Below are 72,089 nucleotides of genomic sequence, written 5' to 3' on the forward strand. Positions count from 1 at the left end.
TAATAAGAAGTCCACAAGCTTCCTGAATTTTTCTATTCCTCTTACTCACCAGTGTTTGCCTCCTTGGTCGCTTATATACATCATCTCTCTGAGCCAACATCCTCTAAAGAGGTTGTTTCTGGTCCCTTTTGGTAGATCGCTATGGTTGAGGAACTTGCAGCTCTTTATCAGACTCATACATGGGATACGGTTCTGCTTCCACACGGATAGCACACGATTAGTTATCGTTGGGTATATAAAATCAAAACAAAGCTTGATGGATCCATTGAGCGTTATAAATCCAGACTTGTTGCGAAAGGGTACGCGCAAAAGTATGGTAGGGATTATGAGGAGATGTTTGCTCCTGTTGCAAAAATGACGACTGTTCGTACCTTGATTGCAGTTTCTTCCATTAAAAAATGGAAGATTTATCAGATGGATGTCAAGAATGTGTTCTTGAATGGTGATCTTCATGAGGAAGTATACATGTCTCCTTCCCCTGGTATTGCTCACTAACCAGGTGAAGTTTTTCGACTTCGTAATGCACTATATGGCCTCAAACAAGCCCCTCGTGCTTGGTTTGAGAAATTTTATACGATGATTACTTCGCTTGTTTTTCAACTAAGTAACCATGACTCGACTTTGTTTCTTCGATGTACGAATGCATATCGGATTATTCTTTCCTTATATATGGATGCCATGATTCCAAGAAGATCATGTATAGATCTATACACGAACTCGCGTTTGGGAAAGTTTGGGAAAAGTATATCTTTATGTAAATAATTAGTTAATACTATTGTGAATATTCATTATAACCATACTAATACAAAATTAGTCCCGTATAGATCTATACACCAACTCGCGTTCTCCCTTATGAAGACTCTAGTTATTATTAAGATTTGAACGGGTACCCTGAGTGGTACATCAAGTGGTTCACAATCATGTATTAATTATTTACATAAATTGTAAAACCTTTTTAATTAACAAGTAATTTTGTAAAAAGATTTCCTTTCGTTTCATAAACCATGTTTATAAGTTCATTTCCATGTTTTAACCTGGATTTTTGTAAAATAATCCCTATGATCCATAAACCATACCTATTATAGTTTATAAGTTGATTTCTATGACTTTAACAAGTTTCATGTTCAAATACATTTAAACAGTAAGAAAACATAATAAGTAAATTATGTTTTTAAACACAAACAATCTTGTGTTTTACTTGTATCCCCCCCCCCCCTTAAAACATTAAAAAGCTTGGAAAATATGGGGGTATGAACTCACCTTATTTGATGGATTCAAATAGAAGATTTGGTATAGATTGGTAAATTTCCCGAGTGAAATCCCCAAGCACAAACGAGTCCTATTTAGTATATTATGACACATATATGTATATAGTTAGTGAATATAACTACAAAGGTGTTTAGGAAACAACCTAGGATGCTAGAATAACTCACCAAAAGAGTGCTAGAAGCAAGTTAGATGGCTGCAAGAAGGGTTCACGGCCAGCTGGGTGTTCACGGCCCAAGAACACCAAGTGTTCTTGAGTTCACGACCAGCTGTTCTTGAAGGATGATGAAGATTCAAGTGTTTTAGGATGGAGATTTGTGTTTGTTCTTGAAGGAATGAAGAATACCTTGAAGATCCAAACAATAATCTAAGAAGATTTGAAGGTTTGGAAGATGATACTAGAAAGAGATTTGAGAGGATCACGGCTGAAAGATGAGAAATGTGGTGAAAATGGTTAAAACTCAAATATATATGCGAGGGTTCACTGCCGAGGGGTTCACGGTCCGAAGTCGGCAAATGGTTCACGGCCAAAGCTTCGTTCACGGCTGGGGCTTTGTTCACGGCCGTGAACCAAGGGTTCACGGTCTGAAGTTGTTTACAGCCATGCGAAGCTTCTCAATTCCTTTTTCTTTTCTCTTCCAAACTATAACACACTTAGTTAACTAGGCTTCAACACTTATAACCCATCTAATTTTAAGAATCATGGAAGGAATAAGTTTGACCAAAGTTGACTTTACGAGAATAAAATTTTCAGGTTGTCACATTAATAATATTACTTTTGTATATAATGATCATGTATGTATAAAATTATAATTTCCTGGGTAGTTATGTAATATACTAAAACTTAGTCGGTTTGTATCCAGTCTTTTGTAATTAAACTATCAATGTAAAATATTTATGAATATGCATGTAGCATGTTTTGCAGTAATATGATGTACTTTTAGAGAAGGTTCTCTCAATCATGGTATCAGAGCAGTAGCTTAAGTGAACTAAATACCACGGATTGGTATTTAGACTTAAACCTTCGGAAGTTCAATATATGAACGGATTCATTAGGAGTATATGGATACAAACCATAGGAAAGAATTAAGTGGAGTATTGGATAATGATAAGCTATTTCAAAAAAATTTAGAGCATTAGTTTAAGCGAACTAGGAATTGTAAGGATTTCTAGGCTTAAACTTGAATTGCTAAGTAATGATGGTACGATGTGTGCCTAGTATGCTTTAGGTTGAATACCTCACTTGCTATATTGTGCACTAGCATACTTTAAGGGAGATGCCTTATATGCTAATATGTGCTAAAAGATAAATAAAATACCCGAAAGCGCGAACACGACTTGGAGATACGTAGTGTCACTCTTTCTCTTCCGAAGCATCCATGTGTCGATAGAACTGTTTCTGTTTCTTCTATTCCATCGGCATGAAAATTTTTGAGGTGATAAGGAGACTTACGATAGTTGACATCGAAAACATCATAAATAAACGGTTGAGGGATATCGTAAAATAAAATCTATCAAGTGATACCGTAAATAGTGTATTAATACCTATAGAGTGGTGTTGTACATTCAAACTATGTTTGATGAAATAATAACACCTTTGGAGGAATGTTGTGTGTTCAAAGTACATTCAGACGAGACGAATGTTTTGGTGTAATCCATGAAGTTGTTCCACCGCTGACCAGATTGAAGCAGTGATTGCTTACAGAGTTAGAAGAACTGAAAATGGTGATAAATACTTCGACGATATCGAAATTGATGATTATGCAAGATTTAGAAGAATTCAATGAAGATTAAAGGAAAGGCTAACAAAGTTTTCAGACTTAATAGGCCAATACCTTGCCTAACATTGTGATGTAGTATGCAGTTCGAGTAGTATGGTAAGAGCTGATATGTAACCCTATACAAGATGCTCAGACTTAGTATTTAATAATACTGAGTGACAATTGACTTCTATCACATCCTTATAAAAGGTCCATAGTGTGTTAAGCCGACTTTAACATACTTGATTAGGATGGTGAAATGAGTCATTTAGTTAGGCTGAATGACTTACTTGTCAGAGTAAGGTAGAGTATATAGTTGAAGAAGATATACAATCATAGTGTTGTATGAGAAGAGATGTTGCTGTTAGGAATGACAAAGAACCAAGTCGAAGCTAGTAGAACATGCTGAGATACAATTAAAATGTAGACTTCCTAGGATAGATTCCTATAAAGTAGACTTAAAAGATACACCCATGAGAGGAAAATTTTCCCATATAAAGGAATGGCGATGTCATGAAAGGATAATGAAATGAATAAATGTGCCTGGTGACTTGCATGAGTTAGAAGATGATACAAATAGTTAGAGACCGTTTGCCTCCACACTACTAGAGTAAATTCTGGTATAGCATATCTTGTAAAGTAGACACTACCCGAGAAAGAATTTATATGAAGAATTTGGAAGTGAAATTCCTATCGACCTAGGAAAAATATTAGGATATGCTAGATCGAGCTTATGCATAAAAGAATTCTAGAAGGCGAATTTAAGAAATCCAAGATATGTTTGATAGAAACGTGAAATCCCTAGTTGAGTCTAGGAGAAATTGTTGTATATACTTGTTTGAACACACTCAGGTGTGAAAAGTTGCTTTGTGAAAACTTTTGAATGGTGACTTGGGAGCTGCGAGACAATACTTGGGACGAGTATGAGTAGGTGTGAATAGTAGTAGAGGCCTATACTACTAGAAGCATAGGACTCACACTTGGATCATGGAAAGTCACAAGGTTACCAAGAAGCTAGAAATCGATTCTGTTTTTGTTCGAGTATGTCATTACCTTCGTTTCGGTGATGACTAAGAAGATGATTTTCATTCAGACCTTAGTGGTCATAAAGAATTGAGTTCGATTAATATAAATCTGCGAAGTGAATTGATTGGTTCAGAGAACCATGTCTTGTGAACGACGAAACTTCAGTCAGAAGATTGAAGAAGGAAATGGTCGAGGTAGTCGATAGAAGTATAACAGTCTTCATTAAAGGATTAAGTAACCATTAATTAGAAATGATATCTACTATAAAAAGATTATATCACATTAAAATATAAAGGAATATTTCTTCCGTGATAGTATTAGACTAATAGAGACAAGAGTCTGTTTTCTTGTGTGTCCTTGCGTTATGAAGTCAATGGTCAGTAGAATATGACCATTCGAGTTGTTGTTATAGTAAAAGTGAAGACCTTATCTTGGGTTGAGTCTATAAACCAAATTTAAGAAGAAGAAAGAGTCTGCAATGAGAAGAGAGTGCAGATTTGAGCACCGCCATCAATTAAGAAGTTTGAAGAATTTGACAATCGTTTAGTTAAAGGTCGTACATTTCAGATTACCATAGAAAAAGCACGCGAGGACCCGAATGTTATGACTGGTTCATTTCTCGTCAATTCTAGACCTGCTTACATCGTATTTGATTCTGATGCCTCAGATTCTTTTGTGTCTCATGAAATTGTGCATTCTTTTCGAATTGCTTGTTATACATTCGCCCAATCATTTCATGTAGATACCGCGGGAAGTGTATTATTACTTGCTCATAAAGTCTATAGAGATTGTGACATAGAAATTAAAGGTTATAGTTTTCTTGCTAACCTGATTTCTATCTCCTTGCCCAACTTTGATATTATTCTCGGCATGGATTGATTATTAAAGAACCACGTAGAACTCTTGTGTTACGAAAAGATAGTACGCATTCCTATTGAAGAAGAGAATCCTATTTATGTCTACGGTGAACAAAGACTTAAAATCTTAAAAATAATTTCTTTCCTAAAAACTCATAAACTTATATCGAAGGGGTATTCTACTTATCTAGCCTATACAGTTGATATCTCAAAAGAGGAGAAGAAAACTGTAAATGATATTCCCGAATATCCTGACGCTTTCCCCGATGATTTGCCTAGACTACCCCGGATAGGCAAGTAGAATTCAGAACTGAGTTTATGTCTAGTGCTGCTCCAATTGTCAAAGACTGCTATACAGAATAATAACGTTTGAATAATTGTCGACCGGCTGACTAAGAGTGCACATTTTCTTGCCATACGTGAAACAGATCCAATAGAGAAATACGCACAAGTATACTTGGATGAAACTGTTACGAGACATGGTGTGCCGCTAAAGAATTACTTCCGATCGTGATAGTAGCTTCACTTCTCATTCTTGGGCAAGTATGCAATGTGAATTGGGATCTTGTGTTACTCTTAGTACAGCTTATCATCCCCAGACAGATGGTCAGAAGAAAAGAACAATGCAAACAGTATAAAATATACTGAAGGTAAATGAAGCACTATATGGGCGTAAATGTCATACTCCATTATGTTGGCATGATGTAGGACAGAAAGTCCTTAGTGGCCCTGAAATGATTCAAGACACCACTGATAAGATTCAAATTGTACGAGAAAGAATGAAAGCGGCCCAGGATCGACAAAAGTCCTATGCAAAAAGGAGGAGACGACCCATAGAATTCCAGGTGGGTGATTTCGTAATGCTGAAGGTATCCCCATGGAAAGGCATTATGCGATTTGGAAAGAAAGGAAAACTAAGTCCTAGATTTATTGGTCCTTTCAAAATCATCCAGAGAATTGGTAAACAAGCATACCGCTTGGAATTGCCTGAAGATTTGGCAGGTATTCATGATGTGTTTCATGTGAGTTATCTGCATAAATGTTTAAGCATATATGATGAAACGGTTCCATTATCCGATGTGAAACTGGATAATAAGTTAACATATGTAGAAGAGCCTGAAGAGATCGTAAACGAAAGAACGACTAATCTACGTAAAAAAGAAGTGGATTTGGTGCTTGTCAAGTGTAAACACCATAGAGGCCCAAATTATACTTGGGAAAATAAGAATGAGATAAGAGCAAAATATCCCCATTTGTTTAAGTCGTTGTAATTTCGGGGACGAAATCCTCAAAAGGAGGAGGTATTTGTAACATACACGTTACTAACCTTGTTCGATTATCGTGTTTTGTAAAGCTTATTAGCTTAAAATGAATAATATTATATGTTTTTGAGCATTGAGTTCTAACAAGATAGTTTTTACGAGATTTGAAGTAAAACTATGTTTAGAATCACTCGAAATGTATTGGAAGTCTTATGAGATTCCAATCAAAAGTCAATATTGAAATTAACGAAAATATAAAGTTGGAAATAAATAAAAATAATGTAATTTAAATTTGTAGATTATCTCGTTAGAAACATTTAGGTGAAAACCTCATCGAAATCCGAGTTATAACGAAGAAGTTATGACCAATCGAAGATCCGCAACAAAATCGGCAAAACACTATTTAGCGTAAAAAAATGAGTTTTTGATAAACTATTTTTTAGCTTTAGTGATCTAAATGAAAGTCATAGTATTCGTTAAACCGAGAATTTTCATAAAAAGAACGTCAAAATCTGACTTCGTATGAGGAAGTTATGATTTTTCGAAGATTCGACATAGCAGTATATAGCTAAAAACTCGAAATAAAGATCGACTGATTTTTAGCCAACACAACCTAAACGAGAATCGAAGGTCTCGTCAATAGTAGTACAACGGTTAAAAGACAGACGAAAACGGACGTCAGATGAAGAAGTTATGAATTTTTAATGGATTTTCCTGTCCCGGTCTGTTAAAAATAATAATATTTGAAATAAAATCAAAATTAGCCAACGAAGTCTAAACGAAAGTTGTAGAGTATAGTTTTACCTACGCGTGGATATAAAGAACATCGAAAACGGAACTCGTATGCGAAAATTATGAATTTGTGAAGATTTGGGCACAAAATCCGAGAAGCTTCGCATGCTTGGCTCGGAATCGGCCACGTCACCGTCTCTCGCATCTGCTTCGTGTCCGACGCATGTCACCAGCTCCTCGCATCCGAAGCATGGCCCAGTCCAGATCCGATGCGTGTCATCGCTGTGGCGCATCCGAGCTCGGACCCATGTCCGCTTGCGAACCGAGCAACGTGCCCCTCCCCCCTCGCCCTCGCTGAGCCGCGTCTCCCTCTTCTCTTCGTTCCGAGGCCTTCGCACCCTATATAAAGGGAGGTGCAAACCATCCCGGTTTTGGTTGGTATTTTTCATAATTTTACACCCTAAACTTTATTTTAAGCTACTTTTAAACCCCCGAAGCCCCGGGAACATATCTAACGCCCGAAGAACGTCCTGAAGTGTCCGAAGACCCCGAGAAATTTATATTTTTGGTTTGAAGCACAACCCTCACAAGGCCCGGTTTTCAATAAAGCTCCCGGTTTTCAATAAAGTTCCCGGTTTTTCATCGAAGAAAGTTAATTATAGAAACGAAGTGCTGCTCAAATTACTATTTTAACCTCCGGTTATTTCACGGTGAGTTCAATATAGGGACAATTGTATCTTATGTGTTATATGTTCAATGTGCTTTCTTGTGTTATTCTGGTTTTATACCTTTGGTTATATAGAGCATGACTCATATAACTTCTGGTATTGGCTTTGAGCCTTTGGCCATGTAGAGCATGTCTCGTATTATTTTGGTAACAGAGCTATACCTTTGACCACGAAGTGAATGACTAAACATCACTTGGGTACTGGTATGTAGCCATTAACCATGAAGTGAATGATTAAGCATCACTTTGGCATTGGCAAAAGGCTAGGTAGGGCTGAAAAGCCTATAAAGTGCTAGCAAAATGTTTATTGAGAAATCGTTTATTTTTCCATGCCACATAGGCAGAAGTATTATTGATGTATATCAAGTTGAAATTGTTGTATCTCATTGATTTGAAATCTTTGAATCAGAACATTTGTTGATATGGAAAGTTTGCCACATGATTCACATATGCCTTTGTTGTTCTTTGTTCCTCTTTGCTTCTGTCATATTGGTATATATATGGCATAACGTTATATTGTATCTATTTTTGAACTCACTAAGCGTCACCGCTTATCCTTCTCAGTGTTTAACTATTGCAGGTAATAAACATCCAGTATAGACACATACTGTTGGAAGATTTAGAATAGTTAATAATATTACTTTTGTATTTAATGATCATGTATGTATAAAATTATAATTTCCTGGGTAGTTATGTAATATACTAAAACTTAGTCGGTTTGTATCCAATATTTTGTAATTAAACTATCAATGTAAAATATTGTTTATGAATATGCATGTAGCATGTTTTAGAGTAATATGATGTAGTTTTAGAGAAGTGTTCTCTCACAGATAAATACATATAATATAAATCCTTAACATATATTGCTGAGAGTACATAGTGGAAGACTTTAGATTTTCAAACAAGTTTTCAAAATGTGATGCAAATGTTGTTACAGTCAACCTGAGTTCTTCTTTGATGATTCTGAAAAACATTTAATAACAACATGTAAGTAGAACGCTTAGCGAGCCTACACAAAACTCACCCATTATATTAATTATATACATATCCTATTCACATAATAGATAAATACGTATAACATAAATCCTTAAGATATATTGTTGGTATCGATCCTATATGATTGATTACACAAAGGACTGTCTTAGTCACTGCCTGGTCAACTCTGAAAGACTAGCTCAGTTACTTCTTGGTTAACTCTAAAAGGTTGTCTCTAACCTTATTACCACTAATTGATTCAAAAAAGGTTATTCTCAATCAGTTTCTTTCATAATATATATACTTGATAACATAAAGAACAAGTAACCCATAAGCATGCATAGGTAACATAATAAGTAAGTTAATGTAACTCACTTGAACATTACTTGAACAACTAACTTGTTCCATTGGCGAGCTGGCATGCCAATCACGTATTAACCTATAATATTGTTACTGATTAACAACTATGAAATCTAGAAACTTAATATCTATATACTTCATAAATCCTACTTATACCAGTTGGCTATCAAATAAAGATTGGCCAGTCAAGACAGTCGAGAGACAGGACAATTTCAGCATATAGCATTTATGAAATCTAACAACTAGGCCAACATGTCCATCTTAGACACCGATCTCATAAGTAGCACACTCAATATAATTACTAGAACTAATGACTAATGTCATACCTATTGGGTTCATAACAACAACTACGAATATCATGGTTTTAAAAGGTTCGTCACCGTGCGAGGCGTGGTGTAGAAGTTACGAAAATTTCCAAGGCGGGTTTGTTAAGCGTGATGCCCAAATAACGTGCCAAGGCGCGGCTTATCGTGTTATGGCACAAGTTTTTTTCAAGGCGTGAGGGATTTTTTTTCTGATCGATCCTTAAACAATTGATTTTTTTTAACTTTTTTATATTAAATGATAATATGACACTTGTAAAAACTTGATATATATTTGATACAATTATATGGCTTATCTTTTTTATGTATATAAAGTTGTTATGCCTTGAAAAATGTCAAGACTCGCCATAGTTTAGGCAATATGAGTCTTCCTTTTCCATGATTTCAATGAAAAGGAACAGTAGATCAAATCAATGAGTCTGTACGAAATTCAAATCAAAACGAGTTTTCGAAAAGGATTTCTAGATCATATTGCAACAAATTGCAAATGCGGAAGAGATCTAGAAAAATCAAAGATAACAAACGAAGAACTCGAGAAACACATGAAAAATTCAATGATTTGAATTAAAGTCAAAGATTTTATGCTCTGATACCACTAGTTGGATCCCAATATGAAATGACATATGTGGAATAGTAATCAGAATTATGAATCGAACTATGATAAGTAATCTGGTCAAGGTTAATTGTATGTTCCATTCTCACATAATAATATACAAGAACTTTAACCATATTACTTGTAATTCATAGTTTGATTCATGATTTCGATTACTATTCCGTACATGCCATTTCATATTGGGATTCAACAGTTGACCTTGCCGCCAAACCCACTCCTCACGTCATTTAGAACCTTAATGAATATATACTCAAAATCAGTTAAGTGTAAGTATATATTATCCGATTGGCGAATAACTTGGAAAGCCTACAAGTGCAACTTCGATGCTTAGATCCTTTCCCTACATATCCTTCTAATGCTTCAATGTTTTAGTAATTACAATTGAGAGCGAGAAATCGAGCAGGAGAGAGACTAAGATCTCGAGAGATCTCGAAAGAGATTGAGAGAGTATGGTGCAAGAAATGAAATGGCTCAACACTGTTGCCGGAAAATATAAAATCCTAAACTAACATCTGTCTGAAAAAGATTTGCTCATCGGAAAAAGAACTAATGTCGGAAACACAATTAAACAACTCAAACGACGACCTTTGTCGCCGATGCCCACCACTCCCTCTCTTCTTCCTACCATTGTTGACATTTGTACGCCCTCTGTCTCTCCTCTCAAACGTTTGTATAAATACTTTTCTGACCGACGACCTGTGTGTCTGGTCCTTCATCTTTGCTAGGATATTACTGAGTTCTTGTGATTTATCACCTCTCAAACCGCCTGACCTATCTTTGTTAGCCCTTTTTCTCTCTCTTTTTCTTATCCCTAAACTAAAACTTGAGATACATATGAAAACTTATTATGGTAAAAGTACTAACATGTTGCACATGAGTTAGTCTGCCGATTTATTCTATAAATTGTTTGAGCAACAGATTTACTATTATTTATTGTTTGCCAATCTATGTTTCATTCTCTTAAACAAAAGAATGTTACAAAAGTTTTAGGAAGTTTACTAAAATCTTAGGAAATTTTTATTAGGTATATCTTTTTTATATTACTTAATTCTGTTATTTGATAACTATAATAAAATGTAATAAAAAATTTATAAAACAAGTTTAGTAAAATCTTAAGAATCAATTGTTTGTCAATATAAAATAAAATTGTTAATTGTTATATTATTTTGTTGTTTGCTACCTGTTAGTTAATCGTTATATTAAGGCATCAACTTAAAAATGAGTATTTCAATGACTTATGGTTTTTACTTCGAAAGTGAGATTACCAAAAAGATTAATACAGTGACAATTGTGCAAAACTTATAAAACAAGTTTAGTAAAATCTTAAGAATCAATTGTTTGTCGATATAAAATAAAATTGTTAATTGTTATATTATTTTGTTGTTTGCTAAGTGTTAGTTAATCGTTATATTAATGCATAAATTTAAAAATGAGTATTTCAATGACTTATGGTTTTTACTTTGAAAGTGAGATTACCAAAAAGATTAATATAGTGACAATTGTCCAAAACTTCACGCTTTTCGTCGAGTTTCAATGATGTCAAAATATTTCATTTTAATTCGTCTGTTAATATTTCTTTTATATGTTAGAACTTTGAACCAAAATTAAATTTGCATATATAATTTTGTTTTGAAGTTCAAGTTTTGGCCCTCGTAACTTTAGCGTTCGTCTTCCACTCCTAAAAACATAAATACATGAAGTACAAGTATTAGGCCAATCTATACAACACATGCAATTAGGCTAACATACCATGATCATGCCCGACCCTGACATGTCGGAGACCTTGCACGAAAATTTTTTCTTTTAAAATATTATTAAGTAAATTTGTTGCCACTAACTTCAAAACTCAAAATTGGTAACAAACATCTCATAAATTCATTACCAGAACATCATTTCTTCACTCATTAGATGTTATATTTTCTATGATCATATATATTCATTGAAATATCTTCTTTGTCATGATCATTACCATTCAATTTCATCTACACAAGGCATATCTTCTTGCACTTACATTTCAATTTCGTCTTCTCTAGATTCTACCATAACATCATGAACTTCTTCTATATGGTTTTCCACAACTTCATCCATGTTTTTTTGGCCCAAACAATTCAACTTCTTATTCTTTATGTTTTTCCATAACTGATTCTTCATTACGATGATATTTCAACATTTGTTTGGCGATAAATCGATTGATATATCCTCTTTAAATATGAATAAATTTTTATTCCTTTTGTTTTCTTTTATGTTTAGAACAACCCAGTTCAAATTTTCTAGTTGGAGACCTCTTTTTTTAACAAAAAAATCAATGTTAATAACTTAACAATATATATTTCTTATATTTATCAAAAAGTTAATGTTTAAAACATTTAGAGTATCAAACAAAAATCTTGTTTTCTAATATTTATAAGTATTAAACTATATTATATTAATATTAGAAACCAAAAATCGGGAAGCCAATTGCTACCCTCCCTCAGCGTCACCCTAAAATTTGTCAATTCTAAAGCTAAAACAATAAGGCATGATGATAGAGTGATAAATGCAATTCACAAGACATTATGCTATATGACCTCTCTATACCAAAACATTGAAAAGTTAAAGCTATAAAACATAGTGATAGAGTGATAAACACAATTCACAAGGCACTATATTATAGAAAAGGACAAACCAAGAACATTGTTTCTTTTTTTTTTTTACTTTCTCTACATCATTATGAATGCATAAATAAATCATTCAAATAAAAAGGAACATTTAGCCTGGGAGAGAAAGAAGTTAAGAACGGTTGAGATTTGGAAAATTTAAAGAGATAAGAGATACTAACATATAGTTAGGGAGTCAGTTAGAGGACTTAGAGGAGGAAAATGTGACTACCAACAACTCCATAAGATATCAAGACTTAAGATAAGAAAAAAACATTTTCTGACATGAGAGACGAACAACACCGATGATCTACAAACACCGTTATTAGGTTTGTTAGGGTTTAATCTTTTGGTGAGTTTTATTAATATTATAATGTTTTCTTGAACTTATATTAGAAACATATATGTATTTTTTTTATACAGATACTTTCCTTAAATTGTTGATAAATTATAAACTTTAGACAAAAGTGAAAAAATGGTCCCTGTGGTATGTATTTTTACTGAGGTTTAATCAAAACCTCGATTTTTTTGCCTTAGTGGTCCTTTTGAGATATTTTTATTGCGAATTTGGTCCCTCAGTTTTAAATAACTGTAATACCCTTGGGGTATTTATTTTTCATTTTTCTTTATCCCCTCTATCCACTCCAACAGTCATATCACAAGCACCTTCTAACACGTTACCATCTTCTTATTGCATTCCCAAGATCACCATCATCACGGTGTTCAAGCCACCTTCACGATCAAGAAGCAGGCATAAATATTTTCTGATAACAGATAATCTCGTAAGAATACAGGGTAAATTACACAAATAGTCCTTATGGTTTGGGGTAATCTGTGCACTTGGTCCCTAAGACTTTTTTTTAACTCGTATGGTCCTTAGAATGTATTTTTGTTACACGTAGGGTCCCCGATAGACCTAAAATTACTATATTACCCTTTTATTTTGTTATTTTGTTTTTTTGTTGTTTATTTCTTAATTATATATAAAAAGTATTTAACAATAAGGTGGTTCCCATCCCATCACACCCCACCCATTCTCGTCCTTCTCACTACCGCTCCGGTTAAACCTCCGACCAAAAAACCATTGGCGACCATCCCTTCCTCCGGCAAGCTTAAATACAAAATCAGATTCAATCATATATTCAATCATAGTGACTTGTGATGAAACCCAGAAATTGAGAAATCAAAATTAAAATTGAAATCAAAATCCCACTATAACCACCTGATGTCCTACTTTTTGCATCTGAAACCACATAAATTGAAATGTTTTGAACCCAATAGACGATGAATCCTAGAAATCGACCATGGTCTCAAAGACAAAGATCAATTTTCGTGAAGATGAAGATGATCGATGATATTAAATGGATGTTTGAAACCCAAAAATTCAGTTCCATGTAAGAGAAGAACATCAATGGAGATGAACCCATCTGAGAAGAAAATCTACAAAGAAGATGATATCTGAAACAATGTCGGATGGATATCGTTCGTTGGCAGGTGGCTGTAAGTCGATTTCTGGATCCAAATTGAGGAGGCTGAATTTCAGTTTCAAATCGATGAGGCTGAATTTCACCACCTGATGCAAATCGATTTCCACAACCAAATCGATGAGGCTGAATTCAAACATTAAACTAAAATTCGATCTCAAACTGATATCAAAAAACTCAAAATCGACTCTGAAACTCAAAATCAAACCTTAAACTAAAATCAAAGTTGAAATCAAACATATAGGTGATATACGGTTGGTTTGGGGCACCGACAAGGGAAAAGGGCGGCGTTCGAGAGCATGCTTCACCTCTGCCTTCTCCGAAAAACGTCGTCAATATGCTCCGATATTTTTATGGAGTCGGTTGGCCTTGAAGGAAGAACACGAGGGAACCACCATCATTGGACATCGGTGGCTGTGGTCGATGAGGGAAGACGCCATGGATAAACCTTGAAGACGAAGACAGTAGTTGGGAGAAAATATCGGGGAAATAAGGAAGTGGGAACGTTAGATTAGGTTTAGGATATTTTTAAATTTTTTTTAATTCTTTTATATAATAATAAATTAGAAAAACAAAAGAAAAAAATAAAATAAGGGTAATATAGTCATTTTAGGTCTATCAGGGACCCAACGTACAACAAAAGTACATTTTAGGGACCGTTCGAGTTAAAAAAAAGTCTTAGGGACCAAGCGCGCAGATTGCACCAAAGCACAGGGACTATTCGTGTAATTTACCCAAGAATATAAAATGCAAAAGGAAATAAAAATGATGAAAGGGAAAATGAAGTAAACAATAGATTACCTGGTCCTTAGGCCGCCGTTTGGAGTCCAGCTCACTTTCAATAGAACCAGATGGAGTGCAAGACTCAAATGCATCATGTTGATTTGATTCTCCCTCATCTGCACTACAACTACTGAAGCGGAAGAAGAATCTATGACTCCATTACCAACCATTACTCCGTCTTGAAGGAGAACAGTTGGATTCAAATTAAAATGTTGCAAATTCAAATACCCATCGAATCTTCCAATTCCATTCAGAAGAAATCATTGCAAACATCAAATCTTCCAATTCCATTCAATTGGGAACAAATTAGTACCTTTTGAAAAAGAGAAAGTGAATCCCTAATTAATGAAGCCGCTAAACCAGCGGCCCATGGAGCAGCTGCTGAGAAAAGATAGGGGATTATCCAACTTCTTCCAAAGACCTTTGAATTGAGGATGATTAGATGAGAAATGATGAAAAAGATTGGGTGTCTGAAAACCCTAAAATTGTAATGACATGATTTTTCAAACAAATTTTTCATTTTTAATTCCATAAAACATATGTCTCAACAGTAATCCTCAATTCAAAATCAAACAACAAGTTTTCAAAACAATTATTCGAATCCAGGATCCACAAACATAGCTCCATATCAAAAGTGTGTGTGTACAATCACGCAGGTGCCTTCCCACGATCATCTGGGGTACCTGAAACACATAACACATAACACGGTAAGCACGAATGCTTAGTGAGTTCCTCAAAATACCACATACAACAATTCGCCACTCGAGGCTATACTCTGTATGACCCTCTGGTCAATGTGTCTCAGCGGGACCCTCCAGTCCCGTAGCTCGTTGGACCCTCTGGTCCGGTCTAGCTCGTTGGACCCTCCGGTCCGGTCTGGTTGAGGACCCTCTGGCCTCGTAAATCGTTGGACCCTCCAGTCCGGTCAGAATAGCACATAGCATACATAATCACAAAACACATAATCTCAAGCAAACGCGTATGACCTTCCGGTCCACACATAGATACCACCCTAGGTAATGTATAGTGAGAAGACTCACCTCGGGTAAACTCGAATGATCTCGAACTCGAAACACTGATCTAGCATCCGCCTAATCACATACAAAAAATATATGTACTTAATAATGGCTCTCAAAGGCTACACTAATCCCTTCCTTTGCTCTCTTAGAAGGGAAAAAGACCATTCTACCCCTCCAATGGTCCAAAATTCCACTTGTTGACTAAACCCTAAAAGTTAACGAAAGTCAACCCTAAGGAGTACGCGGCGCGTAACAACTCTGTACGCTGGGCCTACTTGGATGCTATAAAGAATCGGGGACACTCGACCCCTACGCTGCGCGTACTGGGATTACGCCCAGCGTATGCCCAGTTTTCACAATCTTCATGATTTTGTTCTTAATCGGTTAAGACACAAGCTAATATCCCAGATCTGGTCACTCTAATGCCTCTTAATCCATAAAGTCAGTGACTTTACGCCTTTGCATGGCTGTAAAGGTCATCATCATCCAAATCACACCACTTCCTTCACTAAGGAGCTCATATCTCATGCATGGCTCACTCCTAACGTCCAAGATTGGATTTTTATGGATCTATATCACATTATACACTGAATATGGGCAGATCAAGGTCTATGGAGCTCCTTTACTCATAAATTCTCCACCTTTGGGACAAAAACCCTAGAAATGGTCCATAATGCACAAATAAAAAAGGTTGAGAAAGCTCTGAGCTTTTTACCTCCAACTGATGCTCCAACCTCAGAAAGCTCAGATCCAAAGCTTGCCCTCCAACTCTAGCTCCTCCAATAGCACCTCATTCTCTTCAAAAGCACACAAGAACACTTTCAAGCTCAACCACACTCACACAAGCTCTAGAACGAGGGTTAGGGCACATTTAGGGATTTATTCTCTGGAAATGGTGGCTAAAAGTGAGGCCATATCGTTCCTTATATATGGCTCACCCCCACAATTAGGGTTTTAATCTGAACCTAGTACGCCCAGCGTACTGGGTAGCCTCCGCGTCAAGAACACGCTCATGAGTACGCGCAACGTACTCTCCCTTACGCCCAGCGTACTCAAAAGCCATACATTCTTTTCAAGGACTAATTTTGACAACTTGAGGAAAGAAAAGGATCAAAGAGATATACCTGAATTCTGGGATGTTACAAAAAGTGGATAAGATACCTAAGAGTAGAAACATGTGATCGATGGTGGATGATTATGATGGTACTATCCATCTTCTTCCATGTTCTTTACGCTGATTACCAAAGTGATTAATTTCTCGATGCAGTTATCCGAAATCAAACCTCCATTCTCCCATTCCTGGTGATTTACATGTCACTAACTCACTATTTATGAGATTTACCGCCATATATAGATTAGATGAGAGAGAAGGGAGGGAAACGGGGATGTTGGTATGAATCAGTGTTTTTTACCTATAGAAATTTGGTGGGTATGGATACTTGTACCTTCGGTGGAATATGATGGGTGGAAATTGGTTTCCGATGAGAGATGAGTGGAAGAAAGGGTTTTGATGGTGCTGGTGGTGTTATTTCTCCATTTAAGAGAGAGAGAGAGAGAGAGAGAGAGATAGAGAGAGAGAGAGAGAGGGGGAGAGAGAGAGAGAGACCTCTTTTTTTTAATTATTAATATAATTATTAAAATAAATAAATAACAATTAGATTTTAAAAAAAAAGTAAAAGAAAAATGAAAAATAAATACCCCAAAGGTATTACAGTCATTTCAGTTTACGGAGGGGCCAAATCCACAATGAAACTAGCTCAAAAGAACCATAAAGCTAAAAAAATCGAGGTTTGGACTAAACCTCATAAAAAATACATACCACAGGTATAATTTTTGTAATTTTGTCTAGAATTTATTATAAGATTTTAATTTTTTGATTTTTGATGATATTTTTTCATAATTAAATTTATTCAAGATTGCAACCAAATGGGTATATAGCTAACTGCTAATTCACTTAAATAATAACAAATAAAAATATATTTTATAAAAATACCAACTCCATTACTATTTATTATCTCTAAATTCAGAGGCCCCTTAAAATCGGAGGCCCTGTGCGACCGCACCACTTAGGTGGTGTTTGTTTTTTGTAAAAAACCTCTTATTGTTGCGCGACACAGCACTTTGTATCCCGCAACAGTTAGTTTTTCCGCAACCTTCGAAGTAGAAAACATCTTCACGTCCTCTGTTTGGGACAACACTTAAGTTACTAATTCTAGCCTCTTCAAACTTAACCCTAAAAAAAACCGGCCTATCACCCTAAAAAAAATAAAAAAACGCCGCATTTTTTCTCTCCCTTGAAGTCGTCTTCCCCAATCGATCGCATCCGTCCTTGGCTGGTGGAGCTTCCTTCCCACCGGCGTTCCATCCTCTCCAACGTTCCCTTCCTCATGGTCGCCCTCTCCTTCCGGTCGTCGGCGCCGGTCTTAATATCTTTAAGGTATTTATTTATTTTTTTTTTTTTTTGTATTTTTGCTGAAACAAAATTCTGCCATGGTTAATCTTCAATTTTTCGTTTTTTTATTGCTGGAGCAACTTCGATTTTCCTGCTTCATCTTAAGTTTTTGATTTTTCTTGTTAAGTCGTTGTTGATATCTTTGTTGTTGATGAATCTTCATGCTAATGTTATCAAAATCTTTGATGATAGTGTTTTTTATTGTGTTGAAATGTCATACATTTATGCTTAAATGTCATATTTTGCTGATATTTTGTTGAATTATTATTGAAATGTTGTTAAAATGTTGCTGAAATTCTGTCATGGTATTAAAAAATTATTTTCGGTTTATCAAAATCAATTTATTTTAATTTTTTAATATCTGCAGCAGCCTAAAAAAACAAACACATTTCTTATTACAGTCTGTAGCCGTTTGGTCAACCTCTTCTGCTGCAGAGGGTTGCAGAGGTGGTCCGCAGACTTTATGAATTTTTGATTCGAAAAAAAAACAACACCTTACACACACCAGGCTGCCACCGACAATGATACAAGTGGCCTAACTATCTACGAATAGTGTCAAATATGGAGTTTACTACCATTCTAGAATTATTAATTTCAAGCGTTCAACCGCGTTGTCATAATGCATTACATATAATCTCTAACATCGATTCACCTATTAATGTAATTTGCACACTAAACGACATATTTTTCGATCAACTACATTGTATTTTTCTTTCAAAATGTTTTTAGGACTGCTCATTCTTGTTAATAACAGTTTACATCAATAGAATTAGTTTGTAATGAAATTTAACTAAATGTAATTAGTTATATATTTGTTTATTAGAATGATAATAGTAAGCGTGAATAGACGAAAAGTTATTATTATCATGCAACAAACCATTAGTACTAATCTTAGTATTAGTATTAAACGAATATTTTTCCATTATGCAGGAGAAGCAACTCTTATAAGCAATTTAATAACAAAACCGTTATTTGTTGTGTCATTGTAACATATTACCATCATCTCCTGCGTTTCGGCCCCTTTATACTAGTTTCCTGCTACGAGTCCCTTTATAAAGAACATTGGGTTTCAAGGTTTAAGTTTCTCTTAATTCTAAATCTTTAATCATGTTCTCTCAAGGCAAACCAAATAAGAACATATTGAATATGAATATTATATATGCCACAATCATCACATCTTAATTCCATACATCCTTCTTCCTTGAGTCTTTGAGCTTTCCTCTTTTGCGAATCGCAAGACAGACACCCAACCACCAAGCTTCAATGACATACTTTGGTAGCAATCTCGCGAGAGCCCACAAAAGTGAGTGTGGCCAATAAGGTGTGCATTGTGGTTCGTAACCAATACAACGTATGGCTGCTTGAGCATAACTATCTGTTGATGCAACAAAGAAGGATGACCTTCTAAGTGCAGACATCTTCGTGGCCACATATAAAGGCACCTATTTTACATTTTATGCACAAGACAACTAATGTTACTATGTCAATAGGTCATCAAGGACCAACTGGGTTCGTGAATTGTCCAACATGTAAATCGGTTGTGGTCGTCAAGCATTGTGTATGCTAACACAATGTCAAACCAAATGGAATTTTGTTTAATTTTAAAAGACTAGCATACCTGACATTGCACATCGATACCACTTTTCTTGTATTCGGCATATAGACATCTTGAAAATTGATCGATGTATCTGAAATATAAAACAAAACCAATAAATCTTAAAGATGAATAACACTTGCACTCATCGTGACCCTAATTAGTCCTTTTATGGTCTGATTATTGTGTTCACGAATTAGGCATGATCTCATTAAAGCCCATCTGGGTTGGGATTGGTTTCGCCTTCAAAGAAATTATATGATGTAACATTTTTTCAACAAGTTTTGAATAATGTTTAATAGTTGTTAGTATGATGTTTAATATTTTTATATAGCATTGGGTGTATGTTATTTAACATTTTGGTTTAATATCTAGTAACTACTCATTCAATTTATTTTGATGATGTTTTAATATCATGCAACACATGTTACATTAGTTGATAACTATTAACAAGTTTAAAGTTTTTAGGAACACATCATTTAGTTTTTTGTTGTTTTTGCTGGTAAAAATATACAAAAAATCCAAAAATAAAATAATAAAAAGTTTAGCAAAACCGATCAACCGGACTTGATCTGAAGCCTGGCCCAATTGGTATCGTGCTCAGTCTTAACAGGTTCCAAGGGCTTTCTTTTAAAAGGATTTGAGTTTAACCAATATCATTTTTAACGAGATTAGTAGATAAAAATTAGCATGAAAACGGGATATTCATTTCTATTTCAAATTTAGATCCAAGATTCGTACGTTTTGACTTCTTTCGGGAAACATGAAAACACATTATACAATGTGCAAAACATGTTTTTTTATAGGTAGATACATAAGAGGGCAGGAGTAGAATAATAATAATATGGGTATTAACAAATATATTTTTTTTGGAATTTTTTAAGTAAAGAAAACAAAGGGTTAAAATTTGTTATAATATTACTCTTACTCTAAGAAAAAAAATACAATGATCAAGCAAAAAAATGCACAGGCTCCACTATAAGCAATAACATAAACAATCAAAATTTAAGATATGTTTTGCGAACTAGCTTAAAGACTTGATGTTAACTGAAAAACTAACTCTTAACTGATAAAAAAAATGATGTGTGGTGAAACTAACTCATAAGGTAGGTGGAATATGTAAAATGATATAAAAATGTATGTAAAAGATTGAGTTTTTCTATAATTCATAAAAGGGTATATTTAGAAGAATTTTGCAAAAGCTTAATAAATTCGTTGAAACGTTAGTTTGAATAGATTTTTGAAAACTAGCTTTTAAGTGAACTTATTGTTAGCCTAATAAAATTTTGGGATTTATCTTGTATTGGGTTTTATGATTGGGCCTTTTAGTGAGTAACCCTAATTAGCTAGTCTATATATTATGTCTTTCCTTTTCATTGTATTTGTACTTCTCTTTGATAATAATACGAAACCCTAGCCGTTATATGTTTTTCACTTCTTTGTTTACATGGTTTCAAAGCTCGGTTGATCATCGATACTTTCGTTTTGGGGGCGAGTTGTAGAAGGCACGATAGTATTCATCGACACTGTTCATCGACACTATTCATCGAAGGTATTGTTCATCGAAGTTACTATTCATTGAAGTTACTATTCATCAACAACTATTCACGTATTGTGTGCAATTTTGGGTATGGTTTTCTTGCTCGTTTCTATATTCAGTTTGATTTGATTTGTTTGTTTCAATGACTTCGAGGGTTTCATTTCGTATGTTGGTTTTGTTGATTTGAGATCTTGATGGTTGCTGCTGGTATTCGTATTTGTTGTTGTTTTGGTTATTCTCCTATGACTGATATTGGAAATATGGCCCCGAGAGATGATTCACTTCAGTCCATTAGTATCCAACTCGATGGCAAGAACTATGCCTATTAGAGTTATGTTATGAAGAATTTCTTGCGAGGCAAAACTATGTGGGGGATTATTATAGGTGACAGGAAGAAACCAACAGACGAGAATGTTGATAATTATGCAACCTTACTGGATTCATGGGAGACTGATAACTCCAAGATCATTATTTGGATTAATAACTCTGATATCCAGTCTATTGGTACTCAGTTGGCAAGGTATGACACAACAAATGAGGTTTAGGATCACTTGGTTAGGCTCTATACTTAGTCTAACTTTGCAAAGCAGTATCAGTTAGAGTTTGATATTCGAGTCCTCTAACAGAACAATCTCAGTGTTCAAGAATTTTATGCAGCTATGTCCGATTTGTGGGATCAGTTGGCTCTTACAGAACCTGATGTGTTGAAGGCTTTTAAGCCTTATATTGATAGAAGGGAAGAGCCACGTTTGGTTCAGTTTTTGATGGAATTACGTTCGGTGACAACCCGGAATTTTCATTTGTATAAACTCTACAGTCAAGCACTGCAAATATTAATCAAATTCATTTCAGTACATTTTTGGCCGGTTTAAAGTCCGTGTGGGTGTTTTATTTTAATTTCCGTCAAACGAACAAATAAATGGAAGTATCTTTTAGGAGTGTTGTGTAACAAACAATCAAACAACACCTTAGCTAGGTGTTTACGGCCAAACATGAGGAGTTTGGGCCGTAAACTCCTTTTTACCAAGAACTCATGCATATAGCATTAGTTTACCCATTATTCCCTCACTTCTCACTTCTTAACTCAAGAACACCCACCATTCTCTCTCAACTATCATAAGATCATCTTCCAAATCTTCCAAAAATGTAAGTTTTCCTTCACTTGTTTTGTTGTTATAACACCTTATCTAGTGTTTATACATCATTTCATCCATGAATTCTTCATTTTTACTTAGATCTTCAAGTGTTCTTCAAAACACCAAGAACACACACTAGTGTTTTTGGCCCTTAAACACTCTTACAAGCTTCATATAAGTAAGTATACTCCTCCTATCTAGTTGTTTGCTTAGTATACTTGTTAAATCATCGAAGAACACCAAGAAACCCTCAAGAACACATGGGTTTATGGTCAAGCGATATCCTTGAACCGTAAACACCATCTAGTGGTGTTTAAGTGCCACTAACACCTCCTAAGGCTTGGATATTGAACTAGAACCTTGCATGCATGAGCTAGAAACCCCAAATCACGAAATGGTTGGAGTGACCATGAGTTTACGGCCGTAAACTCATGGTTTTATGACCGTAAACTGCCAAGGAGTGGTCCAAGGACCGTAAACTCCAAAGATGGGTCATTTTGTGCCCTAGACCCTTCCTAAGCCTTTGATTCAAACCTAGAACACTTCCTTGAGAGGTATAAGACCTTAAATCACACAATGGTACCATTTACCATGAGTTTACGGCCGTAAACTCATGGCGGTTTTGATCAAAAACCGTAAACTCAAGTATTGGTGCCAAATGGGAAGTAAACTCCAATGTGAGCCCATACTCTCCTTAGATACAACCCTTTAGCACTCCTAACACTTAAAACTGAGTGTTTCCATGTATTAGAGTGTCTTTAATTGATTAATTAGTAATTAAATGACTAATTAGATACATTTATGTATCACTACATGTTACATAGGATCCGTGTGTGTGTTCAAGTCCTCACTTGACGCCTAGCATCCTACCCGACACTTCCATCCAAACCACTCACAACAGGTGAGTTCATACCCCTTAATTAACCTTTTAAATGATTTTAAATGCTTTTATGGGGGGGGGGAATACAAGTTGAACACTTCTAGTTATTGTTTTAATCACAGGTGATTAATAACTAGAATAAACATAAAGATTTACTACTACTTTCAGATTGCTATCAAACTTATGGATTTTCAAGCTTTCAAACCTTTTTATTAAACTCTTTTGATGCTAAAATTGTTTTCAAACTCTTTTGTACTTGTAATATTTTCAAATCCATATCCACACCAGTATACTTATATAAGTAAGACTTGAAGGACTTAGGACTGATAGCTCACCTTATTTCCTGTTCCTTGTTTGGTTGTGGACTTAGGGTATCCTGTTATTTGTCCGAATGTCGTTGAATTCTTAGTTATATATATATCATATATATGTGTGTTGGATATAAAAGCTTTCATATCAGTTCAGTACCTTTGTGTAACAAAGGCATCCAAACAACCTTACTATTTTACTATTATAGGTATAGTTAAGGGATTACTACCCACTACTACTATTACAACGACCCATACTAGAGTCAATACATTTATGAGCCACTACAAAAGTACTACATTGAGTAACAGAACATACTATACACTGTACAAGAGAACATACTATACACAATACAAGAGAACATAGTATACACTATACAAACATTAAATAGTAAAACAGAATGTGACATACTACTTCTCGATACGACACCTCATTGTGCTATCACCGTGTAACCAGAGTCTCCTGGAGGGAGAGCGGGCATTATGTGTATAGATCTATACGGGACAGACACTCCCACATCCCAACTGCTAGCTACAGTCCGAGCCGACCAGACCCAAGGGTGACAAAATGTCACCATACTTCGTGTGACCTGGAGGGTCGTCAGTTATTCAGTCTTCGATCAGCATGGTTACATACGAGTTCACATTCAAACCTTAAATTAACTAAACAAGGATTTAAGGCAAAACTAGACTTTTCGAGGCGTAGTATTCACTTAACACCGCCTGGAGTCTACATATTTCTATTTTGGACTTTTTGAGGCGTATTGTTCATTCAGTACCACCTGGAGTCTACATATTTCTACTTTGGACTTTTCGAGGCGTATTGTTCATTCAGTACCACCTGGAGTCTACATATTACTACTTTAGACTTTTCGAGGCGTGCTGTGCATTCAGTACCACCTGGAGTCTGTATTTCATTACTTTGTGACTTTGTCACCTACTCGTTTAAGAAAACTACATTTTATACTAATAGTTTTCACTGGGGAAAACCCCTATATTTACAAAAGGACAATTATACAAACACTCGGGTCTTAGTAGAAGACTACCTTTTTACTGGAAAACATAGGGCTTTCTAGGGAGTATACTATTTACAAAACATTTGAAATCGATTACTACACTACATTGTTATTAACATTTTATACAAGCAATGACACTAAATACTTATGAACTTACCAGCTTTATGCTGATACTCGTTTTCAAAATAACTTGTATTCTCAGGTCATCAGTAGACAGGTACAGATGGAGCTTTTGAGAAGATGGAGTACATACAAGACCCATCTTTTATTTTGATTATACTTTTGGTGTCTTACAAACTATACAGAACACGCTTGTATTACAATTATTATATTAATGCAATGGATGTTGTTGCTTGTCTTTACTATTATGCATTGTTATGATACTGTACATGACGTCCTCCACCCCAGAACGTTTCCTCCGTTCTTGGTTTTGGGGTGTGACAGATTGGTTTCAGAGCACTGTTTATAGTGAATCAAGTATATCAACCCATAAAAGATATACGAACTATAAACACATCGGGATTAAAACACTCTGACCAAGAATATATACTCTTAAATAATAAAATATTTAACTAAGTATATATATACATCTATTCATACCAGGATCAGTATCATACTAGAACAGAAAAAAAGTATTATGATTGTTGGACATCACAATTAGGTTTAGAGACATATAGTCAAACCTAAGGGGATATAGCCTGATCAACTATATTTTCTGAAGAGTGACTAGCATGTGCCTAAGAATGATTGTCATGTTGCAACAAGTCTAAAAACTTACCAACACTACCACAACGAGAACATTAGAACAGAGTACCATAGGGGTATTATGCATTACTGTAGATTACATATGTGAGAACTAAAAAGGTCGTTACTAGTAGGGCAATAGTTGCTAAGTGGATACTCTAAGGTTACATGCGACTAAGGCGCTATAGACTCAGAATCTGTGATCTTTGCTTTACTTCCTGTTCCTTGTTTGGTTGTGGATTTAGAGTTAGGGTCACTTATTTGAAGGTCTATCCTGTTTTGGTTGCATGTAATTGGTATGCACTATGAAAGTATTGAGTCAACTAATAACGATCATCTTATAAGTATCTTAGGTTAGTGGGTCTATAAGCGATTCTTTCTCCATTCTCGTGTAGATACCAAGGCTGAATTAAGGGTTAGCCCAAAGGGTGCCCGTCGCCAGTAGAAGATCATCTGCTCATTCCTTCCCTTCTTAAAGAATAGCCTTCCTCTTCAGTATCTCTATTTCACTTGTCTGTAAACATTCCTAACCTTGAAAGTACTCTAACTTGACCTCTAAGCTGCCAACATTTTCCCTTATGGTTTGATGTGAGACCTACTGTTAGGTCATTCTTCCTGAACTCATTGTACATCATTAATACCAGTAATATTGGCAGTTGTCTAATCTATGGGAAAGTCTGTGCTTTTGCATTTCCCTAATCTATTGTTATGAATCTATCTGATATTTGGACTATGGCGATTTAGTCCATGGAACACACTTATCATACTCACAATCGATTCTTACTATTATCATCATCTCTATCAATTTTCAGTAAAAGATGCCGCCTCGTCCTCGTCCGACCAGGGGCAGACCTGCAAATCAAACTCCACCACCACCACCTCCTCCGCAGCAGTTCGATGCGGTGATGTTCCAGGCAGCTGTGACCGCAGCTGTGACTGCCGCCATGGCCCAAGTAAACTCTGGGGACGTTAGTGGAACGGGGACTGGCACTAACTCTAGCCATGGTGAAATCTATCCACGTGCACGAGAGTGTACCTATAAGGATTTCATCAGCTGCAAACCTACATACTTCAACGGAACCGGAGGGATCCTTGCACTGTCCCAACGGATCGAGAAAACAGAAGCAATCTTCGAGATGTGCTCATGCCCTGAAGGAAGCAAGATAAAGTTCGCTGCTTGCACCTTCACCCAAAGGGCCCTGACGTGGTGGAATGGCCATGTCAAATCCCTCTCACTGGTAACAGCCAACGCCATGGGCTGGGACACACTGAAGGACCTTATGACAAGGGAGTACTGCCCGAGGGGCGAAATTCAAAAGCTCGAGGAAGAACTCTGGAACCTCAAAATGCAGGGTTCCGACATAGTGGCTTATACAGCCAGGTTCTGCGACCTGGTGGCTCTATGTCCTAACATGGTCCCCACCGAAAACAAAAAGATCGAAAGATATATCTGGGGTCTGGTACCCCCGTATCGTGGGAACATTCTAGCCTCACACACTGCGACCTTTGATAGTGCCAAGGAATTGTCCCAAAGGCTGATTGATCATGAAGTTCCTTCTACTCCATCAACAACTACAACCACTACCACAACACCAACCAAAGCGACCGACATCAAAAGGAAGCGTGGGGATCGAAGGAAGGGCAAATCAAATTAATCCTCTTCCAAGAACCAACAGACGGTGGCTGTCCATGCTGCCACTACTCCTGCTGCCCCTGTACCAGCCAAAACATATGCAGGGAACCTACCCAAGTGCACTAAGTGCTCTTTCCATCACAACGGCCCCTGCCGTGAGATGCACTGTACTAATTGCGACCGGAAGGGCCATACCGCCCGGTTTTGCAGAGCACAACCCAAACCCATCACCCAAGTTCCCGGTACCGGAGTGAGTCAAGCCTGCTACGGATGCGGCGAGACAGGGCACTTCAAAAAGAAACTGCCCTAAAGCTGGGAATGCGGGAGGAGCGGGAAGACTACTTGCTATTGGCCACAATGAGGCCGTGGCAGACCCCACGGTAGTCACGGGTACGTTCCTTCTGGATAACTCTTATGCTTATATCCTATTCGATAGTGGGGCAGAAAGAAGCTTCATAAACCAAAAATTTAAACACCTACTTAAACAATCACCGCAAGCACTAAAAGAAACCTTCGTCGTAGAAATGGATAACGGCAAGACAAAGAGTTCTAACGAGATCTACATAGGTTGTTCCCTCACGCTAGATAATCATTCGTTCCCTATCGACCTCATATCAGTAGCTATCCAGAGTTTCGACGTCATCATAGGCATGGACTGGCTGAGTCTTTATCGTGCCGACATTCTGTGCTTCGAAAAAGCAGTCCGCTTGAATCTACCGAATAACGAAACCTTGTTGATCTACGGAGACAAGTCCAGTACGAGCCTTCGTATCATCTCGAGCATTCAAGCCCAAAAATACTTGCGTAAGGAATATCGTGCATTCCTGGCGCACGTTGTCGATACGAGCCAGAAAGCAAAAGACCTAAAAGACCTCCCCGTAGTACGCGACTTCCCCGACGTATTCCGTGAAGAACTACCGGGTTTACCCCCGCAACGTCAAGTCGAGTTCTGGATCGACTTAATTCCAGGAGCGACCCCTGTAGCCAAATCGCCCTATCGTCTAGCACCTGCTGAGATGCAAGAACTGTCCGGTCAACTTAACGAACTGCTCAGCAAGGGCTTTATAAGACAAAGCTTCTCACCCTGGGAAGCCCCGATCTTGTTCGTCAAGAAGAAGGACGGATCGTTCCGTATGTGCATCGACTATAGGGAACTCAACAAGCTTACAGTCAAAAATCGTTACCCTCTTCCTCGCATAGATGATTTATTTGACCAACTGCAAGGGGCGAGCTACTTTTCCAAAATTGATCTGAGGTCCGGGTATCACCAGCTACGTGTGCTTGAGGAGGATATTCCGAAGACAACCTTCCGAACTCGTTACGGACACTACGAGTTCGTAGTGATGCCATTCGGACTGACCAATGCGCCTACAGTATTCATGGACTTGATGAATAGAGTATGCCGTCCTTACTTGGATCAGTTGGTTATCGTCTTCATTGATGATATACTTATCTACTCTCGAAGTAAGGAGGAGCATAGCGATCATTTACGACATGTCCTAGGAACGTTACGATCGAAGAAGCTTTATGCGAAGTTCTCTAAATGCGAATTTTAGAACCAAAGAGTCGAATTCTTAGGACACGTGGTTAGCAAAGAGGGAATCCACATGGACCCTTCCAAAATTAAGGCTATTGAGAACTGGTCAGTACCAAAGACACCAACAGAAATTTGTCAATTTCTAGGCCTCTTTGGCTACTACCGCAGATTCATTCAAAACTTCTCTCGAATCGCGAAACCCCTTACGACATTGACCCAGAAAGGAGTGGCCTTTGACTGGGAGGAGAAACAAGAGAGGGCATTTCAAACCCTGAAGCGAGCCTTATGCACCGCACCAGTACTGTCCCTCCCCGAAGGAACATAAGACTTCGTGGTCTATTGCGATGCGTCAAACCAAGGGCTCAGATGTGTTCTGATGCAACGAGGTAAGGTCATCGCCTACGCCTCAAGACAGCTGAAGACACACGAGGTCAGCTATACCACACACGATCTCTAATTAGGAGCTGTTGTGTTCGCCCTAAAGATCTGGAGACACTACCTGTATGGTACGAAGAGCACTATCTTCACAGACCACAAGAGCCTACAACACATATTCAACCAGAAGTAGCTCAATATGAGACAACGAGGATGGATCGAGCTACTCAATGACTACGAATGCGAAATTCGTTATCATCCGGGTAAAGCCAACGTGGTAGCAGACGCCCTAAGTCGGAAAGAGTATTCTGGTCAAAGAGTCAAGTCATTAACGATGACTATCCATTCGCATCTACCCGCACAAATTAAGGAGGCTCAACTCGAAGCCTTGAAACCTGAAAATGTAGCGGGAGAATCCCTGCGAGGAATGGTAAAGAACCTGGAAGTCAAGGGTGACAGAGCCTTATATCTCATGGACCGGATCTGGACCCCGAAACACGGTGGCTTCAGAGACTTGGTCATGAAGGAAGCGCACAACACTCGATACTCCGTCCACCCGGGTTCAGATAAGATGTATCTGGATCTCAAAAAGTCATACTGGTCGCCTAACATGAAAGCAAAGATTGCTACCTTCGTGAGTAAATGCCTTACTTGCGCAAAGGTTAAGGTCGAATACCAGAAACCATCAGGTCTACTCCAGCAACCGGAGATACCTGAATGGAAGTGGGAGCAGATCACTATAGACTTCATAACCAAGCTACCCAAGACGACGTGTGGACTTGATACCATTTGGGTCATCGTCGACAGATTAACCAAGTCCGCACACTTCCTGCCTATCAAAGAAACAGACAAGATGGAGAAGCTCAGAAGAACATACATTCGGGAGATAGTACGACTGCATGGTGTTCCTATATCCATTATCTCCAACAGAGATAGTAGATTCACTTCGAGGTTCTGGCAGTCATTACAAAGCTCCTTAGGAACGAGGCTGGACATAAGTACAGCCTACCATCCACAGACCGACGGACAGAGTGAGGGAACTATCCAAACCTTGGAAGATATGCTGCGAGCCTGTGTGATCGGCTTTGGGAAGGCGTGGGATACCCACTTACCTCTCGTCGAATTCTCTTACAACAACAGTTATCACACAAGCATCAAGGCTGCTCCATTTGAAGCCCTCTATGGCCGGAAGTGTAGATCCCCTCTGTGCTGGGCTGAGGTGGGTGACACTCAGTTAGCTAAAGGACGAGTTCCTGACAGCACTCTCACCGGTCCGAAGATCATTCGGGAAACGACAGAGAAGATCGTTCAGATTCATGAACGATTGAAAGCCTCTAGAGACCGACAGAAAAGCTACACAGACAAACGGAGGAAACCATTGGAATTCCTGGTGGGAGACCGAGTCCTTTTGAAAGTCTCACCCTGGAAGGGCTTGATACGCTTCGGAAAGCGTGGAAAGCTAAATCCAAGATACATAGGGCCTTTCGAGATTCTCACTAGAATCGGCCCCGTAGCTTACAAGCTCAACTTACCCCGCGAACTCAGTAATGTACACCCTACCTTCCACGTCTCAAATTTGAAAAAGTGCCTATCCGATTTCCACTCGACGAGATCGAGATCAACGAGAGCCTCAACTTCGTGGAAGAACCTGTAGAGATCATGGACCGAGAGGTCAAACGAACGAAGCAAAGCTGCATCCCAATCGTGAAGGTTCGCTGGAACGCCAAGCGAGGACCGGAATTCACTTGGGAGCGCGAGGATCAGTTTAAGCTGAAATATCCTCATCGTTTTACTTAGTTATTTTGTAATAACTTAGTTGCTCGAACTCTAATTTCGGGACGAAATTCCCTCCAACGGGGGGATGATGTGACAACCCGAAATTTTCATTTGTATAAACTCTACAGTCAAGCACTACAAATATTAATCAAATTCATTTCAGTACATTTTTGGCCGGTTTAAAGTGCGTGTGGGTGCTTTATTTTAATTTCCGTCAAACGAACAAATAAATGGAAGTATCTTTTAGGAGTGTTGTGTAACAAACAATCAAACAACACCTTAGCTAGGTGTTTACGACCAAACATGAGGAGTTTGGGCCGTAAACTCATTTTTACCAAGAACTCATGCATATAGCATGAGTTTACCCATTATTCCCTCACTTCTCACTTCCTAACTCAAGAACACCCACCATTCTCTCTCAACTATCATAAGATCATCTTCCAAATCTTCCAAAAATGTAAGTTTTCCTTCACTTGTTTTGTTGTTATAACACCTTATCTAGTGTTTATACATCATTTCATCCATGAATTCTTCATTTTTACTTAGATCTTCAAGTGTTCTTCAAAACACCAAGAACACACACTAGTGTTTTTGGCCCTTAAACACTCTTACAAGCTTCATATAAGTAAGTATACTCCTCCTATCTAGTTGTTTGCTTAGTATACTTGTTAAATCATGGAAGAACACCAAGAAACCCTCAAGAACACATGGGTTTACGGTCAAGGGATATCCTTGAACCGTAAACACCATCTAGTGGTGTTTAAGTGCCACTAACACCTCCTAAGGCTTGGATATTGAACTAGAACCTTGCATGCATGAGCTAGAAACCCCAAATCACGAAATGGTTGGAGTGACCATGAGTTTACGGCCGTAAAATCATGGGTTTACGACCGTAAACTCCCAAGGAGTGGTCCAAGGACCGTAAACTCCAAAGATGGGCTATTTTGTGCCCTATACCCTTCCTAAGCCTTTGATTCAAACCTAGAACACTTCCTTGAGGGGTATAAGACCTTAAATCACACAATGGTACCATTTACCATGAGTTTACGACCCTAAAATCATGGGGGTTTTGACCAAAAACCGTAAACTCAAGTATTGGTGCCAAATGGGAAGTAAACTCCAATGTGAGCCCATACTCTCCTTAGATACAACCCTTTAGCACTCCTAAAACTTGAAACTGAGTGTTTCCATGTATTAGAGTGTCTTTACTTGATTAATTAGTTATTAAATGACTAATTAGATACATTTATGTATCACTACATGTTACATAGGATCCGTATGTGTGTTCAAGTCCTCACTTGACACCTAGCATCCTACCCGACACTTCCATCCAAACCACTCACAACAGGTGAGTTCATACCCCTTAATTAACCTTTTAAATGATTTTAAATGCTTTTATGGGGGGGGGGGGGGAATACAAGTTGAACACTTCTAGTTATTGTTTTAATCACAGGTGATTAATAACTAGAATAAACATAAAGATTTACTACTACTTTCAGATTGCTATCAAACTTATGGATTTCAAGCTTTCAAACCTTTTTATTAAACTCTTTTGATGCTAAAACTGTTTTCAAACTCTTTTGTACTTGTAATATTTTCAAATCCATATCCACACCAGTATACTTATATAAGTAAGACTTGAAGGACTTAGGACTGATAACTCATCTTATTTCCTGTTCCTTGTTTGGTTGTGGACTTAGGGTATACTGTTATTTGTCTGAATGTCGTTGAATTATTAGTTATATATCATATATATATATATATATATATATATATATATATATATATATATGTGTGTGTGTGTGTGTGTGTGTGTGTGTTGGATATAAAAGCTTTCATATCAGTTCAGTACATGTGTGTAACAAAGGCATCCAAACAACCTTACTATTTAACTATTATAGGTATAGTTAAGGGATTACTACCCACTACTACTATTACAACGACCCATACAAGAGTCAATACATTTATGAGCCACTACAAAAGTACTATATTGAGTAACAGAACATACTATACACTATACAAGAGAACATACTATACACAATACAAGAGAACATACTATACACTATACAAACATTAAATACTAAAACAGAATTTGGCATACTACTTCTCGATACGACACCTCATTGTGCTATCACCGTGTAACCAGAGTCTCCTGGAGGGAGAGCGGGCATTATGTGTATAGATCTATACGGGACAGACACTCCCACATCCTGACTGCTAGCTACAATCCGAGCCGACCAGGCCCAGGGGTGACAAAATGTCACCATACTACGTGTGATCTGGAGGGTCATCAATTATTCAGCCGTCGATCAGCATGGTTACATACGAGTTCACATTCAAACCTTAAATTAACTAAATAAGGATTTAAGGCAAAACTAGACTTTTCGAGGCGTAGTGTTCACTTAACACCGCCTGGAGTCTACATATTTCTATTTTGGACTTTTCAAGGCGTATTGTTCATTCAGTACCACCTAGAGTCTACATATTTCTACTTTAGACTTTTCGAGGCGTATTGTTCATTCAGTACCACCTGGAGTCTACATATTACTACTTTAGACTTTTCGAGGCGTGCTGTGCATTCAGTACCACCTGGAGTCTGTATTTCATTACTTTGTGACTTTGTCACCTACTCGTTTAAGAAAACTACATTTTATACTAATAGTTTTCACTGGGGAAAACCCCTATATTTACAAAAGGACAATTATACAAACACACGGGTCTTAGTAGAAGACTACCTTTTTACTGGAAAACATAGGGCTTTCTAGGGAGTATACTATTTACAAAACATTTGAAATCGATTACTACACTACATTGTTATTAACATTTTATACAAGCAATGACACTAAATACTTATGAACTCACCAGCTTTATGCTGATACTCGTTTTCAAAATAACTTGTATTCTCAGGTCATCAGTAAACAGGTACAGATGGAGCTTTTGAGAAGATGGAGTACATACAAGACCCATCTTTTATTTTGATTATACTTTTGGTGTCTTACAAACTATACAGAACACGCTTGTATTACAATTATTATATTAATGCAATGGATGTTGTTGCTTGTCTTTACTATTATGCATTGTTATGATACTGAACATGACGTCCTCCACCCCAGAACGTTTCCGCCGTTCTTGGTTTTGGGGTGTGACATGTTCAGATTTTGAAGGCTTGCATGGATCAATCTTGCATCGCACATCTCTTCCCACTGTTGATTCTCTTCCCACTTTTGATGACATTACGTTCAGATTTTCTGCTTTACCGTTTAATAAAAGTGTCACTTGTTCTATTGATCGCTTTGATATCATGCATTATGATGTGTGGGGTCCATCTCCGATCACCTCTAAATCGGGAGGTAGCTATTATGTTTCATTCATTGATGATTATACTCGTTATACGTGGGTGTATTTTATGAAGCGCATGTTTGATTTTTTCACCATATATAATCAGTTAAGAGATCTTATGAAGACTCAACACTCTTTTGTCATAAAATGTTTTCAGTGTAATTTGGGAGGAGAATTTATCTCCAATGATTTCAAACAGTTATTGGCATCTGATGGCACAATACATCAATCATCTTGTACAGACACTCCTCAACAGAATGGTGTTGCAGAAAGAAAACATCGACATCTCCTAGAAACTGCAAGATCCTTACCACTTTCTGCTCAAGTTCCCAATATGTTTTGGGGAGAAGCTGTTCATACATCCACTTATGTTATTAATCGCATTCCTACTGCGTACACTTCAGGGAAGTCTCCTTATGAAATGTTTTTTGGACAACTTCCAGATTATTTTTCATTACGAGTGTTTGAGCGTACATGTTTTTTTTTGAAGCCTCATGTAGAAAGAGATAAGTTGTCTTCAAAATCAGCTCTTTGTGTTGTTCTAGGATATGGTATTGGTCAGAAAGGTTATCGGTGCTATGATCCATCAACTCAAAAACTATATGTCTCTCGCAATGTCACTTTTTTGGAGCATATTCCATTCTGTAGCATTCCTGTTTAATCACATGATGCAATCCGAGAAGAGCTTTGTACTATTGAACCGTTTAGCATTAATATTGATGATTCACCACATGTCACTGATCCACTACCTGCTGCTGATCCACCACCTGTCGCTGATCCTCTGCCTGCAGATCATAAAGATCTCCTCCATTAAGGCCTTATCGTAATAAGAAGTCCACAAGCTTCCTGAATTTTTCTATTCCTCTTACTCACCAGTGTTTGCCTCCTTGGTCGCTTATGTACATCATCTCTCTGAGCCAACATCCTCTAAAGAGGTCGTTTCTGATCACTTTTGGTAGATCGCTATGGTTGAGGAACTTGCAGCTCTTTATCAGACTCATACATGGGATATGGTTCTGCTTCCACACGGATAGCACACGATTAGTTATCGTTGGGTATATAAAATCAAAACAAAGTTTGATGGATCCATTGAGCGTTATAAATCCAGACTTGTTGCGAAAGGGTACGCGCAAAAGTATGGTAGGGATTATGAGGAGATGTTTGCTCTTGTTGCAAAAATGACGACTGTTCGTACCTTGATTGCAGTTTCTTCCATTCAAAAATGGAAGATTTATCAGATGGATGTCAAGAATGCGTTCTTGAATGGTGATCTTCATGAGGAAGTATACATGTCTCCTTCCCCTGGTATTGCTCACTAACCAGGTGAAGTTTTTTGACTTCGTAATGCACTATCTGGCCTCAAACAAGCCCCTCGTGCTTGGTTTGAGAAATTTTATACGGTGATTACTTCGCTTGTTTTTCAACTAAGTAACCATGACTCGACTTTGTTTCTTCGATGTACGAATGCATGTCGGATTATTCTTTCCTTATATATGGATGACATGATTATTACTGGTGATGATCATGATGGTATTGAGTCTTTAAAGCGTGATTTGGCTCACCGTTTTGCTATGAAACACTTGGGTTTACTACGTTATTTCTTGGGGATTGAAGTTGCTCAGTCTCCAAAGGGTTATCTTTTATCTCAAACGAAGTATATTTCAAATTTGTTTGAACGTGCACGACTCACGGATAATCAGACAGTTGATACGCCTATAGAGAGTAATGCAAAGCACTCTCCAATTGATGGTGTCCCATTATCAGACCCAAGCCTTTATCGTACAATTGTAGGGAGTTTGGTTTACCTGATTGTCACTAGACTGGATATTGCTCATGCAGTTCATGAGGTTAGCCAGTTTGTCACTGCTCCTAGTATTGTTCATTAGGGAGTTGTTCTTCGTATTTTGAGATATCTACGTGGTACTCAGTTCCGCACTCTTTTGTTTCCATCTACATCCTCTCTTGAGCTGCATGCCTATAGTGATGCAAAATTGGGATAATGATATTTATGATCGTGAGTCTACTACTGGGTATTATGTTTTTCTTGGAGATTCATTGATATCATGGAAAAGCAAGAAACAAGATGTAGTCTCTCGATTTTCTACATAATCAGAGTATCGAGCCATGACTATCACCACTTGTGAGATTCTTTGGTTGAGATGGCTTCTTGCTGGTATGGGCGTTCACATCTCTCAGCCTACCCCTTTGTATTGTGACAACGAGAGTGCGATAATGATTGCCAAAAATTTGGTGTTTCATGAGCGCACAAAGCACACTGAGATTTATTGTCATTTCACACGACATCATCTCCAGAAGGGCACTATCTCCCTTCCTTATGTCCCTTCCTCTTTGCTGATTGCTGATATTCTTACGAAGCCGTTGACTGCTCCTCGATTCCATTTTCTGTCTGACACACTTTCAATGCTTATTGTTGTTGCATTGTGAGTTTGAGGAGGGATGCTACCCTAATAAGATTTTGGGCTTTATCTTGTATTGAGTTTTATGATTGGGCCTTCTAGCGAGGAAACCCTAATTAGTTAGTCTATATATCATGTCTTTCACTTTCATTGTATTTGTACTTCTCTTTGATAGTAATACGAAACTCTAGCTATTATATGTTTTTCACTTGTTTGTTTACACTTATAAACTACTTTTTTGGTTTGTCAAATATAAAAACTAAAAAATCTTAAGAAAGAAAATACTATAATATGCCAAACATAACCTTTAAAAATCATGTTTGGCTTTCTAGCGTCTTTAAAGGAAAAACATATTGAAAAAATATTTTTCCTCTATTTAAAGATATTATTCAACCATCTAAAATTTTCTTTATTCAATGTTTAGTTTAGTGATAATACTTGGATCAATGCACATGCATGTATTGGATTAATGATGTAACTGTAGGTAATATTAATATTTAATATATAAAAATAGTTTTTTTTTATCTACTATTATCTATTTATTTTATTTATTTGTTTATATATTTATTGTAAATTAGGATAATAGGTGAAAATTAGGTTATGCAAGTGCATATCTTGTGTCACAACACCCGTCTGCCCCTTCCCCTATAACTGGTCTGCCTACCAACATGGTGACATAAATCAAAATTAATGTTCCATGTGCAAGAAAGTTAGACTTAGATGTCACATGTAATATGAGTTTTCACTTTCGTACGACTAAAATACTAGATACTCTACCATCTTTATTTAAAAAATGTAGCTAAAGTTGGAGAAGATCTTACGCTTTAGTAGCGGCATAAAGTGTATAAAGAGGATCAGAAGGTATAACAACCGCAACACCCGACCCAATATTAACAATAGCGCCTTTTTTTCTTTTGATCATTCCCGACAACACAACACGCGTAACCTTTGTGGTCCCTTCAACATTAACCTTAATCACATCACACAGCAATTTATCATCGACTTCATGAAAAAATCTAGCATATGGATAAGAAACCCCAACATTATTGATCAAAACTCCAACATCTAAACCATCAATTGTTTTCTTAATCTTCTCAATTCCATGAGCTAAATCACCACAAAAATCAACAACGGCAATCTTGATTTGGGTTTGTTTGAATTTATCTCGAATTGAACATGAAACATCATTTAGTTTATCAATGTTTCGACCCACAAGAACCAAATTTAGTCCTGTGCTAGCTAGTTGGAAAGCAAAGGCTTTACCAATACCATCTGTAGGACCTGTAACCAATGCCCATGACCCGTATTTTTTGAGGTCTTTTGCGGGTCTGAGGAAATGAACGAACACCCAATTCAAAAGTTTGAGGGAAGTTTTTGTAAGAGAAAGAAAAGCGACAGTGAGTAGAAGGAGCCATAAAGGTTGAGATTCCAGGTTTTGCATCACAGAGAACTCCATGAAAAAGATCGATTCGATTTATGAAACACATTATGTCATTTGGGTGCATGGATTAAATAGCAAGAAACAAAGTTGAGTTCATCGTCCACATTGGTAGATAGTACAGTTGGTGGAGTTTACGCTAGGTATCTTTATATTCATGTATGGTCATGTGTTGTAAGGTAAATTGCATGTGAGGCTTTTTAATTAAAGCAAAAGAGTTGCTACATTTCATAGTAGTTGTAACGTATCGTTCTCTTTTTATATAAATGATGATTGCATATTAGGATCATAGTAAAAATATTGGTGCTTCATAATATTCGTTTTCATAAAAAGCCTTGGTATAAATTAAATAAATAATGGAATTCCCAAATACATAATAACAAATTCCAAAAGTTGAATGACAAAAAATTAATAGACTATATCATGTCAGCTATCTACTTATGTAAGCTACTTATCGATATAATGGTCAAGATTGTATTATTTATGACATGTTTTTTAAGTTGAGTGGAAAAGACATATGGCCTTGCTGAGTGTAGTGATGGTGATGTGGTAAACATTTTAAAAGAATAGTAAAAAGAATGTTAATGACTTTATAAGGTAACAAAATATCCTTTGTATGGGATTAATAGAGGTGTGGGGGAGGGGTGGTTAGCCCCTCCCCACTTGTCTAATGCTTTGGTACATATCAATATGTTGGGTGGAGGTAATTGAAAGATGAAAAGATGAAAAAGTTAGAATTTAATTGAAAAATTAGTTGTTAGCTGATAAATTATTTTATGAATTAGTAGTGTTTGGTAAAAATATCCTATAATCTAAATTGCAATATAAAATGACATAAATGAACATCTAGATATAACTAAAAGAGAAGATAATACAAACAATTACAAATTTACAATATTTTTGAAAAAAAATCAAGTTTTTTAAAAATAGCTTCTCAAAAGGTAGTTTATAGTCTTATAAGCTAGTTCATAAACTAAAATAACTTATTTTTTTTATGGTTTTATCAAACAATAAATTACAATAAACTAACTTACTTTTGCAAACAAAGTCTAATTGCTAAGAAGACTTCAAAATTAATGATTTTCATTTTCATCTTAGTTAAGACTTATTTCCTCTTTCTAAAAAAGTTTTAGAAAAACTTTTGAAGAGTTACTTTTGCATCATTGTGTACACTTCACATTACAAATAATAGTTTTGCATGAAAAATGGCATTTATATGTTTTATTAGGTTTGATTTTGAGTATTCCATCTCCCCATTGTTTTAAAATCCGTGTGTACATATTTGGCGTATTTATTAGCCCTTAGAATTTTTTTTGTTTGTTGAAAACGCATGATTGATACCAACTATTGTAGATAAAATCATTTTTTACGTCTGAGTTGCACCTCCAACGACATCTTTGGCAACCTTGGCACCTTCAGCGACTTTTCCACCTCCGACGACATCTTCAATCATCTTTTTCAGCCAACATCTTCAACGTAATGTTTCCAGAAATCAAGAAATCAATAATGTTTATGCGTGTTCTAGAAGTTGTATTCATGAATCAAGAACTCAATAATGTTTATGTATGTTCGAGAGCTCGTTTACATAAATCAAGAACTCAAGATCGTTTATGTGTATTTGAGAAATCGTTTCTAGAAATTAAGAACTCAACACTAAGAGGCTTTTCAAGTTTTGTTAAATCTAGGTTAAATCTCCGACCTCCTTGTGGATTTCTTCATATATAAATGATTTCTTGTTAAATCTCCAACAATGTGAGGCATTCCAAGGATTTCTTATTAGATAAGCTGTTGCGTCTACGATAAAAGGAAAAAAAAATTACATAGGGATACCAAGCGCAACGAGCCGGTTTAAGGCAGTATCAGGATTTTATTTATTTATTTATTTACTTATTTATTTATTTATTTTGATAAAAATGTTATCTTATATATTGATTTTATGTTTTTTCACATACAAAAAAGAATTTATATAAGAATTATAATCCATAGAAAATTCGTGGGTAAATCACACACCCACAAAATTAATTTATTTAACAAAAAACATAATCCATGGCAAATCCGTTAGTAAATCACCTACGGAATTAATTTGTAACATCCAGTTTGCGGGTATTCTTTTTGATAAGTTAATCATTTAAATAAGGTAAAAGTTGTAACATCTATTCTCGGTAGATTGTTTATTTATGTCATGGGCAATTAAAGATGTAAAAATATGGATCTTGAGATGGTTACCATGTGGCCATCGATGAGTGAAACACACATCCATTTTGTGTGTCTCAACGTGACGGCCGCTTGGGTGTTTAACCCTAATTTTGGGATTTGTGCCCTATTTATGGGAAGTGAGAGCTAGGGTTTTGCACACTCTCAACCTCCATCACCTCCCTATTGCTCTCCAAGGAACCCTATCCCTACTACTTTGATCTGTGAGCTCCTTTTTTGTGATTTTTAGCCTTAAAGAAGAAAAAAAGGTGTTTTGGTGCACTATCTCAGCTAGCAAGCCTCTCCATTATCATCTTGAGCTGTCTTAGGACTCGTGTAAGTCCTCAAGTTCTTGCCTTTTTAGTTCAAGCATGCTAGATCTAGATTTTGTTCATTTTCCCCAATGTCTGAGGAGGTTTGAATGTTGGAAACTCATAAAGTTAGCAACTTTCTGAGTTCTTCACACTCCTTTGTAATCCCTTGTCCCAGATCTAGAAATTTAGTGAGTTGTGGTTTCCATACATGAGATTTGATCTCATGTTTCCTTCATTTTGACCTAGCTTGTGTTCAAGAAATGCATTGGGCATGCATGCTCAAAAAGAAATGATTTTTATGGTGCTTTGGGATGAAGAAAGACTTCTGTAAAGTTTAAGTGTATGGCTTGAAGGATTGAGAGATTAAAGCATTAAGTTGTACATAATGATTCCCTAGTCGTTTATTTATGTTGTGTTGTATGTGATATTTTGGGGAACTCACTCAGCTTTACTGATAAACCATAGTCGTTTATTTATGTTGTGTTGTATGTGATATTTTGGGGAGCTCACTCAGCTTTGTGCTTACAATTTTGGATTAAATGTTTTTTAGGTACGTATCGGATTGCGAAGGCGGGACTGTACACACACATCAACAATTTTATGATTCGAGATTCCGCATTTTCTTCCTTATAACTCTGATTTTTGAATAATGGTTTATATAAAAGTGGTTTGACTTGAAGGTAATTTTATTAAAAATGGGCGTTTATTTCATAATAAAAGTGAAAATTTTATTCTAGAATTTTAGACGTTACAAGTTGGTATCAGAGCCCTGGTTTGAGGGATTTGGATGAACACTCGTGGGATTCCAAACTCAAACTATGGGTACGAGAGTTTTTGTAAACCTTTTTGGAAACGTTTCATTTCAAGAGAAGAAAAGAGAAGATGTGATGTGTATAGTCAGCTGGAGCGTTGAAAAATGATCTCCCAAAATATCCATACTTTATTCATATGATGTATTTGAGTTGCTTTTATATGTGTTATATTATGACTTGCATGCTATAAGTTAGGCTAAGGATCTACTCATGATTGCATGCTAGAGTGCCTGCTTAAGAGAGATGTATTTATGTGTGATACATGAGCTGTTAGAGATGCATGATAGGTTGTAGGCTAAGCATCCTCAAGAATTGCATGTTGGAATTTCTTGATACTTATGATGCCTTATTGCCTGTTTTTTTTTTTTTTTTTTTTTTTTTTTTGCTCGAATGATGCTTGTTTTGTGCTATGTGAAACCTATATTGATGTTAGTTAACTAATAAGTGAATACGTTAAGTTGCATGCCACGAAGATTAAATAGTTTTAGAATGTTTTATTTGGCTTTATTGCGCTACTCTTGTTTGAGTCCAACCATTGTAGTGCAAGATCTTTCAGTCGAATGAGTGTTTAATCCTTATTGCGTGTAACTGTATTCGTAAGATGGTTAGTTGACATTGGTAGAAGTTTCTTTCGCAACTGATAGTAGGGTGGGGTGAGTATTTCTAGTGACCTTGGAAGAGTGCTAGAGTGTGCTAGTGTAGGCACTTGCGTATGAGGAAATCTAAGGTGGAAATCTAGGCAGTTTATGGTAGCTTCTAACCATATGGATGTGTTGGTACACCTAGCAGTGGTGGAGTTCCTTGAAAAGTATTAAAGTATTCTAGTATGTGCATATGTGCGAGAAGAATCCAAGAAGGAGAATATAAGAAGACTGGTAGTGTGATCATGTGGGGGCACGAGTATCTGTGATTGATAGGGGTCATGTGTAGTGACTTAGGAACTTTGAGAAAATTCTTGCGACATGTATGGATGGGTGTGGAAGGTAGTATGGCTCGTACTATTGAAAGCACAGGATCTGTATGGAGATCAAAAAGGGTCGAAAAGGTTTCTAAGGAGCTAGTGGAGGGTAGATAGTGTGGTATAACACTAGCATTAATTGTAGCCGTCTCCGTCGCTATCGAGCTTTCGGCTATGGATGTTTAGGATAAGGATGAGGCTGGAATTTTTTCGGGCCTTAGTGGCTATGGCAGTTTTGGGTCTGAATGTTGTAGACCTGTGTGGGTTTTCAGGTCTCAAGGGCCTTGCTTAAGGTAGTGCCAGTTTGAGTCGTGGGACCCAGGATGGAAACAATTGTGATAATCAGCTCGAGGATTTCTGACTAAGGATGAGTGATCAACCAATATCTAGGGGTATCATCTTCTACAACGAGCTTGTGTTTTCCAATCTACCATGCTTGAGGGAGAAAAATCGGATGAGTGTCAGTCAAAAGATATGGTGTTCTGCTCATCGGTTTCTACTATAAGAAGGTAAGGTTTGGTTCCCAATAAATAGTTTCTGTTTTGTAGCGAGGAAATGTTCAAGATTCGATTGTTCTTTTGGGTTCGATGCCCAAAGTGAAGGCCATGTCGCAAGTGAGGTATGTGATGCAGATTTGAAAAGATTGGGTGTAACCGAGGAGACATCGAGATGTTCATGTTTTAGGTAGGAGAGTTCTATAGGTATGTTGGATTTTTTGGGGCTACTATTTGAGTATATGCCAAGGGTTCTTGTAGCGTCAGAAGAGGATCAGATTGTGGATCGATTCTCCAAATGCATGGTTTTCTATGCGTCAGGTGCCCCATCAATAAAATGGTGTTATGGTCGACTTCGCTAAACTTGAGGCGACAATGCTGGGAAGAGTTTCTGAGGTCTTCATTTGAGGATTATGGTTTCTTTTTGATTGTTTGGATATTAACCGAAGGAATCATCTTATGTTATGTTGTATTATGAAAGTTAAGGTAGGTATGTATCTGGTTGAGCCAGTATGAGGCTTTGATGTTGTACACATCAGTCGATGATGGTTCTAACCCTAAGTGGGGGAGAAATGGGTATTCTGCTTGGAGGATCATCGACCAATCCGGTTTTATGGTTTCAGAACAATAGGTCAGAGGAATCTGTGGTTCAGGTATGCTAGATTTTTGTCACACCCCAAACCGGAACGATGGAAACGTTCGGGGGTGGATGTCGTCATGTAGTATCACAACAATTGCATCAGAGTTAAGGTAGGTATGTATCTGGTTGAGCCAGTATGAGGCTTTGATGTTGTACACATCAGTCGATGATGGTTCTAACCCTAAGTGGGGGAGAACTGGGTATTCTGCTTGGAGGATCATCGACCAATCCGGTTTTATGGTTTCAGAACAATAGGTCAGAGGAATCTGTGGTTCAGGTATGCTAGATTTTTGTCACACCCCAAACCGGAACGATGGAAACGTTCGGGGGTGGATGTCGTCATGTAGTATCACAACAATTGCATCATAGTAATCAAAGTAAACACAACCATTACATTGAATATATATAAAAAGGTATTTACATATGTTTGATTCATGTTTTTATACTTCAAAAACGTGACTCTATATGCTCCGTCTTCTCAAAATCTGTGCGAGGTACCTGTCTAATGATTTCCTGAGAATACAAGCAGTTTTGAAAGAGTATCAGCATAAAGCTCGTGAGTTCATAAGCATGTTTTTGTAATGAAAACCTTGTCATTGAATCTGAAAAATGTTTGTATACTTCCCAAGAAAATCCAATATTTTCTAACATATATGTTTATTACTGTGTTCTGTAGTAGTGTATGATGTATTAGTTTGTACGTCTGATTACCACCAACTGTATTGTATAACATTGTTTTGAATGAAAACCCTTTGTATGAAAACCGTGGTTATCTCCACTAATGTATACGATGTTTTGTTTGAAAACTATGGTTACCACCAGTATGTATAGTAGTTTCATTACTTAAAATAAAAATATGAGTTGAAATCCCTTGAATTCTCCAGTTGTATTATGAACTAGTTTTATTAATAAAATAAAACTAGAGAAGATTGAAATCCCATAAACAATAAGGTTAGTTTATACTATCGTGAGTCGTATAATCATGCTTGATATGACCTAGTGACCTTTACGACGTTCTTCAAATGTCGGATAAATGACATTTGTCACCCCAGGCATGCCTGCCTAACTGTAGCTAGCAGTTCAGGTGTGGGATTGTCAGTCCCGAATAGATCTATTCACAAATCTCACGCTCTCCCTCCAGGAGACTCTGGTTATACTATGATAGGATTTAACCTGTACCCTGAAAGGTACAATTGAAGTGTTGTCTCACAATCCTGTATTAACTAGTTTACGTGTAGTTCTGTATTGATCTTCTGTATTTAAACTTGTGTGTATACTGTATAAGGTAATAATTATACTTAAATAATTATTAAATGTCGTACTCTTGTAGTAATGTATATAATAAACTAAATATGTCATAGTTTATATGTTTTGCTATGTAAAACTTTGAGTTCGTAAAACTGTGTATTGAAAACCCAAACTATACATATTATAGTTTGCATGTATAATGTGTACTTGGTTTACATATTGATCTGAAAGCTATGCAATTTCGACTGTAGATTGAAAAAGTCCCTTATGCTCAACACGTTACAAAAGGGATAAAATATCTAAATATTTTATAAACATGTGGAAATTGTAAGATTGTATCAATTGCATCAGTTTTAAATGTGTTGAAATCCTTTTTGTATAAATGCACAAAATCATTTGTGTTTGGCTTGTACTCTCCCCTGAAAACATTTAAAATCATAAAAGCATAGGGGTATGAACTCACTGTTAGACGTGTGAATAGTTGGACAGTGAAAACTAGGAGTGAAGACCCTCGAGTTGATGTACGCGGCACTCAACGAGACCCTAATACAATTAATACATATATGTATTTTATTAGCGAAACCATTATTTATAGTGTTGGAAAAACACTTGCTTTCAGTTTAGGAATGTTACCGGAACTCGATTGAATCGAAAAAGTGGGTTTGCAGCCAGATTCATGGTGGGAAGGAGTTTACGGCCGTGAAGGGTTTTCGGCCGTGAACTGTTCTCGGCCGTGAATAGCCCCTTTAAGGGTTTACGGCCGCGAACGGTGTTCTTGAAGAATCTATGAAGATTTGAAGGGTGTACGGCCGTAAACGGTTTGCGGCCTTTGAAGATTTGAATATTTGAAGAGTGTACGGCCGTAAACTCAAGAACAATGATGTTGGATTCGATGAAAAACGTGTTTTAGCTGCTCCAAAACAACTTCCAAAGGTGCTTCTTGATGATTTTCGGAAGAAAAGAGGGTGTTTTGATGTTTACGGTTGAGAGGTAGAGAGAGAGAGAGAGAGAGAGAGAGAGAGAGAGAATGAGAGAGTTTTCGGCTAAGAAAGTTCAAATGAAGGTGGGAGTCCCGTATATATAGGCTGGGGGTATGGTGGGTGGTGGGGCCACATGGCACTGGCCGTAAACGGGTCCGTGAACACCTCTCAGGCCGAAAAATATTGATTCTTCAAAGGAAACTCGGGTTTTTTGCGTGATTTTGGTTCCGACTCTTATATAGAATTTAATTATATAACTAAATGATTTTCCAAACCAAAGGAATTTGACGGAACTCAATAAAATTCAAATTTTATTAACGGAATTCGGTTAACGATAACGGAAAAAGGTTCGGGTTGTCACATTATCCCCCCGTTAGAGGGAATTTCGTCCTGAAATTCAAACATAGAATACAAATCATGGACTCGGAAAGAGATGGGGATACTTCTGTTGCATTGAATCTTCGCACTCCCAAGTGAATTCAGGTCCTCCCTTGGCATTCCAGCGGACCTTCACTATTGGTATGTGACTTTGTTTCGTTCTTTTGACTTCCCGATCCATGATTTCGACCGGTTCTTCCACGAAATTGAGGTTCTCGTTGATCTCGATCTCATCAAGAGGAATCATAAGGGTTTCGTCGGATAAACACTTTTTAAGATTCGAGATGTGGAAGATGGGATGAATGTTGCTAAGTTCCTGGGGTAGATGAAGTTTGTATGCTACGGGACTGATCCTAGCGAGGATCTCGAATGGTCCAATGTATCTCGGATTCAGCTTTCCACGCTTTCCGAAGCGTATCATGGCTTTCCAGGGTGAGACCTTCAATAGAACACGGTCACCAACCTGTAACTCCAAGGGTTTCCGTCTCTTATCGGCGTAGCTCTTTTGTCTATCTCTTGAAGATTTTAGTCGTTCCTAGATTTGTATGATCTTTTAAGTAGTTTCTCGGATGATTTCTGGGCCAGTGAGAGTGCTATCGGGGACTTGACCCTTAACTAGTTGCGTGTCACCCACCTCAGCCTAGCACAAAGGGGATCTGCACTTACGACCATAGAGGGCTTCGAACGGCGCAACCTTGATGTTGGTATGGTAGCTGTTGTTGTAGGAAAATTCGACCAAGGGCAAATGTGTGTCCCACGATGTGCCAAAGTCGATGACGCATGCTCTCAACATGTCTTCCAATGTTTGAATGGTTCTCTCACTCTGCCCATCGGTCTGTGGATGGTAAGCTGTGCTCATATCCAACTTAGTTCCAAGAGCCTTCTGCAGTGACTGCCAAAATCTCGAGGTAAACTGTCACAACTGGAAATTTCCAAGTCTAGAAACCAAGCCAAAAGAGTTCCGTACCTGTAATGTTTGTATCTATGCTATTATTATATCTTGGTAATATAATGTTTTTGAGAATTATATTACCCTAAAGCCTCCTAAGTTGATGAAAAGAATAAGAAGTTTAAGTTATGTCATGTACAAATCACATAAACAACAAAACACACTTATTAAAGCTTTCTACACACCTAGACCATGAACTCTTCCCTAGAAACACACTTTGGCCGTGAACATCTAAGGAGAAGGGACCTAGGCCATAAACAACTTTCAAGGGGCCACTTAGGCCGTGAACTACTTCCCATAATCTACTTAAGGCCGTAAACCCCCTCAAGCCACCAAGCTTTGACCATAAACACCAATCTAGGCCACTATAAGCCGTAAACCCTTCCCCATGACACCTTTTTGGCCGTAAACTACCCTAGGGAACCTCCTTGAAGCGTAAACCATGGTTTATGGTCCCTCTAGACCGTGAACCTCTCCCAATTCAGTGGTGTTCATGGTGGATGCAAGCTGTAATGCGTAGATATCCAATCGAAAACTCAGTTATTCATGCATTACCCAACAGTAATCAAAGTAAACATCTATTTAAACACCAAGCAAAGAAAGGAAGAAAAAATAACAACCTTTGAAGTTCTTTGGGTTCTCTTGGGAGGCTTGGAAGTTGATGAGGAATGTGGAACCTTTGAGACACCAACAATGACTCAACTTGATGTCGATGCTAGTCCATAAACTCTTAATCCCTTAAGCATTAAGTTCATAACCAATATGAACTTAAAGAGGGCATGAAAAAGCAAGTGATCTTCAAGAAAATATGAAGAAAAGAGAGAGAGTAACCTCCTCTAAGGAGGTTACGATTTTGGAGAGTGTGAATGAGCAAGCCAAATGAAAGCATTAAGTCTTGTAGTTATAGTAGAAACAATTCCCTACTTTTGAATAAACTAATCACAAGAACATGCCCTTATTTAAATAATCAAAGAACCGTTCTCTCATTTAAATAATCAAAAGGCCATACTCTTATTTAAATATTCAAATAGCCATTCTCTCATTTAAATAATCAAAAGCCCATAATTATTTTCATCTCTAATTTTTGAAAATTATATACAAAAGAGAAGAGTTTCTTTCAATTTTATAAACTCAGGTTTTATAAAATATAAACTTTGGGTTTTGAGTAAAAGAAAAAAGGGTTTCAACTAGTCCATAAAGTTGTACATAACTTATTAATTTATACCATATGAATTATATATAATGTTACTTGCTAATGAAAATTATTATTTCCTAGAAATAAATAAATTCCATTTTAATTATAAGAGTTTATTGAATATTTATTAAAACCAATTTCTAATAAATAATCAATTGTATCAAGTTGTTGTTAGTGTTTTCCATTAATATTATATGTTAATTAGCAATATCACTTTAATATGACTCTTGAGCATAATAGACCTTTCAGTTCTAAGCTATAAGGAATCTTAACTATCAGGTGATTCTATTTATCAATTCTTCAAAAGATCCCTAGCCTACACACTAGCATGATTTTTTAACTTTTCACATATAAATAATCATAACAATATCGATATTTTGCGAATCACTTTCCTTTCTGAGTTTTGGCTGACTGTACGTATTAAAATATTTTCTTTTTGTATTATTCTTTTTATGAAAGGGTTTATTAATTACTCAGATCCTTAGTTTAAGTCTAGAATCACACGAGTGTTCATCCAGTTTACTCAAACAAACGTCCCAACTGGGTAAACACGAAGCTTAGTGAATTCCCCAAAATATCATATCCCACAATACATATACAATGCATACACATAATGACCTTCAAAATAAAGTCAGTCGACCTCTTGTCCTTCAACATAAAACTGGTCCGCCCTTTCTACCTTTACAATAAAGCTGAACAACTACTTTTCCCTGTAGCATAATGCTAGTCTGCCCGATTATATTGGCCTTCAACGTGAGGTTGAGCCACCCTCAACTCACCACATAATATATCAACGATATCGACATATATATATATATATATATATATATATATATATATATATATATAACATACAACAATCCAACACTACAGACAACTTAACAAAACTAACCTAATTGCATACTACATGGCATCTATATCGTAAAATATAGAGGATACATGCTAGAGTATACAATATAGTGAGAAAACTCACCGTGATAATTACTCGGACGATTGGTAGCTATCTAGGTGATCCGACCGGTGGCTAACGCTTCGATCAAGTATTAACCTAAAATACTATGACTTGTTAATATCTATGGAAATCTGGTAGAAGTTAGACTCTGCACTAATTTCAATTATACTTTCATGGCTATAAAATAAGGATCATCCAGGCAGGACAGTTGGGAGGCATGACTATTTCGACATATAGCCTTTCTGAAATCCAACAACCAAGCCAACGTGACTATTCTAGACACCTCTCCCGTAATTAGACCAATAAGAATATTTAACTGGAATTAATGACACATCTAGCACTTATAGGTTCCTAATAATGACAATAATCATAATTATAATTTACCATAAAGCCTAGTAAGCATAGCTACACTTAGAAAGGTTTCTAACGAAAAAACCAGAAAATTCACGGGCAGGACCTTGATACCAAGCACTTCTATATGCCCGACTTTCTACAGCCCCCAAAGCCTTATTGCTGATACTCTAGAACTCAAAAAGTCATAAATCCAGGGGGAGAAGGGTCCTTTACAAAGAGAAATTTGAGTGTGATGGTGTGTGGAATAAGGGAGGCTTATGGTAGTATGTATAGGCGATTTTTACTACGTGCGCGATGCACATCTAACGTGTGTGTCACGTGCTCCTGCGATGTTGCTCCTCTCGGCTCATTCTGCATGTCGTAATTTTGATGGTCCACGTCCCACCGTCTAGAAGCGACACACGCTAAAAGATTTATTTTTTTCCTAAAAATCGTATATTTCCCATACGAGCTCCGTTTCAACGTTCTTTATATCTACATGTAGCTATCGAAGAGTACTACAACTTTCATTTAGATTCCATCGGCTAATTCTCACTTTGTTTTTAAAGTTATATTTTTAACAATCTTGGGTTGTTAATGTCCATATAAAAATCATAACTGTTTCACACGATATCCGTTCTCGATTGTCTCTATATCGACTGAATCCTATCTACAAGATCTTTAACTCTCATTTAGATTGTTTTACCTAACAATGAACAAACTTCTATTTCGATTTCTGCGTTGCACACTACTAAGTTGAAAGTTCTAAAAATCATAACTTCCTCATGCAAAGTCAGATTTAGACGTTCTTTATATGCATGCTTTCGTTTTTACGATTACTATGACTTTCATCAAAGCTATTTATCCTAATGAGTTTTTATCAAAAATCTCTATTTACATATTTACATAACTAGTTGTTTATACTATAATACGAAAATAGGGTGTTACACAAAACATCTCCAAGTGGTATAGTCTAAATATAAAAGCAAACTACCAGTGATAAAATCATACGAACTCACCAACCCATGCTCCTAATCTACCTGTACCGAGTCAAAGGCACAAAGTACATGAACAAGTGTTAGTCCCTGCTTAGTGAGTTAATAAAAGTTGCATATAGTAGTAGGGAAAAAGTACAATTCTCAAACGGGTCAACAATTTAGTTTATAACATAACAACGTTAAGTAACAATTACTCCTTACTCATATATACAATACTTATAACAAAAAACTCACCACATACTAGCAAAAACATAACATTTCACCAAGAGCAATATATATCACCAAAAGCAGCATATATCACCAAAATATAACATATCACCAAAAGCATCACATATCACCAAAATCTTATCATCAAAAGAATATCACCAAAAGCATCACATATCACCAAAAGAATATCATCAAAAGCATATCACCAAACAATATCACCAAAGGCATGTCACCAAACGAATATCACCAAAAGCATCCTATGATAGACTTGAATCTCTATGCATATCCTATCCCAAGGTAACTACCGAGTTCACTACTTATATGCCTACATTGCTGAATTCTCTAAGTTGCTCATGAATTCCACCCAAAACACCAACCCAAACACCCCAGAAACCCTAAGTTATTTTCAAAAAACATATAGGGTTTAGGATTACATACCTTAATTGTTATTATAGCAAATAACAATGATTCTTCAAAATTAGATCTCTTGGAAGCAAGCACCACAAGTGTCGTGCCTCTAATGGAATCACAACCAAATTAATAAGAGAATGACTTAGGAGAGAGGAGAGGAGAGGCTTGAAATTTTGGCAATTTTCCAACTCCTTATTTATCTACATGGTATATTCTAGAAACCTTAGAATATCCCCTCCAAAAGCGTCCACCACCCATGTGGAAAGTTCTAAACCCTTTTGTTCAACGATCGAAAATTTACTCTTTAGACCATGCCCTTTTAATTAATTCTATTATTACCAAAATTATTTCTGATTAGTTTTGTCACACCCCAAAACCGGAACGGCGGAAAATGTTCTGGGTGGAGGACGTCATGTACAATATCATAACAATGCATAATAGTAAAGACAAGCATCAACATCCATTGCATTAATATAATAATTGTAATACAAGCGTGTTCTGTATAGTTTGTAAGACACCAAAAATATAATCAAAATAAAAGAGGAGTCTTGTATGTGCTCCATCTTCTCAAAAGCTGCATCTGTACCTGTCTACTGATGACCTGAGAATACAAGTTATTTTTAAAGCGAGTATCAGCATAAAGCTGGTGAGTTCATAAGTATTTAGTGTCTTTGCTTGTATAAAAATGTTTACTACAATGTAGTATAATAGCTGATATCAATGTTTGACAATAGTGTACTCCCTAGAAAATCCTATATTTTCCAGTAAAAGTAGTCTTCTACCAAGACCTGTTTGTTTGCATGTTTGATCCTTTGAAAATGTAAAAGTTTTCCCCAGTGAAACTATCAGTAAGAAAATATAGTTTTAGACTTTATTCATGTAAAGTAATTGGGAAAATAAGGTTTTACCCCAGCAGTGGCACTGCCGGCTAAATGAAATAAAATGCAGACTCCAGGTAGTATTAAATGTACAATACACCTCGGGGAGCCTGTTTGGCCTTTAATTCTTAATGTGTAATCAAAGGTTTGAATGTGAACTCGTATGTAACCATGCTGATTGACGATCGAATAACTGATGACCCTCCGAGTCATATGTAGTGATGTGACATTTTGTCACCCCTTGGCCTTTCGGCTGGGACTGTAGCTAGCAGTCGGGATGTGGGAGTGTCTGTCCCGTATAGATCTATACACACAATGCCCGCTCTCCCTCCAGGAGACTCTGGTTATACGGCGATACCACTGTGAAGTGTCGTATCGAGAAGTAGTATGTCACATTCTAATTATAGTATATTCTCTTGTATATTGTCTAATGTATTTTCTGGTATAATGTATAGAGTGTTCTCTTGTATAGTATATAGTATTTTCCTTGTATAGTATTTAGCATGTATTGACTCATAACTGTACTGACTCTGGTAGGTGTCATTGTAGTAGTAGTAATGAGTAGTAATCCTTAACTATACCTATTATAGTTAAATAGTAATGTTGGTTGCATGCCTTTGATACACAAAGGTACTGAACTGAAGTGAAGACTTTTATATCCAACACAAATATATATGATATATAACTAAGAATTCAACGACAATCGGACAAATAACAGAATACCCAAAGTCCACAACCAAACAAGGAACAGGAAATAAGGTGAGCTATCAGTCCTAAGTCCTTCAAGTCTTACTTATATAAATATATTAGTATAGATATGGGTTTGAAAATAAAGCAAGTTTAAAGGAGTTTGAAAACAGTTTTGGCATTTAAAGAGTTTGATAAAAGGTTTGAAACACTTGAAAATCCAAAGTTTGATGGCAATTTGAAAGCAGTCGCAAATCTTGTAGTCTGTTTTAGTTATTAATCACATATGATTAAAGCAATAAATAGAAATATTCAACTTGTATTCCCCCCCATAAAAGCATTTAAAATCATTTAAAAGGTTAATTAATGGGTATGAACTCACCTGCAGTGAGTGGAGTGGATGGAAGTGTCGGATAGGATGCTAGGTGCCAAGTGAGGGCTTGAACACACACGCGGATCCTATGTAACATGTAGTGATGCATAAATGCATCTAATTAGTTGTTTAATAACTAATTAATCAAGTAAATACCTCCTAAGACATAGAAACACTTTGTTTTAAGTGCTAGGAGTGCTAAACGGTTGTATCTAAGGAGAGTATGGCCTCACATTGGAGTTTACTCCTCAAATGGTAACCCTATATGTGTTTACGGTTTCTGGACCATTTCCCCCATGAGTTTACGGCCGTAAACTCATGGTAATGGTGCATTTGTGTGTTTTAAGGTCTTATACTTCACAAGAAATTGTTCTAAGTTTGAATCAAAGGCTTAGGAAGTGGTTAGGGCTCGAAATGGACCTTCTTTGGAGTTTACGGTCCTTGGACCACCTTTGAGAGTTTACGGTCGTAAGCCCTTGAGTTTACGGTCGTAAACCCATGAGTTTACAGCCGTAAACTCATGGTTCCTCAACCATTTCGTGTTTTGGTGTTTCTAGTTCATGCATACAAGGTTCTAGTCTTTTATCCAAGCTATAGAAGGTGTTAGGGGCACATAAACACCACTTGGTGGTGTTTACGGTTCAAGGATCTCCCTTGACCGTAAACACATATGTTCTTGAGGATTTTGATGTTCTTCCCATGGATTAACAAGTATACTAAGCAAATAACTAGCTAGGAGGAGTATACTTACTTATATGAAGCTTGTAAGAGTGTTTAGGACCCAAAAACACTAGTGTGTGTTCTTGGTGTTCTTGGTGTTTTGAAGAACACTTGAAGATCTAAGTAAAAATCAAGAATCCATGGGTGAAATGATGTATAAACACTAGATTAAGTGTTGTATGAACGAATCTAGGAAGGAAACACTTACATTTTGGCGGATTTGAAGAAATGAACTTATGATACTTGAGAGAAAAAGTTGGTGTTCTTGAGGTGGAAAGTGTAAAGTGAGGGAATAGTGGGTAAACTCATGCTATATGCATGAGTTCTTGGAAAAATGGTGTTTACGGCCCAAACTCCTCTTGTTTGGCCGTAAACACCTAGCTAAGGTGTTGTTTGTTTTGTTTGTTACACTTCACTCATAACGACACTCCCTTTTATTTATTCGTTTGACGAATTTAAAAATAAAACACCCAAACGGACTTAAAACCGGCCAAAAATGAACTGAAATGTTTTTGACTATTATTTGAAGTGTTTGACTGTAGAGATTATACAAATGAAAATTTCGGGTTGTCACATCATCCCCCCCCCCCCCCCCCCCCCCGTTAGAGGGACTTTCGTCCTGAAATTAGAGTTCAAGCAACTAAGTTATTACGAAATAACTAAGTAAAAAGATGAGGATATTTAAGTTTCATTTGATCCTCGCGCTCCTATGTGAGTTCAGGTCCTCGCTTGGCGTTCCAACGAACCTTCACTATCGGGATACGACTTTATTTCGTTCGTTTGACCTCTCGGTCCATAATCTCTACAGGTTCTTCCACGAAGTTAAGGCTCTCGTTGATCTCGATCTCGTCGAGTGGGATTACAAGAGTCTCGTCGGATAGGCACGTTTTCAAGTTAGAGACGTGGAAGGTAGGATGTACGTTACTTAGCTCGTGGGGTAAGTTGAGTTTGTAAGCTACGGGGCCGATTCTAGTGAGAATCTCGAAAGGCCCTATGTATCTTGGATTCAGCTTTCCACGCTTTCCGAAGCGTATCAAGCCTTTCCAAGGTGAGACTTTCAAAAGGACTCGGTCTCCCACCTGGAACTCTAAAGGTTTCCTTCGTTTGTCTGCATAGCTTTTCTGTCGGTCTCTAGAGGCTTTCAATCGTTGACGAATCTGAACGATCTTCTCTGTCGTTTCCCGAATGATCTCCGGACCCGTGAGAGTGCTCTCAGGAACTCGTCCTTTAGCTAATTGAGTGTCACCCACCTCAGCCCAGCACATAGGGAATCTGCACTTTCGGCCATAGAGGGCTTCAAATGGAGCAGCCTTGATGCTCGTGTGATAACTGTTGTTGTACGAGAATTCGACAAGGGGTAAGTGGGTATCCCACGCCTTCCCAAAGTCGATCACACAGGCTTGCAGCATATCTTCCAAGGTTTGGATAGTTCTCTTACTTTGTCCGTCGGTCTGTGGGTGGTAGGCTGTACTCATGTCCAGCCTCGTTCCTAAGGAGTTTTGTAGTGACTGCCAGAACCTCGAAGTGAATCTACTATCTCTGTCGGAGATAATGGATATAGGAACACCATGCAGTCGTACGATCTCCCTAATATAGGTTCTCGTGAGTTTCTCCATTTTGTCGGTTTCTTTAATGGGTAGGAAGTGTGCGGACTTGGTCAATCTGTCGACGATGAACCATATGGTTTCAAGTCCATCCGTTTTCTTGGGTAACTTGGTTATGAAATCCATAGTGATCCGCTCCCACTTCCATTCAGGTATCTCCGGTTGCTGGAGTAAACCTGACGGTTTCTGGTATTCGACCTTGACCTTGGCGCAAGTAATGCATTTACTCACGAAGGTGGCAATCTTTGCTTTCATGTTAGGCCACCAGTATGACTTTTTGAGATCCAGATACATCTTATCTGAACCTGGGTGGACGGAAAATCTAGTATTGCGCGCTTCCTTCATGACCAAGTCTCTGAAGCCACCGTGCTTCGGTGTCCAGATCCGGTCCATGAGATATAAGGCTCCGTCACCCTTGGCTTCCAGGTTCTTATCCATTCCTCGCAGGGATTCTCCCGCTACATTTTCAGGTTTCAAAGCTTCGAGCTGAGCCTCCTTAATTTGTGCGGATAGATGCGAATGGATAGTCATTGTTAGTGACTTGACTCTTCGGCCAAAATATTCTTTCCGACTTAGGGCGTCTGCTACTACGTTGGCTTTACTCGAATGATAACTAATTTCGCATTCGTAGTCATTGAGTAGCTCGACCCACCGTCGTTGTCTCATGTTGAGCTCTTTCTGGTTGAAGATGTGTTGGAGGCTTTTGTGGTCGGTATAGATGGTTCTCTTCGTACCATACAGGTAGTGTCTCCAGATTTTTAGGGCGAACACAACCGCTCCTAATTCGAGGTCGTGCGTGGTGTAGTTGACCTCGTGTGTCTTCAGCTGTCTTGAGGCGTAGGCGATGACCTTACCTCGTTGCATCAGAACACAGCCGAGCCCTTGGTTGGATGCATCGTAGTATACCACAAAGTCTTCTATCCCTTCGGGGAGGGACAATATCGGTGCGGTTCATAAGGCTCGCTTCAGTGTTTGGAATGCCTTCTCTTGTTTCTCTTCCCAGTCAAAGGCCACGCCTTTCTGGGTCAATGTTGTCAGGGGTTTCGCGATTCGAGAGAAGTTTTGAATGAACCTGCGGTAGTAGCCAGCGAGGCCTAGAAATTGACGAATTTCTGTTGGCGTCTTTGGTGCTGACCAGTTCTTAATGGCTTTAATTTTGGAAGGGTCCACGTGGATTCCTTCTTCGCTCACCACATGCCCTAAGAATTCGAGTCTTCGGATCCAAAATTCGCACTTAGAGAACTTCGCGTATAGCTTCTCCGATCGTAAGGTTTCCAGGACTTGTCGTAGATGATTGCTATGCTCTTCCTTACTTCCAGAGTAGATAAGTATGTCATCAATGAAGACGATGACGAACTGATCCAAGGAAGGACGGCATACCCTATTCATCAAGTCCATGAATACTGCGGGCGCATTGGTCAGTCCGAACGGCATTACTACGAACTCGTAGTGTCCGTAACGAGTTCGGAAGGCTGTCTTCGGAACATCCTCCTCAAGCACTCGCAACTGGTGATACCTGGACCTCAGATCAATCTTGGAAAAGTAACTCGCCCCTTGCAGTTGGTCAAATAAATCGTCTATGTGAGGAAGAGGGTAACGATTTTTTATCGTAAATTTGTTGAGTTCCCTGTAATCGATGCACATACGGAACGATCTATCTTTCTTCTTCACGAACAAGACTGGTGCTCCCCAGGGTGAGAAGCTCGGTCTTATAAAGCCGTTGCTGAGCTGCTCGTTAAGTTGACCGGACAGTTCTTGCATCTCAGCAGGCGCTAGACGATAGGGCGATTTGGCTACGGGGGTGGCTCCTGGGATTAAGTCGATTCGGAACTCGACTTGACGTTGGGGAGGTAATCCCGATAGCTCTTCTGGAAAGACGTCGGGGAAGTCACGTACCACGGGGAAGTGTTTCAGGTCTTTTGTTTTCTGGCTCGTGTCGATGATGTGTGCAAGGAACGCGCGATATTCCTTACGCAAATATTTCTAGTCTTGAATACTTGAGATGATACGAAGGCTCGTACTAGGTTTGTCTCCGTAGATCAACAAGGTTTCGTTATTTGATAGGTTCAAACGGATTGCTTTGTCGAAACACAGAATATCGGTACGATGGAGACTCAACCAGTCCATGCCCATAATGATATCGAAGCTCTTGATTGCTACTGGTATGAGGTCGATTGGAAACGAATGGTTATCTAGTGTGAGGGTACAACCTATGTAGATTTCGCTAGAACTCTCTGTCTTTCCGTTAGCCATTTCTACGACGAAGGTTTCTTTTAGTGGTTGCGGTGATTGTTTAAGTAAGTGCTTAAAGTTTTGGTTTACGAAACTCCTCTCTGCCCCACTATCAAATAGGATACAAGCATAAGAGTTATCGAGAAGGAACGTACTCGTGACTACTGTGGGATCTGCTACTGCTTCATTGTGGCCAATAGCAAGTATTCTGCCTGCTCCTCCCGCATTCCCAGCCTTTGGACAGTTTCTTTTGCAATGTCCTACCTCGCCACAGCCGTAACAGGCCTGGCTTACTCCCGAACTGGGGACCTGGGAAATGGGTTTGGGTGGTGTTCGGCAAAACCGGGCGGTATGGCCCTTCCGGTCACAGTTAGTGCAGTGCATTTCCCGGCAGGGGCCGTTGTGATGGAAAGAGCACTTGGTGCACTTGGGTAGACTCCCTTCATATGTTTTGGCTGGTACAGGGGCAGCAGGAGTAGTGGCAGCATGGACAGCCACCGTTTGTTGGTTCTTTGAAGAGGATTGGGCTGATTTACCCTTCTTTCGGTCCCACCGCTTCCTTTTGTTGTCGGATGTCTTGGTCGGTGCAGTGGCAACCGTTGTGGTTGCTGATGGAGTGTAAGGAACTTCATGGTCAATCAACCTTTGGGCCAATTCCTTGGCACTGTCAAAGGCCGTAGGGTGTGATGCTAGGACGTTCCCTCGATACGGGGGCACTAAACCCCATATGTATCTTTCAATTTTCTTTCCTTCGGTGGGGACCATGTTAGGACACAGAGTCACCAGGTCCCAGAACCTGGCTGTATAAGCCACTATGTCGGTCCCCTTCATCTTGAGGTTCCAGAGTTCCTCCTCGAGTTTCTGGATTTCGCCCCTAGGGCAGTACTCCCTTGTCAGAAGGTCTTTCAGTGTGCCCCAGCCCATGGCGTTGGCCGTTACCAAAGAGAGTGATTTGACATGGCCATTCCACCATGTCAGGGCCCTTTCAGTGAAGGTGCAAGCAGTGAACTTTATCTTGCTTTCTTTGGGGCACGAGCACATCTCGAAGATGGCTTCAGTTCTTTCGATCCATTGGGACAGTGCAATGATTCCTCCGGTCCCATTGAAGAATGTTGGTTTGCAGTTCATGAAATCCTTATAGGTACACCCCTATGTACGTGGGTGGATTTCACCATGTCTAGAGTTAGTGCCCGTTCCAGCTCCACTTGCGTCACCAGAATTTATTTGGGCCATAGCTGCGGTCACAGATGCAGTCACAACTGCTTGAAACATCACCGCATCGAACTGTGGAGGGGGTGGTGGTGGTGGAGTTTGACTTGCAGGCGTGCTTCTGGTCGTACGCGTGCGAGGCGGCATCTTTTACTGAAATTTTATAGAAACGATGATAACAGTAAGAATCAATTGTAAGTACAATGAGAGTGTTTCATGGACTAAATCGCCATAGTCCAACTGTTAGTTAGTGACATAACAATAGAGCAGGGAAACACAAGAGTAAGAACTTTCCAATAGATTAGATATCTACCAATATTACTGGTATTACTGATGTAAAATGAGTTCAGGAAAGTTGACCTAACAGTAGGTCTGACATCAAACCATCAGGGGAAAATGTTGGCAGTTTAAAAGTCTAGCTAGAGTACTTTTAAAAGTTAGGAATATTTTACAGACAAGTGCTCTCTAGAGCATAGGAAAGAAAGGCTATTCGTTAATTCAAAAGTAAAGACGAGTTGACATCTTCTACCGGCGATGGGTGTCTCTCGGACGAACCCTTAGGTCTGCCAGTTGACGTATAACTTCCTGAAGATGTCGCTCATGCACTCTCTGACGCACTCGAAGTTCCATGACTTCGGCCCGGGATGCAGCTAATTGTTGCTGCAGAGCCTCATTGGTCCTCCTAGTCCTATCCACAGTCACTTCAAGTTGGCGAATGCAGACCGTGTTAAGGTTAGAGTTGGCATCAATCTCTACTACTCTGCCGATTGCTGCATAACCTTGCTCGATGTTCCGAGCAATCCTACGGACCATGATGGGTAGGACCCGGTCAGCTGAACTTCCCTCGCCTATGTTGTAGAAGCTTCAGTCTCCATTGAAAGGTAACGGATGACCCTGCTCATCACTCCATTGGTTCAAGGTTGTTGCCCACATGGGAGTGGGACCTTGAACTGCCGGACGGGGGTTGGGGTTTGGAGCTACTGCGGGTAGGTTGTTGACTTCTGGTTCGGAGTCGGAGCCATCTGAAAAGCCTTCTGCGAGGTGATCATCCAAAGGGATTGGGTGATCATCTTCCGGCTCATCATCAAGCCATCCTCCAATGCCTTGGTTTGGATAGTACGGATCGTCAGGGAGATGAAATCCAGCCAGCTATCTACGCGAGAATGGGGAAAGAATAGTTAATAGACGTACTAATCTAAGATACTTATAAGATGATTGTTATTAGTTGATTCAATACTTGCATAGTGCATACCAATTACATGCAACCGAAACAGGATAAACCTTCGAATAAGTGACCCTAACTCTAAATCCACAACCAAACAAGGAACAGGAAGTAAAGCAAAGATCACAGATTCTAAGTCTATAGCGCCTTAGTCACATGTAACCTTGGTGTACCCACTTAGCAACTATTGTCCTACTAGTAACGACCTTTTTAGTTCTCACATATGTAATTCATAGTAATGCAGAATACTCCTATAGTATTCTTGTTCTAATGCTCTTGTAGTGGTGTGGGTAAGTTTTTAGACTTGTTGTAACATCACAATCATTCTTAGGAACATGCTAGTCACTCCTCAGAAAATATAGTTGATCAGGCTATATCCCCTTAGGTTTGACCATATGTCTCTAAGCCTAATTGTGTTGTTCAACAATCGTAATACTTTTGTTCTGTTCTAGTATGATACTGACACTGGTATGGGTAAATGTATATATATACTTAGTTAAATATTTTATTATTTAAAAGTATATTTTCTTGGTCAGAGTGTTTTAATCCCGATGTGTTTATAGTTCGTATATCTTTTATGGGTTGATATACTTGATTCACTATAAACAAAGCTCTGATACAAATCTGTCACACCCCAAAACCGGAACGACGGAATACGTTCTGGGGTGGAGGACGTCATGTACAATATCATAACAATGCATAATAGTAAAGACAAGAATCAACATCCATTGCATTAATATAATAATTGTAATACAAGCGTGTTCTGTATAGTTTGTAAGACACCAAAAATATAATCAAAATAAAAGAGGAGTCTTGTCTGTGCTCCATCTTCTCAAAAGCTGCATCTGTACCTGTCTACTGATGACCTGAGAATACAAGTTATTTTGAAAGCGAGTATCAGCATAAAGCTGGTGAGTTCATAAGTATTTAGTGTCTTTGCTTGTATAAAAATGTTTACTACAATGTAGTATAATAGCTGATATCAATGTTTGACAATAGTATACTCCCTAGAAAATCCTATATTTTCCAGTAAAAGTAGTCTTCTACCAAGACCCGTTTGTCTGCATGTTTGATCCTTTGAAAATGTAAAAGTTTTCCCCAGTGAAACTATCAGCAAGAAAATATAGTTTTAGACTTTATTCATGTAAAGTAATTGGGAAAATAAGGTTTTACCCCAGTAGTGGCACTGCCGGCTAAATGAAATAAAATGCAGACTCCAGGTAGTATTAAATGTACAATACACCTCGGGGAGCCTGTTTGGCCTTTAATTCTTAATGTGTAATCAAAGGTTTGAATGTGAACCCGTATGTAACCATGCTGATTGACGATCGAATAACTGATGACCCTCCGAGTCATATGTAGTGATGTGACATTTTGTCACCCGTTGGCCTTTCGGCTGGGACTGTAGCTAGCAGTCGGGATGTGGGAGTGTCTGTCCCGTATAGATCTATACACACAATGCCTGCTCTCCCTCCAGGAGACTCTGGTTACACGGCGATACCACTGTGAAGTGTCGTATCGAGAAGTAGTATGTCACATTCTAATTATACTATATTCTCTTGTATATTGTCTAATGTATTTTCTGGTATAATGTATAGAGTGTTCTCTTGTATAGTATATAGTATTTTCCTTGTATAGTATTTAGCATGTATTGACTCATAATTGTACTGACTCTGGTAGGTGTCATTGTAGTAGTAGTAATGAGTAGTAATCCTTAACTATACCTATTATAGTAAAATAATAATGTTGGTTGCATGCCTTTAATACACAAAGGTACTGAACTGAAGTGAAGACTTTTATATCCAACACAAATATATATGATATATAACTAAGAATTCAACGACAATCGGACAAATAACAGAACACCCTAAGTCCACAACCAAACAAGGAACAGGAAATAAGGTGAGCTATCAGTCCTAAGTCCTTCAAGTCTTACTTATATAAATATATTAGTATAGATATGGGTTTGAAAATAAAGCAAGTTTAAAGGAGTTTGAAAACAGTTTTGGCATTTAAAGAGTTTTATAAAAGGTTTGAAACACTTGAAAATCCAAAGTTTGATGGCAATTTGAAAGCAGTCGCAAATCTTGTAGTCTGTTCTAGTTATTAATCACATATGACTAAAGCAATAACTAGAAATATTCAACTTGTATTCCCCCCCATAAAAGCATTTAAAATCATTTAAAAGGTTAATTAAGGGGTATGAACTCACCTGCAGTGAGTGGAGTGGATGGAAGTGCCGGGTAGGATGGTAGGTGTCAAGTGAGGGCTTGAACACACACGCGGATCCTATGTAACATGTAGTGATGCATAAATGCATCTAATTAGTTGTTTAATAACTAATTAATCAAGTAAAGACCTCCTAAGACATAGAAACACTTTGTTTTAAGTGCTAGGAGTGCTAAAGGGTTGTATCTAAGGAGAGTATGGCCTCACATTGGAGTTTACTCCTCAAATGGTAACCCTATATGTGTTTACGGTTTCTGGACCATTTCCCCCATGAGTTTACGGCCGTAAACTCATGGTAATGATGTATTTGTGTGTTTTAAGGTCTTATACTTCACAAGAAAGTGTTCTAAGTTTGAATTAAAGGCTTAGGAAGTGGTTAGGGCTCGAAATGGACCTTCTTTGGAGTTTACGGTCCTTGGACCACCTTTGAGACTTTACGGTCGTAAACCCTTGAGTTTACGGTTGTAAACCCATGAGTTTACAGCCGTAAACTCATGGTTCCTCAACCATTTCGTGTTTTGGTGTTTCTAGTTCATGCATGCAAGGTTCTAGTCTTTTATCCAAGCTATAGAAGGTGTTTGGGGCACATAAACACCACTTTGTGGTGTTTACGGTTCAAGGATCTCCCTTGACCGTAAACACATATGTTCTTGAGGATTTTGATGTTCTTCCCATGGATTAACAAGTATACTAAGCAAATAACTAGCTAGGAGGAGTATAATTACTTATATGAAGCTTGTAAGAGTGTTTAGGACCCAAAAACACTAGTGTGTGTTCTTGGTGTTTTGAAGAACACTTGAAGATCTAAGTAAAAATCAAGAATCCATGGGTGAAATGATGTATAAACACTAGATTAAGTGTTGTATGAACGAATCTAGGAAGGAAACACTTACATTTTGGCGGATTTGAAGAAATGAACTTATGATACTTGAGAGAATAGTGGGTAAAGTGAGGTGGAAAGTGTAAAGTGAGGGAATAGTGGGTAAACTCATGCTATATGCATGAGTTCTTGGAAAAATGGTGTTTACGGCCCAAACTCCTCTTGCTTGGTCGTAAACACCTAGCTAAGGTGTTGTTTGTTTTGTTTGTTACACTTCACTCATAACGACACTGCCTTTTATTTATTCGTTTGACGAATTTAAAAATAAAACACCCAAACGGACTTAAAACCGGCCAAAAATGTACTGAAATGTTTTTGACTATTATTTGAAGTGCTTGACTGTAGAGATTATACAAATGAAAATTTCGGGTTGTCACAATTTTATGGTTAATTATTAGTTAAATAATATTGTTTCTAATTAATATATTATTTTCATAATATATTAATAAACTTTATATATTAATTTATTGATCATATAATAAATTAATCTCTCTCTAAAATTCATCATCTCCAATTGCTAGCTTTGAAGGAAACCCAAAAAGATTGTGTTATTATCAACTCAAGTATATACCCATTATAGTTATGGGCTTAAATACCTAATCCAACAGTCTCCCTCTTGGATAAGTCCATAACTATAACTGCCAGTATCACTTCTGAATCGATTAACAATTGTAGCTTCCAAAAGCCGCTTTCAAACTCTGAACCAGTCAGTTATGCGTCCTAAGATAAGTGATCATATAATCCTCCATTCTGAAAAATATCATTCGGATATGAGACAAGGAACAAAATCAATCTCATTGTCCAAGACTTTGTTTCCTGATTTCTGATTGGTGATGATATAGGACTTCTAATCGAACACATCAATTTTGTCATGTCTGGGCTCAGCACTCTAAGTCAACACCAAATCACCGAGGGGCCCCAAGATATCACTTTTCCCGTTAGAGAAAAATGAATGAATAAACTTTGACTTATATGCATGTATCCTTTACTCATCAAATCATGCATGCCAATACGTTTTATAACATCAAGTTACTGATGCGTTTACACATTACCAATGTACAACTGACTTGTAAATTACAAATCATATGTCTTCGTTTCAAGATCATAGGATATTATCGTCTCAGAATTACTCGTGATAAATTCCATGAAGTAATTCTCTGAGCGTGCGTTAATCCAATACTTAAATCTCCATTTCTAAGTACTCATGAACATTGCAATAACACTATTACTATGTTTAATAACGTTAGACAATCTACATTCCAGTTCATGATAGTCTTAATTCACTACTTCCAAAAGTATGACCAACTGTGGAATTTTAATAATCATGTTATTCGTGAAGTAAAACATGCAAAACGAAACACAAGAATAAACAATTGACAAAAGGTAGTAAACAAACTAATAAATAATTCTATATTATTTAATCTCCAAAAGTCAGTTGCATTTAGTTTGTTAGAAGTTTCAAACTAACTATCTAACTACTAAAACTAATATCACCTCTCAGACCAATGCTCCTAGCATGCTGACTGTGCTTGACCCTACTCAGAGCCTTCGTCAAAGGATCTACAAGATTCTCTTCTGATGATACCTTCTTCATGATGAGATGACCTTCTTCTACCCTATGTCTGATGTAATGGTACTTTCTGTGAATATGTCTACACTTTCCATGATCTCTTGGTTCCTTAGTAAAGGCAACCGCTCCTTCATTATGGCATAAAATTTCCATTGACTCCTGAATGGTCGGGATAATTCCAAGGGCACCGATAAAGTTCCTTAGCCAATCCGCTTCCTTTGATGCTTCACTTGCATCTATGTACTCTGATTCATAGGTTGAATCAGCCACCATGTCCTTCTTGGAACTCTTCCAAGTTACCACTCCACCGTTCAGAGTGAACACCCAGCCTGAGTAAGAGCGGAAGTTGTCTCTATCCATCTGAAAGTTGGCGTCATTATATCTACTTACTCTCAATGTATCACTACCACCAAGGACTAGAAGCATGTCCTTCATCCTCCACAGATACATGAGAATATTTTTAACCGCTTTCTAATGAGCTTTACCTGGATTTACCTGATAACGACTGGCCATGATCAAGGAAAAAGACACATCAGGGTGAGTACATGTCATATCGTACATGATAGACCCTATAGCCGAAGCATAAGGTACCCGACTCATATAAACTATCTCTTCATTTGTACTAGGGCTTTGAGTCTTACTCAATTTGGTATTGCTCTATGTATGTAGCTCTCCTTTCTTGGAATATTCCATACTAAACCTCTTTAAGACTTTATCCAAGTATATACTTTGATTAAGTCCGATTAGTCTCATCTTTTTATCTTTCAAGATTCTTATCCCGGGAATATAGGCAGCTTCTCCAATGTATTTCATGGAAAAACACATTCCAAGCCAAGACTTAACTTCTTGCAAAGTTGAAAGGTCGTTTCCCATGAGAAGTATGTTATCGACATACAACACCAGAAAAGTCACTATACTCCCACTAGCCTTGATATACATGCGGGACTCATCTTCACTCCTAGAGAAGCCAAACATTTTGACCTTATCATGTAAACAAAGATTCCAACTGCGAGATGCTTGTTTCAATCCATAGATGGATTTCTCAAGCTTGCACACTCTATTTGGATACTTTTCATCTATAAAACCCCGTAGCTGACTCATGTAAACATCTTCAGCTAACTTCCAGTTAAGGAAAGCAGTTTTGACATCTATCTGCCAAATTTCGTATTCATAAAAGCTGCTATGGCGAGCATTATCTGAATAGATTTTATATTGGCTAATGGTGAGAATGTTTCAACATAGTCAATCCCAGGGGTTTGAGTGAAGCCTTTTGCAACGAGTCGATCCTTGAAGACGTGTACTTTTCCATCCATGTTAGTCTTCTTCTTGAAGATTCATTTGAACCCAACTGTCTTTAGACGTAGTACATTATCAACCAAATCCCAAACCTGGTTTTCATGCATGGACTTGATCTCACCGTCCATTGCCTCTTTCCCTTTAGTAGCCTTAGGGCCTGCCATTGCTTCCCTGGCTCATCTAAATTTATCAGTATCCTATCACTGACAAACCTGTCACCATCTGTTGTAATATGGAAGCCATAGAACTCTGGTGGCATGCTAACTCTACTAGAATGCATAAGAGCTAATGACTTGTCTATTGGTTCAACATGAACTTCTTCCTCTAGTTGAGTGCTAGTATCATCTAAGGTTCCTTCACTGGTCGACTCTTGAATTTCTTCAAGGTCAATGGTACTCCCACTGTCCTCTTTAAATATGAGCTCTCTTTCTCGAAAGACTCCCCTTCGTGCTACAAAGACCACGTTCTCACTAGTTTTGTAGAAAAAATTTCCAAAAGACTGCTTTGGGTAACCAATGAAAATACACTTCTCACTTCTAGCTGCTAGCTTGTCACGAGTCTCTCGTCTTACGAAAGCTTCACAACCCCAAACTTTGATATGTGGTAACGAGGGAACTTTCCCATTCCACATATCGTGAGGAGTTTTGGCAATATTCTTTGTATGGACAAGATTGAGGATGTGGGCGCCTGTCTCTAAGGTATACCCCTATAAGTGAATAGGAAGAAAAGCACGAATCATCATGGAAGTAACCACGTCTAACAAGGTTCGATTATGCCTCTCAGCTACACCAGTCAATTACAGTGTCCTAGGTGGAGTCAATTGCGAAACTATTCCACATTCCCTTAGATAGTTGTGGAACTCAATACTAAGATACTCTCTGCTTCTTACCGGATCTAAGCATATTTATCTTCCTGTACAATTGATTCTCAACTTCTTGTTTAAACTCTTTGAGCTTTTGAAAGGTTTCTGACTTATGCTTAATTAAGTAGATATAACCATATCTGCTATAATCATCAGTAAAAGTCACACATAATTGATTAACATCCCTTGTTGATGATCTGACAGGTCCACACACATCTGTTTGTATAAGATCCAACAAACCTTTAACTCTTTCACAAGGCAAAGCTTCAAATATAAAAACACCATTTTTTATAAGTAGAAATAGAACCATTTAAATAATTAAATGAATATATAAAACCTTGTCTGAAAAATGCATGAAAATAGATAATGTTTCTTGTCATTTCTGACAAGTAGCAGCAACTTATTAAATCTAAACAAACACCATTACTAAGCACTAGACTATGACCTCCATTCTTGGTAACATGAGAAGATCGCTTATTCCCTATGATCAAGTTCATTCTATCGTGCTCCACCTCCTCACTTCTTCTTAGCCCATGCAAATCAGAATAAATCTGAAATCCACATCCTGAATCAAGGACCCAAGAATGAGAAGATGATGAGTTATTAGATGAAAGAGTGTATATAGCTGCAGAAGTTGGCTTCACCTTGCCATATTTGATATCTTGCAGATACTTCGGGAAACTTTTTTCTAATGCCCCTTGTCGTTATAGTAAAAGAAAATAGCCTCTTTGGGATCAGAAGAGGGTGGATTATCTAAATTGGACTTTCCTTTAGGGCCAATACTGGATGACCCTGCATGAGACTTTCCCTTCTCATTTTTCTTGGGAGGACCTTTCTGCTTTTTACTCATTCTGTGTCTAATGGATAGGATAGGATTGGAGCACTAGTAGGAGTGGAGGCTATTCCTTTTCAATTCATTCCTGCTTCAGTTGTTTGTAGAAGGTTTTGCAATTGAGCCAAGCTGGTCTCAATGTTGTTCAGATGATAGGTTAGGATGAATTGATCATAACAACTTGGTAAGGAGTTTAAGAATATGTTAATAGCCATCTCCTCATCAAAGTGCACATTTAGCCTAACAAGGCGCTCCACGTATTGTTGCATCATTTGCACATGGGTACAGACAAAGTCTCCCTCCTTGATCTTGCAAGAAATGAGGGCTATGACCACCTCATACTTTTCTTGACGAGCTCGCTTGTGGAACTTTTCCACAAGGTCCTTGTTCATCTCATACGGCCAATAGTCTTCGTGAAATCTATACAACTGAGGGGTCATGGGGGCTACTATGATGCAAGCAATGTAACATCCCGATTCTTGAATAAATACGTAGATAAAGATCTATTAATGAATAATATCCCTAAAATAAATAATATTTAGCGGGGTGTTGGTGTAGGGAACCGAATGATATAATTTTGGATTTTGGGGGGGGGGGGTCCAAAAGAGTAAGTTCTGGACTTGATTTCAAAGGGATCCCAGAAGGCAGGCTTTAATTGGTAAATTATGTACTTAGGTTGAAAGGAATTTGTTATGAAAGGGCTAAACGGTAACTTTTGGATATGTTTTTAAAAGATCTTGTGGGGGAGGGGCTAGTATTGTAAAAAGAGAAAATGTTGAATAGAGGCACGGGATTTAGACCCGGCACCCCTTCCTCACGTGCATCTCGTATCAAACCGTAGCCCTAATTATACAGCCGCCATGCGCATGATGTTTAGCAACCGCCACACCCCTCCGTTCACTGTTCCGATCAGGCAAGGCCGACTGCCGCCTCGACGTTGAGCACCGCCTCAGCATGCGTTGCTGTCGGACGCGTAGTGAGGATCCTGAAGCTTGAAGCCAAATGCGTACACCGCCGTCGCAGGAGACCACGGTGGTTGGTGTGTTCGTGGTCGTCGTTGAATCTATTTCCGCCGGTAATGACTCCCTTCGCTTCTCTCTTCATTTCTCAAGTCCCGCCGCAGTCGTAGCTCCATACGTTTCACCTGTCATGGAGCTTTTTGGCTGCCATCAGCCACCGTGAGGATGGTGGCAGTATGTGTGTGTGTCACTGCGTTAATTTGGTCTTTACTCAGCTTATAGTGGCGAAGGAATGCGTCCAGTCGAGTGTGGGTGTGTATGAGCTGCCGGAAATCGTTAGCAACCACCATGGTAGCCAACCATGGTGGCTGCCGCCCCCTACCACCGTCTTCTGCCGCCACCAGCCGATGTGGAGGGTGGCTGTGTGTGTGCATTATGTGTAAAGTGAGACATGTGATTTTGAGTCAAGATTTCAAGCCACCACCGTTGGAAATGGTGGCTGCCACCGGGAGCCGCCGCCGACCACCACTGCCCGAGGTGGCAGTGGGTGGTGTTGACCTAGTGGAACCCTAATTAGCCCAATTACTTAATATTGGACCGGGTTGGCTCGTGCTTGGGCTAGAAATCCTAATTAGGGTTTAGAAAACCCTAATTTTGGGTTTGTTGATTTGGGCATATTGGGACCCGCGTTTGGACTAGAGGACTGAAGATAAAACCCATGACAATTTTATTATATGATATACTAGTGGAATAATGGACTTAATGGGTTAAGTGAGAAATACTTAACCCTAATCGTCATTTTATGTGAAAACCTTAATTTTTACTTGGGCCTTGTGATTGGGCCTTCCTATTGGGTTTTAGTATTTGGGCCATTGATGGGCCATCCAAGAGCAGTCATGTGGACTAGAATATTTAGAGGGGCTTTAGGGTAAGGCCCATATGAGGGTTTGGGCCCAATTTGGAAAATTGGGCCATGGTTGGGCCTTGGTGGGCCCAATGGACTTGAGTTATTTATGGACCATGTTTAAACATAATATGAGAAGGTTGGTCTTAGATCCTAATGGGGTTAATTGTGGGTTTGGCTTAGTGATAGGAGCCGGAGTGTAGCAGCAGCATTTATAGGATTTGTTCGCCATCCGAGGTGAGTCTTCTCACTATACATTACCTAGAGTGGTATCTATGTGTAGACCGGAGGGTCTTGTGTGCTATGTGTGTATGTATGAGGTTATGTGCATTGTGATATATGTATGATATGTGCTGTATAGACCGGACCGGAGGGTCCAACGATATAGACCGGACGGAAGGGTCCAACGATATAGACCGGACCGAAGGGTCCAACGAGCTAGACCGGACTAGAGGGTCCAACGAGCAACGGGACTGGAGGGTCCCGTTGAGACACATTGACTGGAGGGTCATACCGAGTTATAGCCTCGAGTGGCTTATGTGTTGTATGTGGTATTTTGGGGAAACTCACTAAGCATTTATGCTTACAGTTGTTGTGTTATGTGTTTCAGGTACTAGCGATGATCGCGGGAAGGCGCTCGCTTGATTGTACACACCAGAGAAAAAGTTATGATTTGTGGATCCTGGATTTTATTCAAATAATTGTGAACACGTGTTTTGATAATTGATATATTGAGATTTTGTAAAATGTGTTGATGTCCTTTATGTGAATTTAAAACTGAAAAATTTGTTTGAAAATTTACGGTGTTACAAGTTGGTATCAGAGCCTTAGTTTGAGGGATTCAGATACGCCTTCGGGTATGTCTGGACTCAAACTGAGGATTTCAGAAAATTTTTCAAAAGAAACAATATTTCTAAAAATAAGTAAGAGATTCTAAGAGAAAACGAGAAAGAGCAATGTGTACAATCAGCCAGAGCCCGAACGGTGATTTCCCAAAACACCCTTACTTTGTAGTATGAGTTATTTATGAGATATGTTATGAGATATTATGCATGCTAGAGATAGGCTAGGTATTTCATATTTTAGGACTAGAGTGGCCTGATTTGTGATGCCTTAGCCTAGGAGTTGTTGTTGACTGTGATGCACTTTCGAGCATGTGCTGAGTGAGAGTATCCAGCAGGAATCCTTTCAGAGAGGGATTTGAGTAGAGGAGTAATCTAGGAGAGATACCTAGATGAGCATTTGTGGAGCCTATTGAGAGAGTAGTTAGATACCCGCGAGGGGTAGAGTTGCTGAGTTCGGTGATATCTTTTGAGTATGAGTAGAGTAAGTGGAGTTATCACCTAGAGTGGGTTTTACGTGTTTATTCGATGCCCGAATGCTGCTTGCTTCGTGCTTTGTGGAACTCCCGATGATGGGAGTCAGCTACCAAGTGAATATGACGACATTCAGGAGGCAGATGACTGGCATCATAAGGAGTTTCTCAGCAGCTGATGGCGGAGAAGTGTGAGAAACTAGGAAGAGCCTAGGAAGTGACTTTAGTCAGATGAGTACGCTGACAGAGTAGAGCATTTCGCTGGGGAGCGAGCACGTGTGTCGAGATTGGTGATTGAGAAGGTTGAGCAGCTACTTAGGGACTCTGGGATGGTCCGTGCAGAAGGTATGGGCTCGTACAACTGAAAGTAGAGGACCCATACTCGATGCAGGGAGTGTTCCGGAGAATCTAAGTAGCAGATCGAGAGGTGATGTCATGGTTCGAGTACCATGATTTGTAGCAGATCGGGAGGTGATGTCATGGTTCGAGTACCATGATTTGTAGCAGATCGAGAGGTGATGTCATGGTTCGAGTACCATGATTTGTAGCAGATCGAGAGGCGATGTCATGGTTCGAGTACCATGATTTGTAGCAGGTCGAGAGGTGATGTCATGGTTCGAGTACCATGATTTGTAGCAGATCGAGAGGTGATGTCATGGTTCGATTACCATGATTTGTAGCAGATCAAGAGGTGATGTCATGGTTTGAGTACCATGATTTGTAGCAGATCGAGAGGTGATGTCATGGTTTGAGTACCATGATTTGTAGCAGATCGAGAGGTGATGTCATGGTTCGAGTACCATGATTTGTAGCAGATCGAGAGGTGATGTCATGGTTCGAGTACCATGATTTGTAGCAGATCGAGAGGTGATGTCATGGTTCGAGTACTATGATTTGTAGCAGATGGAGAGGTGATGTCATGGTTCGAGTACCATGATTTGTAGCAGAATGAGAGGTGATCACATGGTTCGAGTACCATGATCCGTAGCAGATTAAGAAGTGATCATGTGGCTCGAGTACCATGATTCATGGCGGTTAGTGCTTCTGGTGTTACCGGTTATTCTGATTGGGATCAAATATGATAGAATGTGGAGCCGGAGGGCCATGGCGGATGAGTTTCAGTGGGGTATACCCTGAGGGGGATATTGTGACAACCCGAAATTTACTCCGTCATTGTAACCCGTTTCCGTTAATAAAAGTTAGTTCTATTAAAATTTTCCGTTAACTTTTATTTATTAAAATAATTCGTT

General features: G+C 38.1%; 1 protein-coding gene across 1 annotated transcript; it reads right to left on the reverse strand.

Annotated features, from left to right (window-relative positions):
* Window positions 1–19,251: 19,251 nt before the first annotated feature.
* On the reverse strand, window positions 19,252–38,055 carry LOC145162959 (very-long-chain 3-oxoacyl-CoA reductase 1-like). The gene is made up of 3 exons (XM_079081916.1): window positions 37,389–38,055; window positions 19,894–19,963; window positions 19,252–19,717 (listed from the first exon to the last, which is right to left on the reverse strand). Exons 1-3 carry the CDS (start codon window positions 38,021–38,023, stop codon window positions 19,454–19,456), a joined length of 969 nt encoding a protein of 322 aa, XP_078938042.1. The 5' UTR covers window positions 38,024–38,055; the 3' UTR covers window positions 19,252–19,453.
* Window positions 38,056–72,089: the final 34,034 nt, after the last annotated feature.

The sequence above is a fragment of the Lactuca virosa genome, chromosome 3 (assembly GCF_052849685.1).
Source record: "Lactuca virosa cultivar CGN04683 chromosome 3, Lactuca_virosa_CGN04683_v6, whole genome shotgun sequence".
NCBI classification, from domain to species: Eukaryota; Viridiplantae; Streptophyta; class Magnoliopsida; order Asterales; family Asteraceae; genus Lactuca; species Lactuca virosa.

What these genes read in the sequence shown, in the direction of transcription:
- LOC145162959 (XM_079081916.1), bottom strand. Translation starts at nt 38,023, where the DNA reads ATGGAGTTCTCTGTGATGCAAAACCTGGAATCTCAACCTTTATGGCTC. An exon ending in CTTTATGCCGCTACTAAAGC is followed by an intron (nt 19,964 to 37,388) that starts GTAAGATCTTCT and finishes TTTATATTTCAG; the next exon opens with ATACATCGATCAATTTTCAA. An exon ending in GTATCGATGTGCAATGTCAG is followed by an intron (nt 19,718 to 19,893) that starts GTATGCTAGTCT and finishes AATGTAAAATAG; the next exon opens with GTGCCTTTATATGTGGCCAC.